The sequence below is a fragment of the Magnolia sinica genome, chromosome 15 (genome assembly GCF_029962835.1).
Source record: "Magnolia sinica isolate HGM2019 chromosome 15, MsV1, whole genome shotgun sequence".
Lineage (NCBI taxonomy): Eukaryota > Viridiplantae > Streptophyta > Magnoliopsida > Magnoliales > Magnoliaceae > Magnolia > Magnolia sinica.
Window position 1 is genome coordinate 75,038,482 of NC_080587.1, and position 62,814 is coordinate 75,101,295.

The 62,814-nt window shown below is 41.0% G+C and overlaps 1 protein-coding gene and 1 non-coding gene across 6 annotated transcripts; one reads left to right on the forward strand and one right to left on the reverse strand.

Annotated features, from left to right (window-relative positions):
- The first annotated feature begins 15,368 nt into the window (after nucleotides 1–15,368).
- Nucleotides 15,369–51,014, forward strand: LOC131227869 (probable aquaporin PIP2-2). Of its 5 annotated transcripts, XM_058223694.1 has the most exons (7): nucleotides 15,369–15,541; nucleotides 18,172–18,236; nucleotides 35,664–35,739; nucleotides 35,833–35,940; nucleotides 36,059–36,111; nucleotides 49,433–49,516; nucleotides 49,925–51,014. In XM_058223694.1, exons 1-7 carry the CDS (start codon nucleotides 15,428–15,430, stop codon nucleotides 50,832–50,834), a joined length of 1,410 nt encoding a protein of 469 aa, XP_058079677.1. In that variant the 5' UTR covers nucleotides 15,369–15,427; the 3' UTR covers nucleotides 50,835–51,014. The 5 variants fall into 5 exon arrangements, with proteins under 5 accessions (XP_058079677.1, XP_058079678.1, XP_058079681.1 ...); XM_058223695.1 differs by lacking the exon at nucleotides 49,433–49,516 and having other exon boundaries at nucleotides 15,370–15,541; XM_058223697.1 differs by lacking the exon at nucleotides 18,172–18,236 and having other exon boundaries at nucleotides 15,527–15,541.
- Nucleotides 40,640–40,746, reverse strand: LOC131228438 (small nucleolar RNA R71). Its single transcript, XR_009162941.1, has one exon. It is a non-coding gene; the product is annotated as a small nucleolar RNA R71 (small nucleolar RNA).
- Nucleotides 51,015–62,814: the final 11,800 nt, after the last annotated feature.

A 62,814-nucleotide genomic window follows, 5' to 3' on the forward strand; every position in this document is an offset into this window, starting at 1 on the left:
TTTTGGATTCTGATGTTTTAAATCTACATTAGTTGTTTTGAATCTGCATTAGTTGTTTTGAATCTGCTGGATAATATGTTCATATTACGACTATGCTGCTCATGTGTACAAATCGTGTAGGAAATATTTCATATGTGCATCCACTTTCCTCCAACAATTCAGGTATGTTATATTCTAATCGTTGTATGACCAGTTTTCTACTGTAGGTGAGACAAATTTTGTTGTTTATATTAATATGTTCCATTATTAATATAATCGGTTTAACCTTGTACGTAATATTTTCGTATATGCAAATGGCTAAGAAGATGTATGTAGTATTCAATGGACGCCGACTCGGCATCTACTATACGTGGGAGGAGTGTCGTGAACAGGTTGAGGGATATTCCATGGCTCGTTTCCATGGATACAAATTGGTGACGAATGCATTTTCTCATTAGACGACGTATTGTGAGTCTTTGGAGCCAAATAATGCACCAATGCAACGAAACGAAGACGACTATGACAACCGGGGGTCAATGTGTGGACCGCATTGTGTTGTCAGTTGCATGAATAGTCCTCTAGGCACCTCCTCAACACCATCCCATTGCTGTCTATTCAGTGGTGGCAACGGCATACAGGAGCTTGGAATAGAGGAAACACCGCGTTCACTTGCGGTCCTGACTAGGATAATCTTTGCTTGCTTAGTTTTAATCCTCATTATTCAGCTCATGTCGTAGCACTAGTCTATAGCTTTGTGGTTGTAGATACTTAATAGTACTGTTAAACACCTTTTTTGGACTTTGGTTTACGTTGGTTTGTTAACATGGAAGTTTATGGAAACTTCAAGGTTATGTTTTATTATATTTGTTCTCCCTGTACCTATGTAGGTGGTACACATAATTCATAACTAACATATCACTTCTAGGATTAAATTATGTTACAGTTCAGGTAAACCACATATTTTCACATATTCAGGATTACCATCACACAACATGTACAATGGGTTACTAATCCCACATCCATATATTATGTTAGTGGTGTGAATATGCTGATACACTTCAAATTATAGATGAAGTTAGACATATACAGCTTGGCTCATATATGTCTACCACTGAATCCTGTGTCGATTTATCCATGTTACAACAGTATATATGTATACGATCAACCATTACGTGGTAAATACCAAATTTGAAGGATATCCAAATCTATTGTAGACCATACAATAGGAATTAATGAAGTCTCGATATATTCCTATGTCGATACCAATAAGGCCAAATGATTGGTAAATATGCTTGAAGAGCGTGGATGAAAGACATACAGAAAATATGGGTCACATAGGCCATTGGCCACAGAGCATCGATCAATAGATTAACGGGGTATTGCAATCCATATATGTTGTCAGGGGTGCAGAGGATTTGTAATAGAATTGGGGTGCGAGTTAGGGTGCTTGACACCATATTAGCAAAAGCTATATGACGTACTAATACACTATCGTGCCAAACACAGGGCTACTACCTTCTGTTAGAAAAGTTTCTTTTGGATACACCGAAAAAAAAAAAAGATTATCACTAGGCTGAATCACGTATAAAATACGTTGTCCTTAAAGCGTGATTCGCCCCCTTATCAACTGCTGATGGGTTACAGGCGAATTGCTTCCAGGATAAGACAAGCATTATCTGGATCCAGCGTGCAGCAATCACGATAGGTCCACTATGGAACAATTTAACGCAGTAGATTTATTCTGGCAGACTTAGACGATGGAGATGATAACAGTATTCTAAAATGAAGCTATGGACTGTATCTGATTTGATGGGAGATATGGTGTGTTGAGATGATTAAATCGGACTGGAATGGTCCAGTTTATATAGGCCTCAGGTTTAGACCCGTTGCTGTGTGGTATTCAATGGTCCAGAATGTTTGAAAAACGTTTCTGGCCGTTGTCCATTAATCCCAGACGTTTCTGGTCATTAGATCTGTAAATCTGACCGTTGGATCATCCTGGCCCGTCCGTTTTCGGACCGTTGTGGCTTTTAAGGTAGTCATCCATTTAAGAAACGGCTGGACGTTTCGGATTTAAGATCCACACCGCCCTAAGGCTCTGACTAGACCCATCGCACCGCGATCGCACCGAGGTCGCGCCAGTTCGCTTAAGGTCGAGAGGGAGCACGCCCGTACCCTAGCCCGAGCGCTCGTGCGTGCGTGCGTGCGTGTGTTCCAGTGCGAACCCGTGTTTCATCTCCTCCAAAAAGCTCCAAGTAAGAATACCCTTCTCAACATCTCATATAAATCACAAAACTTTTCTTTGCATTATCGATGTGGGACAAAGCACACATACTGCACTTTTTAATTTGAAAATTCAAAAAAATATTTTGGCAGGAAAATCCTAAAATTTTGAAAATTTTGAATTTTCATTTTTATTATTTTTAAACCACTGATTTTCAACATCTTCTCATCTATTATACCAAATTAATAGTAAAAAACAAACGTATGAGAGCAGTCAATTGGAGTCATGACAATCATTACAAATACAAGTAAAAAGTTTAACGTGACAACTTTACAACCAACAACCGTGGTAATTGGAAAACCATACAGGAACTAATGCAAATTTATATCATTTAATCAATGACTCACATGATGAAAGGTTTAGAACCTATAAATGTATATACATGCATGTCTACCATCTACCCCATGAGTCGTGTGCGGAAAGGCCTGTAGTACACGGGCTATTAGAAGTGGTCAGGGCTATATGCATGCATGTCTACAATCTGCCCCATGAGTCGTGAGTGGAAAGGAGTCTGTAGTACGCGGGCTATTAGAAATAGTCAGGGAAGGTGGCCCACCAAAGGCCGAAAATGATCGAGTGGTGTAAAGCTGAGAAACCCAAGACGTCCCCATCATGTAATTAGAATTTCAACAAGTTTCATGATTAAGTACTGGAAGAGACGCAGACGAGAACGGAAGCGGATTGGCTGGTGTACCACACGGCAGCTATATAGCAGCTGTACGTACGTGTCGTGCGTGGACTAGCACGGACGCTCCTCCAGCTCTGAGATGTACGAACGGTTCAAGGGAGATCAAAGTTACGTAGCCCTACGGTGATGTATTTATTATATCTACACTATTCATCTATTTTTAGAGATCAATTTAAAATATTATTAAAAATATTAATAATATCCAAAGATAATGTGGACCACACCACAAATAGCAGCAGAGATAATGATTTCTACTGTTAAAAAATTCACAGGCCCACCATACCATTTATTTTCCATCCAATTTGTCCATATGGTTACGAGGACTCAAATGAAGAAGAAAAACAAATTTCATATTCATCCAAAACTCCTGCTCTTATTTAAACTCAAGCTTTAAAATGAGCTCACCAAATAAATGAATAATCTAGATATATCACGTACCTCTTGATCCGACCCACAGGACTTGTGGGCAATAATACAATAGCTATATATAGCTGGTGTGACGTACACCAGCCAATCCGCTCACGAAGAGAAGAAGCGCGTTGAGAGCGTGTAAAGTGAGTGGACCACATTAATGGATCAAAGTGTGATGTGATGGAATGGAGGGCCGGAAAGGTCACATTGTCAAATATCAAACTTGCGAGAGCGGGTTAGCTGTTACTCGGGTAATAGCTTAATGGGTGTTACACTAACCATGTGGGGCCCACCTTTATGTATCGTTTTATATATCCATGCCGTTCATCTGTTTTTTTATATATTATTTTAAGTATGTGATACCAAATAATAAGAATATTCAAATCTGAGGTGGACCATACTAATAGAAAAACTGATAAATAACCATTAAAAACTTTTAATGAGTCACAAAAGTTTTAGATCAATCTGGTATTTCTATTTCTCATTCATCCATATTTTCTTGACATTATCAACAGGTTGGATTGCAATTAAACATTACATAAACCTTAATATGTGCCCTTTGGATTTTTAACGGTGAAGCACTCAATCACCACTGTTTCCTACAGTGTGGTCCACTAAGCTTTTTATCTGTATATTTTTGATATTCCATCATAAAATGGTGTGGAAACACGGATGGACCGTGTTGATATACAACACATCATCAAGGTGGACCCTACAGTAGGGGTAACACCTAATTCGCCACATTGGCTGATAAGGTAGTTGAAAGCCACACTGGATAGAATACGCACGTATGATGTCATGCCTTACATCAACTGTCCAAATCATTTGACTTCTGGGTCTAAGTTCTGTGGGGCCCAGTCATTTCGTATTACCTATAGTCAGGTCTTTCGTTGTTTTGGTAAAAGTCAAATAAAGCATTTAGCTGATTGGTCTACAAAGGATGGATAAGAAAGCATTCACGTGCTACTTTCACATACGGAGGAATTAGAATGTTGGGCGGTGCCGCACACCACCGGCCTAGGTGTTGTCTTAACATCGTCCAGTTATGTAGGCCCCACCATGATGTATGTGTTATATCCACACCGTCAATCTATTTGGTGAAATCATTTTACTGCATGTTTTAAAAAATCAGGTAGATGTAAAGCTTGAGTGAACCACTCTACAAAAGTAGTTGGGACAACGATGACCACCGTTGAAACTTTCTTATCCACCGTTATGTTTATTTTCCATACAAACTGTCTTGATGAAAGGGTAAAAAAAATAAAAAAAAACATATATCAGTTTGATTTAAAATTTTTGTAGCCCAATAAGTCTTACATAATACTACTTTCGATAGAGTGGTTTAAAATTTTTGCTTCTAAGGTGTTTGATGAAATACCTGTAAAACCAGTGCTGATATTTTACATTCAGTGAGAATTTGAATGTGTAGTCCATGTGTTTGTGAAAATGTTACATAGGTAAACTCGGCTCGAACTGGCCCGAGCTGTTGACCAAACCAAGCCAAGTTGGCTAGTCAAGGTCGAGGACCTAGTCGAGCCGAATTCGAGCTAAGGTCAGCTAGTGGCCGAGCCAAGTCGAGGCGAGGCCAGCTTGACTCGATGTACACCCCTACTCGAAGTTTACATCTACCTCATTTTTATGACCATTTCTTAAAATGATCTTGCTAAATGGTTGAACAGTTTAAATATAACACATACATTATGATGGGTCCCACAAAACTTGATAACGTCAACACACCACAAAGGTTAGTTATACGTGACACACCATGCAATCTAGCTTCCAGAATTGAGACTCAAACTTGCGTGTGCCATTAATGGCTTTGAAAATCTTATTTTGTTGTTATAATGATTAACAATACATATTTAAAATATATAATACTATTATGTAAATGAATTTGACTTAAACCATGATTTTACAAACAACAGTTCCATATTATAATAATTAATAATATATATCTAAATATATGTAACAATATTATTATTATTATGAGTTTGACTTGACCCATTTAGTTTTGAAAGTAAGAGTCCTGATTTGGCCAATGATTCAATCCAAGATTCTAATGAAAGGAACATTAAATAAAATATTTCTATTACTTCTCACACTCTCACTTCCACACTGCAATCAACCAACTTCTACCTAATTTTCATTCATATTCAAAGTTCATATGGTAAGCCTTTTTTTTTTCCAAAGCATTTGGGTAGGGTTTTAGACTAACCTGTCTAACCCAGGTGGGAAGCTTTGACTATAGTGAGGCCCTTAATTTTTGTAAAAGTCTATTCTTGGATGTTATAGATTGAGATGGGGCCCACATAGTATATTTGAAACTTACTCACTTGGATGCTTAAAATCAAGATGTGAACGTATAAAATATATTTGAAAATGGTTTGATCGGTTGTCTTCTACATCTGACACCGGTCTACCATCCAATCAAATTCTATCACTTTATGGCAAATGGAGCTTTATTCAAGTTGGGCGGTGCTCAATCCGTTTCCCACGTTTTTACTTGCATGCCAAAAGGCCATTGAGAGAAAAAGTATAATGATGACAAAATAATAGTAATAAATAACTTTTACATTGATAAGAAATATTGGACAGCTATCATTTTCTATATATTTTCATTAGATTCTATGCGCGTCGTTAGTTTACAATTGAATGCTATAGATCGAGATGGGGCCCAAATAGAATTTGTTTGAAAGTTGTTCATTGAAATGCTATAGATTTAGATGAGACCCATATATAAAGTATGAGTGTGAAAGTTGTTTATTAAATTTAACCTATATCTGCCACAGGCCAGCTTGGGTCTATATTTTCATTAGATTCTGTGTGCGCGTCGTTAGTTTACAATTAAATATTATAGATCGAGATGGAGCCCACATAAAGCATGTTTGAAAATTGTTCATTGAAATACTATAGATTTAGATGGAACCCATATATAAAGTATGAGTTTGAAAGTCGTCTATCGAATTTAGTCTATATCTAGCACCGGCCAACTTAGGTCTATATTTACATTAGATTCTACGTGCGCTGTTAGTTTACAATTGAACGCTATAGATGGAGATTGGGCCCACATAAAGTATGTTTAAAAGTTGTTCATTGAAATGCTATAAATTTAGATGGGACCCATATATAAAGCATGAGTTTGAAAGATATCTATTGAATTTAGCCTATATCAGGCACCGGCTAACTTGGGTCTATATTTTCATTAGATTCTACGTGCGTGCGTCGTTAGTTTAGAATTGAATGTTATAAATCGAGATGGGAATGCTATGGATTTAGATGGGACCGATATATAGAGTATGAGTTTCAAAGTTGTCTATTGAATTTAGCCGATATCTGACACCGGCCAGCTTGGGTCTCCTGTTCCTGGGTTGCATGGCAAAAGGACATTGAAAGAAAGAGAGCGTTCCCATTGTTAAAAAATATTGGACAGCTATCAGCTTTCATATATTTTCCATTGGATTTTTTGTGCATCACTAGTTTGTAATGGGGTCCATCAGATCAATGGTCTGATCATCAAATCATGGCCAGGGTACACTAGATGAATCATGTACAAGATATCTGAAGATTGAACGATCCAGATCTGTTTAAATCCAATAAGGACCATATGTCTACCTATGGGCGACAAATCAATGGATTAAGATTGTAGTGTGGGGGTGAGCAACGGTGTGGATTGACCCATTGGCCCCACTTTTCAACACTGAGGTCATGGGTTCAACTGCCTACAATGTTTGGAGTGTATGTGTATCATATGGTAAACCAAAATATTCAATGGCCAGGATCTTCCAATTTGTGGGATTTTGGTGCATGGGCTACACAGGGTTACATCAACGTTTTGGATCACAGTACTGTGGGCCCCACTTTTACTAGATGAAAGTGTGAATATAGAGCACTGTATAAAGTAGAAAAGTCCCCGTACGCGTCCATCTTGGGGGACACTGGAATCTCAACGAGAAAGGTGTGTCGACTCCGTGTTACAATATATAATCAGGGCGCAGGGCCCACTAATTCAACGGTCAAGAACAACGAGATGGTGTGATGGACGGTGGTCAGTGTTGTGTGATGGAGGATGATAGAGATGTGATTGTTGAACTTCAAAGAAGTGACCATCCAGGCATTATAATCTTCTCAAGGCACTTGTTTTCAGCACTTCAAAGCTTTGTGGAGCCCAGCTGTTTTACGTCCATCCATTTTGCCAGTCATGTTAGGACATAGGAGCCTAAAAATGATACAGACCTGAATTTCAAGTGGGCCAAACAAAGCAAAATCCCTAGGGTTAAATCTTCCCGGGTCCAACATGATGTTTATATGGCATCTACACCGTTCATATTGTCATTCCCATTTGGACGGTGGATTTCTCGTAAAACATCACGGTGGTCCCCACACATGACTTCTCGTGGTCGGGATCAAAGGGGACACGGATTTCCTGCACAAGGATGCTGGGTGGGGCCCACCGAGATGTTTGTGAGAAATCCACCCCGTCCATCCGTTTTGAGAGCTCATTTTGCGTCAGGATTTTTTTTTTTTTTTTCTATTATTTTCACTTCATCCCAGTGGTAATGATCTTATAAACGGTTTGGATGGCATATAAACATCAAGGTGGAGCCCAGGAAGGTTTCAACGGTAGGAATTTCTTTCCTCAATTTTCCCTCTCGTGTGACCCACTTGATTTTTTGATTAACCTTATTTTTGGTCGAATGCTCTAAAATGAACTCTCAAAACGGATGAACGGGGTGGATTTCTCACAAACATCTCGGTGGGCCCCACCCAGCATCCCTGGGGAGGAAGTTACTGCAAAAGGCTTTGGCCGGAAATCCGCGTCCGACAACGGTCAGACATTTACCGTATCTTAGCCGTTGAATTCTCCATGTCAGAATGTGAAGCGTCCGAGTGAACTTGTATGAACGTGTACGTGTACCGTCCCTGCTCCTCGGAGCTTCTCTGCGGGGCCCACCATATTGTACGTAATTCCAATCTATCCATCGGGTGGGAACAGATATTGTGACCGTACAAATATCATGCCGGTCTGCTAAGAAAATCTGGTGGGCCACACGAATGGGACGATGTAATCTGCTCCTAAAGTCTCCAAGTTCACACGGTGTGGCCCACATAATATTAGGTTTTTTGTCGGTCTAGGCTGGAAGTTTGTCGGTACATCATGCATTCACGGGGTGACCAATCACATCAATCGTCTGGATCACTGGAAAAATGATGGGACCCAGAAATCACACGGATGAGGCCACCTATAGCATTCCATTCCGCTGGATGGCCTTGGACTTTTGTACAATTTTCTACATTCCACTTTCTCATCAAATCCAATGGTTAGGATCATCCGCTTTGTCCAATTTGGGACGAGCCACAACCACGGTGGGGCCCACCTAATGATCAGGGAGGGGAAATAGGTTTGTCAAAACTGTCCAATTATCGGATCCGACCGTTTGGAATGGACTAGGGCTTGTCGGGTCTTAATCAACGTTTTGAACTAGGCTTGGCTCGATGGATTGGTTCCTGGACCTCAAAACTCAAGCCTAGGGTAGCCATGGGTTGGGTCCATGGCATTTTGACTGGACCCGGCTCATTTGAGTTCTGGTTGAGTCACGACTCACTCGAGTCAAGGCCGAATCAGCCCAAGTTGCTTGAGTCACAGATGAATCACGAGGTGACTCGTGGTTCTAATCTAAACTAGTCCTGAACGAATTCAAATTAGCTCAGACGAGTTGGGTCGGATTCGCTCGAGTCAATAATCCATGGTCTGTCTGGTCAGCCGCATCGGTCGGGTAAGCCGATTAGAGCTGGGCACCGAACGACTCAACTCGTCTTACTCCTTCAAATCCGACTCGACCTGAACCGAATGAATGAGTCAGTCCGAACTGAGTAGGCTTCGCCTAATCCAAACTCAAACCGAGTCGAATTCGACTTACCCAATAACTTGATCTGAAACCCAACTCGACTCGGATTTCTTTTTTTGTGTGTGTGTGTGATCCTAGTTTCCAAGTATCTCTAATCCCACCCGCCGCATCCGACCTCGATCCGAACCCAAACTCTCTCTCTCTCTCTCTCTCTCTCTCTCTCTCTCTCTCTCTCTCTCTCTCTCTCTCTCTCTCTCTCTCTCTCCCTCATCTCTTGATCCGATTCGGTGCCAACTCGACTCGACTGAATAGTTTTGACCGGTTCGAACTCAGTCTGGATCAGTCCAGGGCATATTTCAAAACTAGAACCAGATCGAGTCGGGTCAGCCCTAACTCGGTCCAACTCAACTCAATGCCCAGTTCTATAGCTGACCAGCTTTTGATATGGGTTTGGGTTAGGCTAAATGGGTACTAGGGGTGTACACCGAGTCAAACCGAGTTGAGTTGGCCTTACCTCGACTTGGCTCGACCACTAGCTAACCCTAGCTTGAACTCGGCTCGGCTCGGTCCTCGAGCTTGATTGGCCAGCTCAGCTTGGTTCGATCAGCAGCTCGGGCCAATTCAAGCCAAAATCAAGCATCTACGACATTTTCACAAACACACGCAGTGCATTTTCAATTTCTCACTATATGTAAAACAGCATGAATTGTTTATAATTATTTCATCAAACACCTTATAGGCAAAATCAAAATCAAGGAAAAATGGTATTTGTTTCATACACATACCTTCCTTGCCACTAGCTGACACTTCATTAAGTTATTTCATCAAACACTTGGTGAGCAACATCAATATCAAAGTAACCGAGTCACCGAACTAGTTCGATCCGAGTTTGATTCAAGTTGGGGTTTGATCCGAGTCAAGTCGGGCTCGAGCAAGCTCGAACTTGGTTCGAATTTTTTTCAAGCTAAAAATATCAGCTCGACTTTACTCGAACTCAACTTCGAATCAAGTTTTTTCAAGTCAAGTTGAGCGAGCTAACTAAGCTAACTTGGTTTGTGTACACCCCTAATGGGTACTCGATGGGCCTTGGACTGAAAATTGAGCCCATTTAACTAACTTGGTTTCTCATCCATGAGTTGGGTCCTACTGGGTTGGCCTGGACTAGTTAAGCCCTCACAGGGTTGCAACTATAAATGGGTTAGGTCAGATGATTTGGGCTTGGGCTTGCTGAATTTAAGCAGTAGGTCCCATACTATGGTAATGGTTCATTGGTCTGATTCAGACCAGATTTCTGGCCCATCTAGCTAATGAGTCCAACCAGGGCTGACCGGACACGACCTGTGACAGTGGTGGATTTTGCATGTAAGCTAGATCAAAAGAATCATAACTCTAATATATATATATATATATATAAGCAGGGGCATTTTCAACCTGTGAATTTTTTCTTTCTTTTCAATTTCTATTTTACTGCCAACAATCAATGTGACTTTTTGGCCATAATCCATCCACGGTAGGGACTCAAAATCTTGCAATGTGGATTCGGGCCGCGTGTAGGGTCTGGGTAAGCATAATAGCACATGGTGATGAGTAAACCTGAAAGCAACCGTAGGTAAAGATGAAACCATCAAAGGGCCCACCTCTCTCTCTATCTCTCGTATTTCAAGAAACCTCCCTTTTGAAAAAAAGCCTAAATAATTAATATATAATTTACATTCTTGTACCTTTATAAAAAATGTATTAAAAAATCTAACTCATTAACTATCATTACCATACATTAATACATTACATTTCTTTAATGTTAACTGGGTGGGCGTGCAAGCAAATGGATAGGCTGCTTAGGTGAGCCTTACAACTCGAATTTTGACGTGGCATCTAACGGTGGAGTGGATTTCATATGATCATCATGGTGGGCCTATAAAAATAAAGAGTCTCATATTAGGCCTAATATATGAAATCACTCTAACTGTTATATTTGAAATAAAAAATTAGACTAGTGGCCCAAAAATCATACCCATCTATAATTAACTATGCACATAATGAAAATTATTTAGAGGATGAGCATTGATCCATATACTCTTTCCAGTCATGTGATCTCACACACACACAATATATATATATATATCTGAATGTTCAACTGCCCACCAGCTCACGCCGAACTCGTGGGAACTTTTTTGAGAACTCATCATTCGTGATAACTACAAAATCTAAACGGTTCATGTGAAGCAACACCTCATGAAACCTCCTGGGCCAAATTTTTACTTTGATCCAAAACTTTGGTGGGCCATTAAAAATGAAAACAATTTCCTCCCCTGATTTGCATTTCTCTTTGCTATAGCCCACCATGATTTTAGATTAGGGTGAAAATCTCTCCCTTGAGGTTTCATAGGATTCCACATCACATAGACTGTTCAGATTAGAAGTCCATGAGATGTGTTCAAAGGTGTGCACCTGCGTAGGTGAGCATCTCTCTCTCTCTCTCTCTCTCTCTCTCTCTCTCTCTCTCTCTCTCTCTCTCTCTCTCTCTCTCTCTATATCTATATATATATATATATATATATTACAAGCCTGACATTTGGCCCAAAAATCATACCCATATATGACTGACTTAGGCACATAATGGAAGTAGTTTAGAGGATGAACATTGATATGTATACTCTTTCCAATAATGTGACTCGCCTAAATAATAGGTAGAGCTTATTTTTGGGCCCTTGGCTTCATATGATGTGAAGCGCCTAGTGGTTAGGATGGATTTTATGTAAACATCACAATGTGGCCCACCCAAACCACCAACTCATTTGAACCCATAGTGGCCTCGCTTGATAGTAGTGGAATGATAATTATATCAATTAATGATATAGTTTTTAAAAACATTATTGAAAATGTATCAAAATGTAAATTTTATATTTATTAAGTTGTTTCTTTTTATAAAATTTTCAAAAAAGAAGAAGAAATGTTAGGATATCTTCGGACCAAAATGATTCAAGCCCAACCTGGTCCGACTAAAAATTGAGTAGGCTTCACATGCAGGCCTGAGTCTGAGCCCATGGGCTTAGCTAATGAGTCCAAACACAGCCCAAGGCCTAGCACCTGGTCTACTACCACCCTAGTTTTAGAGAAACTTCTCATGTGCTGACTTGGGAATGTAGACTAACTTTTGGTGTGCTGACCTGGGAAAATAAAGAACTACAGAACAGAAAACTGGAATATGGTCTAGCCATCTCTTGATGGTCCAATTGGACAGTGATGCGTCAAGCAGGACCACATCCCACGGGCCTTAAGATGGATGGTTTATGTTTCAAAATTCCAACATATTAGACAAGCCAAGCAGTAAGTATGATCCATGGGGACTATCTATATGAAACATTGTACCGCGACCAGACTACCCATATGGATCCTTACTCTTTCTCCCGTGGTAGATTCTTAGGAGTTTCAACACCTGATCAAGGGTTCGGGTGTCCACATGTGGTGAAATCCTGTCCACATGTGGTGAAATCCCACCATGAGTGTGTAGTGAAAAAAAAAAAAAAAACAACTACCTATATAAAACAGATCATTGTAGCGCAACCACTACATGAATGGCAAAGTGCATCCATCCGGCTAGCCCCAGGACGTGTGGCTCAACATGCAGAAATCAGAGCTATTAGGCAATTAATTAAACCCATTATCCTTTTTATTTTTTTCTTTTTTTTCTAATTTACCTAGATAAATATTTGAAAGTTAATTATCTTTAGTTTCCACCAGCAATTTGATGGTCACCGATCAAATGGATAAGATTGTCTAATGGGTGCCATTATTTACAAATAATCTATCTGCATATGGTTCCAGTAGATGAACGGATCTGATTTATAGATCACTCAGCCACATGTACTTTGAAGAGATGCAAATGGGCCGGGCTTGGACCTAAAATAAGATATTTGAATAGGCTCGGCTCATCGACCGGCCGAAAAATTTCTAACCCGGGCCAGACCTACCTCAGATCAAGCCCGTTGAACGTGAGCGGATTAGGTGCGGCCCCAGCCTCACCAATTACGGTGCGGCACTTATCTTGGCTCCCATCTTCACGGATTATATTATATCCACGCCGTACATCTGTTTTTTCATATTATTTCTGGTCATGGACTAAAAAATTAAGTAGATCCAATTCTCAGGTAGACCATACAATAGGAAACAGTGGTAACTGTATATTGATGGGCCACAAAAGTTTTGGATCAAGTTGAGATTTGTTTTTTACTTTCATCCATATTTATGTGACCTTACTAATGGGTTGAATGGAAAATAAACATTACAGAGACATTATTGTGGGCCATAGGAAGTTTTTAATAGCAAGTCGTTCAATCAACACTGTTTCCAATAATATGGTCAATCTGAGACTTGGATCTTCTTAGATTTTTGTCTTATATCATAAAATGATAAGGAAAAAATGATGGACGGAGTGGATGTATCATAAATGCATCAAGGTGGGACTCAAGATGAGGGTCGCACCTTCGTCGGTGAGTCCGGGGCCGCAAACGGTCCGCTCGCGTGCCAAACAAGACCATGATTCTTCCAGCTTGCTCTGGACGGACGCGGAAGTTACTGTTGTCAGAGACTACGTGGGACCCACATATATGAAATTAAAAAATCCACTCCGTCCATCAGTATTTCAAGATCACAAAAGGACAGGATTCGAAAAATCAGGAAGAGCCAAAACTTATCTGGGCCACACCACACTAAACAGCCGGATCCAAAACTCCTGACTCCAAGAGAGAGGCTCGTATAGGATCGGAAGCGGTACTCGTGCGGGTAAGACAGAGAAGTAGCCTCGCTGCATATGTAGCAAAGATATACAAGCGCACTATCTAAACCGTTCAGATAATGGGAAAAATCGTTTGAATATTCTCAAGTTAACAGAATATTGGTCATCAGTTCAGCTATTAAAATATGTTTAATATGGACCGTCTGTCCTTTTTAGAAAATTTTTATTTTATCATGTCTGGCACGGTGGGCCCCACCTTATGGATGATCTGATCTTGCAAGCGCTTCAAGAAAACCCCTTTCTCCATCTCACTCGCGTGCGTCTCCTCAGAACTTATTAAGTCTCTCCCCCTGCTACCGGCTGATGGTCGGTGCTATGTGGGCCCCAGAATGATGTATATATTTCATCCATGCCGTCCATATATTTTTCTAGATCATTTTAGGTTATGAGAGAAAAAATTAGGTAGATCCCAATCTCAAGTGGATCACATTATGGGAAACAGTGTTGAATGAAAGTTGACCATTAAAAACTTTTTGAGGGCCATAAAAGTTTTGCATCAAGTTTATATTTTTTTTTCCCTTCATATGCGTCTGTATGACCTAATCAACAGATTGGATGTCAAATAAACCGTACAGTGCCCCTTAGGAGTATTTTAATGGTGGATATCCAATCACTATTATTTTCCTGTGGTGTGATCCACCTGACATATATATTCACCTCATTTTTGGGATCAAGACTAAAATGATATGTAAAAATGGAAGAACGGAATGGATGAAACATATACATCATGGTAGGGCCCACAGAGCACCGACCACACCGGGTGGTGCCAGGGGGAGTAGCCAATCTGTTTCCCTCCGAACGACTCGGACGCGGATTTCCTGCTAAAGGCGCGAAGAAGTTCCTGCGCTGGGAACCCATGTGGGGCCCACGGTGATGATTTTGAGAAATCTTCTCCGTCCATGCATTTTTTGAGTTTATTTCAGGACATGAGGCCAAAAATGAACCGTACCCAATTTTCAAGTGGGCCGAAAATGTGAGAATTGAATTTAGACGGTTGAAATATTCGTGGGTCACAGAAGTTTTGAATCATTCTAATATTTGTATTTTCAGTTCATCCCAGTAGGAATGACGTTATTAACGGTATGGATGGCATGTAAACATCACTGTAGAACCCAGGGAGGTTTCAACGGTAGGAATTTCCCTAACCACCTTTTCCTTTAGTACGGCCCACTTGGGTCGTGGATCCTGCTCAATTTTGGTCTCATAGCCTAAAATGAGCTCACAAAACGGATGGACAGGGTGGATTCCATACAAACATCACGGTGGGCCCCACCTGGGTTCCCAGCGCAGGAGATTCCGCGTTCGAACGACTCCGCTCGGAGCTCCAACCCTATTAATTCGGGTCACGGTGCCATTTGGTAAGGAGAAAAAAAAAACAAAGAAGCGATTCTCGTCCTGAAAAAAGCAAAAAAGCCTAGAAAAAGATGAGATCTTCTTCAGGAGCGTTCTGCATTTCTGCATATGTGCAGAAGAACGATGTCGACAATCAGACTGATCTCGAAATCTACTATATGATTGCTGATAGTTTTCTCAGACGGGTATTTTATTTTTAAATTTCAGAAAAAAATCTCTCTGTTCGTGCTTTTCTTTGGCGATTCTGTTTGATATTGGCATTTCACTCTGTTTTCATTTTCTAGGAATTCTGATGCTTTACTGAATCGAAATGGGAAATTTGAATATTCAATTGTTATGGAATGTAAATTGAAGTGAAATTTGTGTTATTGCTATGTGTTACATTGTCCCTACCTTTGGTTTGGATTGATCAAGGACCTTTCGGCAATTCTGTAAAAATTTTTGAGCTGATTATACATAATATATTTGAAAACATTGTGTGTGCATCAAGTGCAGATGTGCACCGGCATCTCATACTATCCAATAATGTTGGGAAGAATCTTAATGCCCATTTCAAAATGGGCATTTGAAAGTTTGCATGTTGAAATGCTTGTTGTATTCTTGTCGTCCATCTTTTAATGATGGGAGATAATCTGCACACTGACTCTCCGTGCGATATTGTGTGCACAAGCCTGCTTGCAGTCTCTATTTGCAAGCCCTACTTTTGATTTGCCTGTATTATTATTTTTAAAAAATACATTTGGGAATCAAAATAATACTCCTTTGTACTATTTTTAATTGTGTACTATTTCAATTCCCAAATGGAAAGCGGGTGCATGCAAATATATCGAGGTGGGTGAAGATCTCGATTCCATTTTTAGAAGGGAAAGTGGATGCTTGATTGTCCATTTCTCTAGCTGTACAATTAAATGCTATGTGATGCACTTCATTGAACTTAATGAAGTGTGTTCCCCCTGCATAAACGGGACACATTTAAAGTGGTTGAGACCAATGGTTTTTTTGGTCATCACAGATATGTGCCATGGCCTAAAAACTGCAGTTATTGGATGAGCTGAACAATTCAGTCTTTGTGATTTCTGTCTGCCAAACTGTTTACTCACTTTTTGCTCTTTTTTTTCTTTCTTTTTTTTAAAATTTTTTTTTTCGATATTCATTTTGATTTTTGCGAACAGTGGGGGGAGATTATGGGTGGTTCTTAATGAAAAAGTTCAATGATCATCATGGTGTTCCTCTTAATTAATGATATAGATTCAGATTGCTTAAATTGTTAAAAGAAACCCACCCAAGCAATCCCCCGAGTGAAAGAGGAAGGGGGAAAGGGAAAAAGGGAATTCAAGGAGCTGGGTTGTCCAAGCACTTCCAAAAGCCATATAAGAAGGCATGGCAAGAGCTTAGACAAACTTCTTCTCAAATTCTCTCAATTCTCAAAATCCAATTCCAAAGCTATTAAAATTACAAAAAACAGGATATTTATGCTACTTTGCGACTAATCTTGGTGACTATGTGCTAACCACAACTGACCCCTCAGCTAATCATAACCGACCTAAGCATCCAATCCGTAACTAACTATACAATGGAAAAGATTAAACGATCCCTAACTTCAATCCTTCCAAACAGGGTGCCCAAACAGGCCCAAAAAACAAAGTTTCATACGGCAACATGGTGGGGATATGAATTGGGCCAGCAGACGATAGCCAAACATGTTACTGTCTGGCAGAAAAAAATATTATTGCCACCTAATCAAGGTTGTTCTGTATCAGTTGAGGTGATTTCAAGAAAATTAGGTTCCATTTGTATGCGTTCTTGTGCTTGTTAAATTATTGGTAAGTTTTGAATTGAAGGAAATGGGTTTTGGGTGATCTTATACTTTGTTATTGTTGTCTAGAATTCACTACTACCTGTGTCAGATTTGCATGGCATTAATGAATAGAACTTAGATGGTGGTAAGAGAAATGATCCTGCCGCATGAGGTGGACAGCGGAGGACCTGATGGATATATGCGATGGATAATCTCAGAAACTTCCTGGAGTACGGCCACATCCTCAAATTCAAGAGAGATATACTCACTCTTAACAAACCTTTTCTGTAATATCAAGAAAAGGAAGAGAAAACTCTAGGTTTTCTAGACAATACAAAAAACTACTTAAAAACTCTCTACAATCGCTCCTTGTATAGAAAGAGTGTTCCAAAATAACTAAAGCTACTAACTAGACCAAGTAACCATGGTAAATTTACTTACCAAGTGACCTTGCAAACCTAAGAATTAAAAGACCAAAATAAATTGTATAATAACCATGCGTGTGGCCATGGAGCCAAGTTGTATGTGGATTGGACCGTTCAACTTGATTTAGTGGACCATACGGCCCAAGCAATCTGGACTGCAGGATCAGCCCGTGTGATCTGGTCTATATGATCGTCCCTCATGATATGGACTGTATGATGAATAGATATTGTTTTGTGCTCCATTATTCTTGTTGGGCTTCTTGTATGCTTGGACTGAATGGTCACTTGCATCAACTGGCCTGTGTTTTCAGTGTGTAAATTTCAAAAAAGTCTGCAAACTATTGTTCTGATTGGCCTAGCTCGGTAGTCCTAAACCTATCAGTAGTTGTTTGCATGCCTTCTTGTGCTTGTCTTCCTGTGCTTTTGTTTTGTTTTACTTTGTTTTTTTCCCATTGTGTGCTGATGTTCATGATTGTCTTTCGTTTATTGTAGCCTTTCATACCTTAGTTTTGAAAGGTTTTAATGAGTTTGTGGAAGCTTTGGTTTTCCATAGGCTTCTAATTTCTTGTTGGCTGAAATTTTGACTGTGCAGGCGGACATCTACAGAGAGGAGAAGAAGATAATGCTTCTTTATATTATGCTTATGAAGTTTTCAAGGTCGGAAAAGAACATGGCTGGCTGAAATTGTCTTTTGTTCTGTTTTCTTGGCATTCCTTTTCCTTTTGATAAGTAACAATTTGTTAGAAAAGCTCGAAAGGAGAAATGTACAATCCAAATACTCCATTTCTAGCAAGCAAGTTTGTTGATTTATTTGCAACCCTTAGTAAATGATGAAATACAGCTATATAGGGGTGCATTTAGTGGAAGGTGATACCACGAGGTATCTTCCTTCCACAAAAAAATAATAAAATGTTAAGATGTTTATCCTTGAGCTAAGGACTAATATGCCACATTATCTCGTTGTTCCAGTGCTAAATCCTGCACAATTACCACTCCTTGTTTCATTATCACATCATCATCAAAGCCTTATCCCAACCATCGTTTTGAGTATCCTCAATATTATTGAAATACCCCTGACATTATCTGTATCTCCAACTCGGCGATACCAATAACACTAGTAGTCTTAGAAATTCCACGTACCGGCGATGTATAGCTATGCATCGCCAATGTTTCGCCAATATTTCGCCAATATTTTCGACTATGTAAATTTCAAGTGTTGCTTGTATTACCAATATTTTCGACTATGTAAATTCCAGGTGTTGCCTGTATTGCCAGTGTATTGGTGATATTTTGATAATATGGCCAATGTATCGATATTGCAAAACATCTGTTTATTAAAAAATTTTCATTTCAAAATTTTCTTCATGGGCGCATGATTTATGCAGTGTTCAAATTGTCAAAAATAATATTGATTGTAATGCGATATTATCGTTATCGCAACATGGGCGATATGGAGACCACAATCTTTCGTTTCCTTTTCAGACGTTGACAATTTCTCTGCGAAATATTTTGTGTTGTTGATATCCTGAAATATCGATGGATGTTTGGATGGATAGATGGCATGGTTGGATTGTTTTTTTACGACAACACATGCTTTTAGGCTCCCATTAAATGGAAACTTATTATGTATGCATTTTTTGATTCATAAATATGCAAATATGTGTTTTAGCATCTCTTGAAGTTTCATTAAAAATTTCCATCATTTCCCCAATGTTTCCCTCCATTTTTGGTTATTGGCAATATTAATAATGTTTTTGTATCCTGGCCAATGAAACTTGTAGCAATACTGATATTTCAAACACTAATACCAACTAATTAAGGGTTCATATTATTACCACTTCTTGTTTCATCTTTCTTAATTAAGATGTTGTTTTCAGATGTTGTGAGGAATGTATGTCTGAGAATTGTAGTATTTTCGATGATCAAATGCCTGTAACTTCAAATCATGGATCTCTCGTAGACGATTGGTAAACTTCAAGAGCAAATGGGATCTACATAAAGTGAGTTGCCTTCCAAAAAAGAAAAAAAGAAAAAGTAAAAAGTAAAAAGAAAAGAAAAAGGAAAAGAAAAGTGATTGACAAAATATCCATAATATATAAATGCAAAAAGCAAACATTGGTTGCATATGAATCATTAAAAACTGACCCCTACGAAAGTAGACCTCTATTTCTTGGTCCTCTAACTACCTCGACCTCTAGATTGCAAAGTAGCTCCCATTGAAGTTGAGCTTTTTTCTAAAGGATGCAAAATTTTATTAAAGGTCGGAAAGGCCAAAGGGAACAAAAGGCAAAAGAAAGCAAGAAAACAACAAAAGCAAGGCAAACAGAAACAAAACACAAATAGAAAAGGCCCGGAACTATACAACTCAACTGGGCTAGAAGCCCAAACCAAAGCAAAACAATCCCACAGATCAAGCAGGCCCAAGGCCAAACAAACACCAATAGGGAGGAACCTAGCCACCACCTAAGGAGCCAAAGATTAGTTTGTAATGTTAGCGAAGATCAAGGCAACACACCGAGCCACAGACACCCAACGGTTCTAGAAGTAGTAATGATTCCTCTCACGCCAAATGACCCAGAAAGCGTCCAAAATGGAAAGCCTCCATCTAACTTTGCGGTTGGACTTCTGAAATACTACTCCATGCTAGGTGAACACAAGGTCGTGGATCGAGCTAGGAGACACCCAGGAAGTGTTGAAGCTGCTAAGGATGGCGGACCAAACTTCAATCGCAAATGAGCATAGCACCCATCCCACGACGATGGAGGTTGTCGACAATGAGGATCCTTCCTCTAACCAAGAGCCATGCAAACAAAAACACCTTAGGAGGAGCCCCATGACGTTAGAGAAAGGAGGGGAAGGCGTCATGAGGCACAGGGGATCTATGACTAAGGGCCTTGAACAAAGATCGAACAAAGAAGGAACCAGAGCTTTCCCAAGACAAGACGGGAGAATCAATATCATCATGGATGGGCCGCATGCCAGACAGAAGCTCCAGTAGCAAGCTTGCCTAGCTCGACATCAGAAGGGGCTCTCCTGCAGGAGGGGCACCATACCCTAGACCCAACATTAGAAAACTGGAAGCTACAGAGGCATAAATGTTAGAAGCAGTAGAAGTCAGGGCAGGAAAAAGAGATGCAAGAGGCCTATTCGAGGCATAATGATCGAACCAAAATTTGATGTGGAGGCCATTTCCGAGGCTAAAAGAGAGCCCTTCTAGGAGTTGAGTCTTAGGGACGAAATGGCCTTCCACATGGTTGATGCCCCATATAAGGAGGATTTCTAAGAGAACCACCCTGGTTCCTCCAGGCCATACTTGCTGGCTAAAAGCTGCCTTTACCAACAGTCCTAGTTAGAGCTTTCTACTACTTAATGATTCTTTTGTAAAGAAAGCTTTTAGGATGTAGAACTTGGCCCAAATTCCCATAGGTTCTTTCAACAGGCTTATTGAAAGAGAAGCAAAGTTCTTTATAATGAATACCAACCTATATTGTCATCTTCCCTTTAAGGAACTCACTTACCCATTCCTCCCTATTGATTACTACTTAACATACCATATTAAATTTTCATCTACCCTTTCCTCATTGATTGCTACCCAGAAGATGATGTTGAAAGCCAGTGAGGTTGCCCTCATCTCAGGTTTTAGTGTGGATAAGGACACTCTCCAAGTCTCCCACCTCCAATTTGTAGATGACAATTTATTAATTTGCAATGCTAATCGACATCAGGTAGACAATTTGTCGATTATTGTTAGATACTTTGAAGCTCTCTTAAAGTTGAGGATTAATTTTATCAAAAGCGAGATGATGGGCAGAACTAGCTAGCCAATTTGGTTGTAACGCCCGGTTCCCTCCTAGTGACGTATCTTGGCCTAAACCTTTGTGTGGATAAACCCATTGTTTGTTTGTGTGGATAAATCTATTGTTCGTTTGTGGAATTCAATAGCAAAAGGAACAAAAAATGAAGCTATTGGGTTGGAAGTTTAGATATTCGTTGTTTGGAGGGTGTACCACTGATGCTAATTCCACTTATCAAACTTGTCAGTTTACTATGTCCCTCTTCAAATGCTCGGTGAATGTGATTAAAAGATTGGAGAAGCTCTAGCGAGATTTCTTGTGGACTGGATCTAGCAAGAACCATACATATCATCTCTTGGAATGGTTGAAAGTGTGTAAACCTAGAAGTATGGGAAGAGAAGCATTAGATTACTAAAGCCAAGGAATATGACTTTATCAGGCAAGTGTGTTTGGTGTTATGGTATGAAAGACGAAGGACTCTTACAGAGTCCTATTAGGTGTAATTAAGGTATAAATAAGGGTGGTTGCCTGTTGGTCATCCAAAAATGTCAGATATTTGGAAAGGTATCATGGAAGTCAAAGTGGATTTTGCTAAATCAGTGATTGACATTTTGGAAGATGATGCATGAATGAGGCTTTGGGAGGACTCCTGGAATGGGTAGGAGCTTTTTAACCAACTTCCCCCGTCTTTACTCGGTTACAAGTATTAGTGTTTGTTTGATTTCTCATGTTCTCTGTAGTGCTGACAACCTATGTGTTCGGTCTCCTTGTTTTTATAGAGGCCTATTATTCTATGAGGAAATTTCATATGTATCTAAATTGCTAGGTTGCCTTTTTAGCCTCTCTCCCCTGTGGGGGGTGTGGGGATGAGACTCCTAGAGGTGGGTTCTAAAATAGCATTGGGACTTTCTTAGTCTTTTTTTTTTTTTTTTTAAATGTCTGGGCGAAGGACAATATGAGTGCAATAGGCTCATTTGGCTTTCATTTGGAGCATCCTTTCCCCTCCCAAGGTTACTGCTTTCGTTTGTAGGGAGAGAGAAATTTGACGGTTGATCACTTGAGGAGCATGAATTGGTCATATCTAATGGGTTCATCCTTTGTATTAGAGACGGTGAATTTGGACCATCAATTCAGTCATTGCAAACTTGTGGTTGGCATTTGGTGGCGGTTTACTCAACTCTTTGGGATTTAATGGATGATGTTAGGGACCATCGAAACTTCAAAATTTCCTTCTTAGCTTTGAAGGGGATATGCAAAGGGAGAAGCAAGGGAGTCTTTTGGAGGGCGTCTCTTGGCTAGCTTATAGGTGATTTGGAAGTAGAGGAATAATAATCTTCCGAAATGCTTTTGGTTCATGGTAGGTGGTCTTCAATATGGCATACTTGTAATTGGTTCGCCCCTTTCTTCCTTCTTCTTCTTCCTTCTTCTTCCTTCCTGCATTCTTCTTCTTCTGCTTCTTCTTCTTCTTCTTCTTCTTCTTTGAGAGAACAAATATTCATTAAGAAGAACCTACGTGGGATTTGGCAAGCGTCGTGGGTGCGCTTCCCATAGATGTGAGTTCGATTCCCCTTCCCGAGATTACCCGATGCACGTGGTTTGTGGGTGATTGCGTACATCTGCAGGGAATAATCTTGCCTCAGAATAGGGTGAGGACACCGTAACGTCTTATAAAAAAAGAAAAATCATTAAGAAGAAATTAAAGTAGGAACTAACTCGCAACATAATGAGCACTGTGACGAACACCCTCTTAATTGGAACATTGGCTATTAAGTTTGCCTTTGCCAACATGAGCAAATGAAATGTTTAGCCCTAAGGCAATAAGCCCGATCTCATAGAATACATAATTCGGCCTCCAAGGCTTGGAATTTGGTAATGATGCTCATGCTATGACATTCTTGAAATCAGCTTGAACACTGTCTGCCAAGGAAAATTTCTTATAAACGATTCTTGAAACTTCTCTAAGGGCCTTGAATTTGGAATCACTAGCGTGGCCAACCTAAGGGTTGGAGAAGTGCATATAGATGACTCCTTCATTGTCTCCTAAGGTGCCACTAAAATTATGCTTCCCTGAGTTACCACATGAAGGTCCACCAAAGTTACGCTGGCGACGCTAGTGGGCAGATATTTCCATTGAAATGTGATCCATAACGACATCAATCTTTAAGGAAATCCAACATGGCAATCCTCTAGAATTCTTACCGATGGGCGATCACTAGATGACACTATTTTTATCCTTTCTACAATCTTTGTCAGAAAGTTGCTCGCATCATTACTGATACAGTTGTTCCTTTCTTTCCACATGAAGGCCCATCAAAGTTAAGCTTCCAAATACCAATGGGTGGGAATTTCCATTGGAATGTGATCGATTCTTTCAGATGCCCATATCAATTATGACTTCTCAAAGGAAATCCAACAAGGCAATCCTCCAGAATTTCTTTTGGTGGGAGACTATTGGATGAGATTACTTTCTATCCTTTCTACAATTTTCAACAGAAAGTCACTTGCATCATTACTGATGTAGTTGTTCCTTTCTTTCCATATATCCTAACGTAAAGGAAATGGAAGTATTTGCCACAAAATTCTTCCTTTCCTTAAATGGCCCTAATAGCAACTTTTGAACACATCACCAAGTTATTTAGAAAACCCAGAAGATTCCAAATAAAAGCAAGGTAAAAGCATCCCAAATAACATTTGCAACCATGCAATGAATGAAGAGGTGATTCACCATTTTTGATGTAGTAAGTTTAAAGGAAATTGAGCTTAAATGCTTAATGGAAATTGGATGTATATATACTAATTGGGAGATCAAAATCCTCTAGATTTTTTTATTTTATTTTTTAATTCTAAACGTCAATACAAATTTTATTACCCATGAAAACGAAAAATGAAAAAGATAGACCACTGAGAACAACAAAGGATGATGAGAAATCAACCCTCACAAGAAAAATAAAAAATTCCCTTTGACAACAATTGTCGATAACAAGTGGCCAAAATTAGACACTGAATTAAATTGCATCCTGAATTATATTATTCCAATCCCTTAGATGATCAGAGAAAGAGATCCCTCTAAATTCGGGGTTAGGCATGGCTGACTTCATAAAAAGTATATTTTGTTTTAATGTTTCAACTTATTCTCCTTTGTCTTCAAAGATTATGCCATTTCTCTTTTTCAATTTACCCCATATTATTGAGGTTAGTACCATGTTCCAAGTAACATTACCTCAGGTTATTCCTCCTCCTGCCTAACTTATATTAAGGCTCAATCTCTGATGCCATATGATTGGTAATCAAGCCAGTAATGGGCTACGAGAAATTCTCAACAGCCTTTTAGTATGAAGTACTAGGAATTGGGTGCTTGTGGTTTGAAATAAATGATAGGATTTTCCTAGGATCTAAATAATTAGAGGTAGTTTTTGGTTAGATTTTGAATTTGACAATTAGATGGGGCAATCAAAGCTAAATCCTGGTTGTCATCCCAAGGTTCTGCTCTTGTCAAATGGGAAAGTGTCCTTTGCTGCTGGCTTCCTGGTCCTAGGACAGGCAGACCCTAGAATCCTACTTCTCCTGATTGGTACAGATGCTCGATGGGAAACACTGGCCCAATGGGTGCAGGGGGGATAGTAAGGAACAACAAAGGTGAGACGAAATTTCAGTACATTGGTCGGACAATCTTCGGAAATTTGGCTTCCACGAAGCAACAATCCTGCTGCATGGCATTATAATTCTGGAGAACCAAAATTTTAGCATGATAGTGGTGAAAGGAGACTAATGTGATCAGTTGTATGTCCTCTAGGACGACCCCTTTGGTGACCGACAGATATTCTGAAGGAGGTGAAAGGCATCTGCGCAAAACGTGAAAGTGTTCTTAAATGTCCATGCCTTTGCAAACAATTAGGCAGACATGCTGGCTAAGGAGGGGGTTTTAAAGACAGGTTTTTAATCTCAGATGGAGGGTAGTGATGCAGGACATGAAAGTTAAATATGATATATAAAATTTCAGGCTTTAGATCATACTAATTAAGAAACCATCACAAAAATTCCACATCCCACATAAAATCAGGCATTTAACAAGGGAATTTACGAGGGTCCAAGCCTATACATGTTAGGGCTGGATCAATTAAAAATTATAGACCAAACAATGCTCAAAGGAGAGTAGATTCATCCACTCTTGCAATGGATTATTCCCCAATCCAAGGGATTCACCATGTTTCAATTTGGGAAAGCCTAGGGTTTGCAAAAGTGGAATAGAACTTGGAATTTAAGATTATCTAGGATTAGGGTTAAGGATTTAAGGCGAGAGAGGAAAGGATTAGAGGAGAGAAACCTGAAATAGTCCACACGTGTGGACAACAATCTGGCCCAGTTACATGTGCGTGGGTTTCTGCCCACATGTGTGTGGGGCAGACAAATCGGGGATTGGCCACTGAGGGTGTAGTCGGCCAAGGATGGGCCACCCACACCAAATTTTAGGCCCATCAGGTGTCCGGTCTATGCACAGTGCTCTGTCGAAGTTTCAACCCTGATTCTGCAAATCTGCTATAGAGGAAGGATTGGCTGCAAAAGGGGGTGGATTTGAAGATTGCATGGCTGTGGGAGACGTTGAATATTGAGGGTAGGAGGTGGGGGCGATTTGGGATGGGTGTGGCTGGGCGCCACGGTAGTTAGCCTTTCAAAGAAGGGAGGGTTTTGCACCCAATTAGATTCCTCAACTCAGAGAATTAGAGAAGTAGGAAAACGCAGAATTTTATTCATAATCTTCCATGAGAAAAAAACCTTAGTGAGACGAAATTTCAGTACATTGGTCGAACAGTCTTTGGAGATTTGGCTTCCACGAAACAACAACCCTGCTGCATGGCATTATAATTTTGGAGAACCAAAATTTTAGCATGATAGTGGTGGAAGGAGACTAATGTGATCGGTTGTATGTCCTCTGGGAGGACCCCTTTGGTGGTCGGCAAATATTCTGAAGGAGGTAAAAGGCATCTGCGCAAAATGTGAAAGTGTTCTTAAATGTCCACGCCTCTGCAAACAATTAGGCAGATATGCTGGCTAAGGAGGGGGTTTTAAAGACAGGTTTTGAATCTCAGATGGAGGGTAGTGGCTGGGCACCACAGTAGTTAGCCCTTCGAAGAAGGGAGGGTTTCACACCCAATTAGATTCCTCAACTCAGAGAATTAGAGAAGTAGGAAAACGCAAAATTTTATTCATAATCTTCAATGAGAAAAAACCTACATGGGGTTACCTATTTATAAGAAAACCCTAAATCCCAGAAGCCGCGCCATGTACGCACACTATTACTTAGAAACAAAGTAACAAAAATAACAACTAATTGACGCAATCAAAACCATTCATGATATTCCTAATAACGATAATAACCAAAATTCAAAGTCCTAGATTATCCAGGGTAGTGGGCCACGATCATGAGATCCAATGGTGGGATCTACATGATGATTTAGTCCAGTCCAAGGAACCATAGGACAACCCTCTAACTAAGAGGCCCTCCATGGATGTCATCATCGATCCAGATCGATGGTGGGGCCTTCCTCTTCGCGTACATGCGTAGGGGGGGCATGCATGTGCACGTGATGTCCCCATCAGGTAGTCTGCATTTGTCTAGCTGCCATGGCAGCTTAGCTTGTTGTAGGTGGAATATTTTTGCTTGCCCCTACAATTAGAGTCTCGGGTCACCTGGCGATTGCTGTTGTATAATTGGTTGTTGTTCTTGCCGCTTTTGTTTATGAAATTCCACCATTCATTAAAAAAAAAAAAAAAAACAGCCTTTTGGCATAGACCAGAAATTGTAAAGCATAGAATCTCATGAGTGATATGAAACCTCGAAGAAATTTTCAGTCAGTCCAATAATCAAAGCACGGTTCTTGATTACGGCCCTATGTGCACTTATTATGGTTCCAAATATTGGTAGGGAGAGTGTATTGGCTGGGTGGGAAAACAATACAATACATGAAACAGTACTTGGTGTATTGAATCATATCAGTGTGATATATTTACCCAAATGCAGAAAATATCAGAAAATTGAAATATGCGAAGCCCAAGAATCAATCGTATCTTCTTTTTTTCTTGTTTTCTTTTTTTGTAATTACATTAATGCTGTGTTGGCCATTCCTTAGTAAGAATGCTGTCTATTGGCCTAACCTGCTGAAAACTAAGTTTCTTATTCTTTGACTTCTAAATTTGGTGTTAAAGCATTTGGGAGTTGGAAACTCATTGATTGATCGTTAATTTTTAATTTTAAAGGTTTTTGTTACATATTTTAACCAAACATTATGGGATTATGGGAGTCACCACAAGTCATCCAGAATTAAGACATCTATAATTATAATAACATGTATCGTGAATGCAGTATAATAAATAACATGCTACTAAGTAATTATATTCATATTTGTTTCTTCAGGGCTATTTTACAATGTAAAAAACAACACATTATTTGTGTAATATGTAAAGCATGCATATATTTATTATAACATTAGTCACTAGTCTTCTTCTGAGGTTGAAATGAAGATGTTTATGAAAATTTTCTAACTTCAATTACATTTGATATTATTAACTCCACTGTAAATGAGATGTGCACCCAAATATCCCATTCAAGGGGTTCTATTGATCTAGGAACAGAATACATTTCAGGTTGTGATCTGGTACAAGCCCTTAATTACGCGACTTGGGCAAAACCCTTGATTGAAATTTCAAAGGGAAAAAACAAGTTTTCTAATCATCATTGCAAATGATGCAATGCATGAGGACAGCGCTATGATGCTCGTATTAGAGTGTTTATATTTGTAGCTTAGGTGATGCTTGTTTCAGAGGCTTTGCATTTGTAGCCATAGAGAATCTCTTTAGCCTTACAGTGGCAAGGATTTAGCAGTTGGGCTTTAAGCGTCAGGCGTCTCATGTGGCTGGAGGGCATCTTGGACTTATCAAGAGAGTAATCGTGTAGTCAACATCAGATAGTCAATGTAGCCGAAAGATAGCCATTATCCATATGACATGGTCTTGTGTAGTTGAGAGGCGTGGAGCTTGTTAGCTGTTTACCTTGCCAGATAGTTTCTCACAAAGCTGTTGCGGTTGAGACTTCTTGGTTCAATACAACAGTGCCATTCTCATGGATGGATTTGATCTCAGGCCTATCGTGCTGTGCTGGTACATGTGCTTTGCATACAATCACCAATGTTTCCTTTGGTGTGGTCTACAGAGGCACATGTGTGCATGTGCTTGCGTGTGGGAGCATGTGCACTATCCAAGCTATTCATCAGTCAGGCCTTTCTCTGTAGGTTCCCTATTCCACTCATGAGGTCACCCGTCCCAGTTGACATGCAAGCTAGGGGCGAATGTTGTGTGTGGACAATTTGCTTTATATCTCTATTTCTGAAAAAGAAGTAAAAACATAGTATAAAAAATAAAAAATCATATAATATACTAACAAAAGAGGGAATCTATCTAGATCCTCTTACAATGCATTTTTTTTTCTCCCTCTTACAACACATTCCTAAGCTCAAAACCCTTACATATAGGTAACAAAATGGAAAACAGAAGGTCATTAGTACTAGTTTTTGTTCCTATTGTTATAATTTTTTAATTGCAAGTAAATTGGGCTTATAACACTCGATTCAAAAGGTACTTGAAATAAATATGGAGGCTGTCCACTAGAAAATTTGTTGAATAATCATACTACTTTATAAAGCTGTTTGTGGGGCCCACCTGTATGCCACGTAGTCCATGTCATAATATGTGCCCCACTACTATTAATAGGAACCCAGAGAATCAGTCCATTCCAAAACTCAGGTGGGCCAAACCACATTATTTTATAGGATTTAGGCATGATTGTACATAGTATGGCCTATAAAATAATGTGGAGTGGCCCACTTGATTTTTTGGATTGTCCTTCTTCTGGGATCAAAAGATAAAATAAAGGGGCGTTAATGATGGACGGATTGGAATTCATGCATGCATCACTTTGCGCCCCACACAGTATTCTTCTTTTGTAGAGGCTTACAACTCGCAGGTAAATTACAAGAGAGATTATCTCTCTTTGGTAGATGATTGAGTGGAGCAGGAAGAACAGTAATATAATAGAGAAATCTCTCCACAGGCCACGTGACGGTGATATATCGGGTCCACCAGAGCTTTTGGATAGATTACTTTTGAAAAGTAAAACTAATGAAAAAAAATCCTATCTATTACTGTTTTCTATATTCATCCCACTGCATATTTGATTGTTAATTGTTTTTGTTTCCCACTGTCACTTCAATTACCACTGATTAGATGGAAAGGATTGTTTAATAAAAGTGATTTTAAGGACAAAACATCTATGCTAGGACCTTGTGTGTGGTGAACCCGTTCGATACATCTTCTTGCCACGTGTCTGTAGAAGGATTGCTATAGCACATTAGAGTTCTTTCTCCTCCACCGTATCATTATCCTCTTTTTTACTAAAGAGTCAGTTGTTTCTACATCAACCCACCTTGGGGCATGCTAGAATACATCCTTGCATGCAGCTACAGGATCAATCGAGACTATAGCTATTGGATCTGGGTCATATCGAATGATCCAAACCATTGATTGATGAAATACAATGATAAAAGGTGATTTACTGAAACCAATGTATACAAAAATGGTTATGTTATGGGTGTCACAGCCATTACGTAGCGGTAACGGTAGTCCCTGCCACATGATATGGGGCCGTAATGCCCGATTTGAAAAAAATGGCCTGTAACAGGCGTAATGGGCCGATATGGGGATGATACAGGACTGGTACAGTGCTTCCTTTAGAAATTTTTTGACTGTTACAATCCGTATTATGACAGCCATAAGGATGTCTGTTACAACCACGATTACCATTATTGAATACCTTGACTGAAACATCTTCATCATTGGAAAATCCTAGACATCCGAATCAATTCTCTCAAAGCAACTATCAAGAAGACGGTCCATATTCAAGGCAAAAATGTTAAATAATCAAAGTCCGAAAGTATTCCTATTAGAGAATTGCAAAGCTATCCTCCATCGTGGTACAGGTACTCATCTTGTAAAACAATTTGGATCTAAGTGTGAACCCAAATCCAACAGTTATTGCTACGTTGGGATGTATTGTAGAGTGTGTAAAACAGTGTTGTTTCAAGGACGCCCAGTTGCTCCCAACTCTCTTTCCTCCCAATCTCTCTCCCTATTAAATAAATTACTTATTCAATGGCACTTCTGTGATAAGACGTAAGGGCAGTTTCGTAATCACATAGGGGCGACGAGAATAGGATTGACTTGGCTTTTAGGAGTGGTATAGATTTTTTATTGCATGATTTTAATCAACCCATTTAATGGACTATTACATAAATCTGTTGGAGTTTTGTGCTGTCATTGCTGGTCCCAAGTCTAGATAGAGGAGGATAGCGTCAGGTTGGCAACTGGCATGAATTTGTAGTCATAACTTTCACCATGAATTTTGACAATATGACACGGGCCTTAATAGAGTGAAATGGTGGAACAAGATTCCTGTAGCCAACCCTAATTAGTTGGGATCATTTTGTTGGGAAAGTCTTAAATGATGATGATGATGATAATGATGATGATGATTGCATCTATCAAGAATTTTTGTGGTTTTGTTGTTAAGAATAAAAGGTTTGTATTCAAAATTAGATTCTCCCTTTTAATTTGAAAACCAATAGTCCAATAACTACCATCTAGTAATCACAATATTCTCCTGCTATTCTCCTACTGTAGGCAACACATGCCGAAATGAAGCAATACATGCTTTAAACTGAAGAAAATATTTTTTTTAAAAAAAATTCAAATAACTATTTTCTCTGCTCTGTCATATGTCTAGCTTTTTGTAACCTTAAAACATAAAGATTCCTCTCAACCAAAGAAGCCAATACTAAGCTCCTATTGGTTAGGACATGCATCGTAAGCAATCGTAGCTTCCTATTATTTTGTTTTATTACCATCTTGTATTCTCAGGATGATGTGATCTTATCTTCCTATCAATGCTATTTGTCCTCCATATCCTGTATTTCTATTCCAACTAGTCTGCCTGGGCTGATCCCTGGGGGAAAGCAACAGTGATGGAAGAGATGTTTATGTTGGAAAAATAAAAGACATGAGATTTGGTTGCCTTTCCACCCAGGAAACATGGTGTTGGCTGCAAATTAGTTTTCACCCTAAAGTACAAATATCTGATGGTTCTGTTGATTGATATAAGGATTGCCTTATTGCCGAGGACTTCACATAGCAGTATGGGGTAGACTATGAAGAGACATTTGCACTGGTAGCAAAATTGAACCTCGTCCATATTATTTTATCAATAGCGGCCCATCATGATTGGCTTCTTTTCCAACTTGATGTCAATAATGTGTTTCTTCATGGTGCTTTTTCCTGGATTTCAGCTTAGGGGGAGACTGGAAAAGTTTTGTAAACTCTGGAAGGCACTTTATGGTCTCACACAATTGCCTTGAGCCTGATTTGAGAAACTATACAATTTATCAAACTCTTTGGTGCTTCTTTTAATAAAATTCTTTGCCTTTTCGAAAATAAAATAAAATCTCAAATTAGCTTTAAAAGAAGTACATTTGATCACTCAGTATTTGTAAAGCAAGCGGATGGTCACATAAATTGTCTATGTTGATATTATCCACACAGGGACCAACACACGCTAAGTTGATCAAGTAAAAAAAAATTCTGGCTACATCCTTTAGAATGAAAGATCTCAAGCCATCTCAAATACTTGAAGTTACCAGATAAAAAACAGGAATATTCTTATTCGAATGAAAGCATGTGATGGATTTACTTTTTGAGTGTTGACTTGTTAGTGCTCGTCCTATTATTACTCCTATTGAGGCCAATCACAAGTTTCACAACTGGCAATCCAAAGTAAGTGATAATCTTGGCATTTATTGTAGACTTGTTGGTTGCCTGATTTGTCTCAGTGTTACACATCCTGACCTCACTTATGCCATTGGGATTGTGTCTCAGTTCATGCAGAAGCCATGCCCTCATCATCTTGTGGGTGTGTATAGAATTCTTTGATATTTAAATGTTGCTCTCAGTTGAGGTCTTGTTTATTTCATCCAATCATGGCCACTTAAATATAAGTGGTTTCTGTGATGCTAACTAGGTTGGTTCTATGTCTGATCATCGGTTCACAACCAGTTACTGCACGTTTGTAGGTGACAATCTTTTCATATGAAAAAGCAAAAAGCAGTCAGTTGTAGCTTTCTCCCGAGGCTAAATGCTGTGCAATGGCTCAAGCAACATGTGAATTAATTTGGGTCAAATTGATTCTGCATGATATGGGTTTCACTATGCCCTCCTCCATTATGCTCTTGTACGACAATCAAGCAACCATCTATATTGCTTCCAATCTAGATTTTTTATTTTTATTTTTTATGAACAAACAAAACATATCAAAGTTGATTGCCATTTCGTTCAAGAAAAGCTAGCAGCCAAGATTTTGCATACTCCGATTGTTCATTTGGGAGACCTCTTGTCGGCATTTTCACCAAGGCATCACCATCTCTTCACCTATGGAATATTATTGGCAATATTGGCATGTATGACATCCATGCACCAACTTGAGGGGAGTGTTATAGTTCTCTTGGTGTACATGAGGAGTATAGATAGAGGGTGATGTGCCTAATTTTTTATGGTACTTTACAATACTATATTTTATGATTATCTCGATGCAGCATTCAAAGCATCAGTATCGCCACGAGTTTGTTGGTCGTCAAGGATATGAAAACAATATCGATATCGCCAAATGCAGGGAAACATGGGGAAATGGTGGAATTTACACATATTTGAATATATATATGTGTGTGTGTGTGTGTGTGTGTGAATTAAAAATTTGGAAAAAGAATCCACGCATTATAAGTTTTCATTTAATGTGGCCTAAAAGCATGTGCTGTTGTAAAAAACCAGTCCATCTGATTAGGTGTATCTCTTCGATTGTGTTTTGGTTAATCTCTTGAAACAGCCTTGGATTATAAATAAAGCTTTTAGGGCCGCCGTATTAACTATTATGTTCTCTTCCTTCCTTTCCTTCTCCATTCGTTTTTTACTTTCTTCCGATCTCTCTCTCTACATTTTGAATGGAAGAAGGCTCATTTTTATTTTTATTTTTTCCGTCCTTTTTTTGGAGTTTCAAGTTTCTATTTGTGTCATGCCTTTAGAAGGCTTTTGGTGTGATGATGCCTTCGGTTTTGCCTGTAGCAGTTCCATGTTTTCTTCATCAATGCTGTTTATTTCAATTATTGGGTTGGGTTGAAAATCAATGTTGTGGCATCTTAGAGATGGTAGAGCTATTCATTGGAATGTATTTCAGATTTGGTTCTATTTGTCAAATCTTCAAGTTATTGCACTAGAAAGTCTCATGACGTGTGACTAACAAAATTATAACAGGTGAACTCTGCTTGTGGCAATATGAGGTCCTAAATGGCAATGTGATCACCAACTAAACAATGGATTTCCTAGGTTGGAGATTACCACTTCCATGAGTTCCATCCAACCATATGAGGTCCTAAATAGTAATGTGATCACCAACTAAACAGTGGAGTTCCTAGGATGGATATTATCACTTCCATCCAACCATCTATTTAAGCATTAAATGCACTAGAAAACTTTAGCTTCGTTCCCATTTTTGCCCAGAGTATCTTCCAAAAGTAATGACTTTTGTGTTTTGAGTCAATACAATAGGCTTGGGATTCCATGTAAATGACCTACTTCCTTGAAGAAGATATAGCTACATGCAACGTGTTAGATGCGCTCCTACAAGGAACAAAATAGGGGATCTTGGAGAACTGATCGACTACATCATTAGGGTTGTAGCCCTGAATCTTCGTTAATTGCAATTTGGAAGGAAAAATGTATTTTGGCATCCTCTCTTGGGACATCCGACGCTGGTAATGTTGTATAAAGGCATGTGCTTTCATCTCCCAATTGACAGGCTCAGTATTGCTTTACAGTGGTCTGAATGCCTTTATTCAGGGAGTCCATGGTGCCTGTTTAAAGCCCTCAAAAAAATTTGGCCAGAGATTTTTTTTGTTTGGATGAATAGATCTTTTTATTAGAAGGAAAAAAAAAAACAGCCAACAAAAGGTACGCAGCAGTGCTACATGAAGAAAACAATCCTACCCCTACCTAGAATAAAAGAGGGCTAACCACTAGAGTCATTCAGAGGATGATGCGTATGGCTCCTTCGCCTCTGCCCCTGCTTAAGAGTTGGTGGATTACAGAACCTGGAAATACTGGACATATAGCGAATCAGTGATGTCAATGGCTTCCTCTAATTCATTGGTGAGCCTCTACGGGAAGGGCCATTCCTCATCCAGTTTATAACGAGAATCAAATGCCCTTCTATGATTATGGAGACATTCGATGCGCTGCTGCGATCCTTACCTGCTGCATTAGAGCAGTCACTTGAGCAACTGTGGAGTTGCAATACCCAGCCAGTCCTGAAATTTCCAGGATGATGCAACCTGGGCTACCTGTAAATACTCCAATACCTAGCAACAGTTTCTGTTGGAGACTGACTTCCAACCCTAGTGTCTAAACCTATTTCTTGCTTTGGAGAATGAACCTTTTCCCACCTATCCAAATGAACTCGTGCATGTTCTAAAATCAATGTATTGGTGCATGCGTCAAATGACTCCTTGAATGATATGCATGTGAACTTTCCTCAATTTAGTGCCATATTGGCAATACATATATTTGTTGTATCTTCTCGTTAGTCTAAAAAATCTTTTATGGGAGAGTATCAATCCAGACATGATTTTGAACTATGATGGCCTGCGCCCTCCCTTCACATTTTCTCTGTCACATCCCTTGTTGGCCCTGGATTTTGCAGATGGGAATTCCAGGAGGAGCACCACCTCAAACTTGATTTCTTTATTAACTCGGTTTTGGTTTTTCATCAATGTTTTGTGATTTTGGAAGCCCAAACTGCTGAATTTCATCTGAGACCTAGTAACTTATTAACTGTCAATTAATTGGCCTCCATTTGAAAGGTTTAGAATCTTCTGTTCCAGGAGATTTTTAGGCATCACAGATCTTTCATGCATCTGTTAGATCACTGGCCGTGATCCATGAGCTGTAGCCTGTACATGCATGAACTGGTGCATCATGAAACTATTCACTTTCTAATGCATCAGGACCTTCTCATACACTTCTGGTATTAGATCTGGAAATTGGACTCATGACTACTATCATTTGATTATAGATGTTGTATTTTCTTTCTTTCTGATGGTTCTAAGTACTGTTAGAGTAATGGAGTTATTTCTGCTTGCTACAGTTTAATGTCTGAAACTATACCATGCCATCGAGACTACCTAGTGTCTTTAAAAAGAGAGCGGCTTTCTTTTAAGAAGGTATTTTTTTACTATGCCTTTCCCATACCTCTATCTGAAAATCTTAATCGTGAGTAGCATCCATTCATTTGATTTCAAAATACTTTCATGCAGAAATTATTGAATGCACTGACTGAACTAGAGATGCTGGAACCTACTGTTAAAAGTCTGATTGAGGAACCAAACAGAAAATGCAGGAAAAAAGTAGCCAAGTCAGATCAGGTTCACTAAATTTTTTCTAATGGGTCTTCCTTGGAGTGGCCTGCTGTCAAAAAGCAGATTCAGACGAATTATGAGATCAGGCACGTAAACTGTCTTGACTTCTCTCTTGTGGATGCAGGTCCAATATCCAAGCAACTTAGACTTAACTCCAGTCGAAGTCGAGATGCCAAGGTTAGAGTTCTAAATGTTTTATTTTTCTCCTAAGTACACCACATTCAGTAGTTTTTCGCTTTCAGTTTGGGCTTAAAGTTGAAGAAGGGAACGTAACACTGAAGATATCCCTTACAACTGTCATGTTTTTATTAAATTGAACTTTTGTTGATGTCACTTCAAAGGGGGCCAAGAGTGATTGAAATCACCTAAGGAACAAAATTCCAACAACCCTCCTCCCTAAATGGAGATTTTTGGGTTTTTGGAAAAAAAAAAAATCATTTTTCATCAAATTTTGCCTATTTATTGATGCTTCCTTGGTATTAAGGATATTATTGCTTGTATCGGAGATATTATCAATGCTATCGCCAATACCAGGGAACTTTTATATGCAATTCTTCCCAAAATATCACTGATATCCATTATATCGCCAGTATTATTGAAAATATTAATGATATTTGGAAAATTTTAAGCTGCCAACAGTTTCGGTATCGCTGACCTAGTGATACTGATAATATCGCCCATATTTGGATCAATGGTTTTAACCAGTGTTTTAAGAATTGACGATATCAGCTGATATATCCCATGATATATCTTGTATGTAACCTGTGCGATACGAAACGCACATGGTCGATCTGGTGAGCATTTTTGACCTTTGATCCTTCTTTTTTTCCTTCTATAAATCATGTTAAATCAGTGTCAAATTGTTACAAATCCATAATTTTTTACGTTTCACATGAAAAAATATGGACTGGGATTTGTGAGATTCGATTTCAAGATTTGGAGGAGATGGGCCAAGTTGCGGAAATTAAAAAAAAAAAAATTTAAAATCTCAATTTCTCGCAAATTGTTGCAATCTTTGTATCCAAACATAAAATCAAACATGCATGTAACCTGTTCTAGTTTATATGAATGGACTTTAAATATACTTGCATCAATTTAGTTAAACAACGCATAGTTTAGGACCCCATAAAAAGAAAACCTATTATGTGCACTTGTTTTTTGTAATGTTTTGTTTTATAGGTGTGTTGATGTTGAGGGTCAAATATTGCATATCAGACCCATTTATTGTATGGATTTACAAGCATGACACCGTTTAATAGCCTAATTTAATTGTATTTGTGATGCAGGGCGTCTTCATGAGCTTGGACTGGGAAAGGACACTAAAAAGCATGGATTTACCGATCTGATGACACTAAAGCATGGGACGGACCTTAGGAGACCAAGATCGATAGATTTGCACGCCAGGGATCCAAGAAAATCGAGGAATTGAAGCTCAAGTGGCCTGAAAAGTGTCCAGAATGCAAGATCATAAGGTTCTCACCATCCGATCAGTTCGAAACTCCATATATGGCCTGAGGACCATAAAGTAACCGTACACGTAAAATTTCAGCTCCTGGATCACTGTGGAAGTGGCCCAACGGACAAATCAGCCCCTTTAATCATTATGTGGGCCCCGCCTGATATCTGGATATACCCCAATTTTGGTCTCAACGCCTTAAACTGCGTGTCAAAACAGATGGATGGAGCAGATTTCTTACAAACATCACGATGGACCCCACAGGGCCAGTGCGTGTACACCATGTACACGGCACTGGCCGTGCACCGAACCACTCTACGCGGGTCAGCAGCGCTGACCCGCATCTCCTCTTCAAATACGGCGGTGGCCGTTTCACGCGGCTAGACGGACGGACCGTTTTGCGGATGGTAGTGGGCCCCACAGCGTAAATTTTCGGATGATCCAAGCCAGCCATCTTGTAGAGGGCCATGATTTCTTCAAACCCATGCTAAAATTTTGGACCCATGCAAGCACACGTGCACGATACAGAGGCCATAAGTGGACTGCCCTGCAACGTTCAAATTGATGTTTGGAAGATTTCTTCTCTGATTCCGCGTCAATGGATGTTCAAAACTAACCATTCTTGACCGAAATTTCATCCTGAATCCAATGGACGGGGTGGATTTCTTCAAAAACACCTCTGTGGGGCCCACCGAACACGTCAGCGCCTCTGCGTACGCCTTACGCGCGTCCGGGAAATCCGGAGATTCGGGGGAGTTGTGGGCCACGATCATCAATCTTCTCGATGATCTGAACCGTCTAAATGATAGAGAGAGAAGATGCATCCACTTCCACGCTGGCAGAATTGATCAGAAAGTGAACAGCGGGCCGCACGAAGTCTCTGATCACTGGCTGCGTAAGCTGACTCGCGCTTCTTTTGCCGATTCCTTGCTGTGAAAGGAGTCTCCTCACGCACCGACTCCAGCCGGGACTCCCTTCCACCGGCCTTGCTGCTATTAAAGGAAGAAAAGGAAGGAAGAAAAGGGGGGGAAAAAAAAAAACAAGAGGACGGGAAGAAAAAAAGTGAATTTGGCAAGGGTGTGGCTGCTGTGCGTGCTGGAACGGCTGGAGCAATTGCTGCTGCTGTGTACGGTCAGGGAGAAAGACGGCAGGAGTGGACGAGCTAGGGAGAGAGAAAGAGGAGCAGAAGTTTAGTGGCTTGGGTTTGGGTTTTGAACGTGAGGAAGAAAAGGAAGAAGAAAAGTGGCTGAGTTGGTACTGTGCTATGTTTATTTTCTTTCATTTTAATTTGTTTAAGAGATTCATCCACATCATGCCAATGTGTGGCTGAACCTCTTAGCTAGGGCTAAGAGGTGAAGCTTGTGGTCTGATGGGAGAAACTTTGCTGGTGCCTATTGTTTAGATGGACTGATATTGATTTTTGTTCAAATTAAAAAGAATACTTTCAGTTATTTTTAAGGGTTTGTTGTGACTAAAATTACAATGGATCTGCGATGATTTTGAGTATTTCTTTCTTCTTTTTGATGCTCATGACGTCAGGAAACCCTGTTGTTCACCATAGTCCCCTGGGCATGGTAGGATGACAGTACCCTTCCTGATCTTCATACATTGTTGAATGGTTGGTAATTAGTTTAATCTTGTTGTTTACTTTGTCTCCTGGGCATGGTTAGATGATGGAATCCATTCTAATTCATACACCTTTCATCTCTTGAAACCTATATCAATGGCAGTTCAGTAAATTTCCATAATTTGGGATCCTGGCATACGATCTCCCTGATCTCTACAAGTGGATCCTCTGAATCCCTAGTTCCCTTCCTTTGAATTACTTAAGTTTTAGATAATTATTCCACAAATTATTCCCTAAGTTTTATTTGATTTAGATCGCATCTTAGTCTAGTTCTAGTTCTGCTTGATTTCAGATCCCTGTGGATTCGACCTCGGTCTTAAAGAGTTTATTACTACATCACAACCCTATACTTGGGAGTGAACAAGTTTTTGGCGCCGTTGCCGGGGATTAGTTGCCTGCTCCAATTAATTTTAGAATTAGTTTGAGATTAGGATTTTACTAACTGTAGCTTTAGATTTTTAATTGATTTTTTTAGAACTAACTTGTTTCCATATTTTGAAGGATCCTGACATAAGTCCATAAATTGGTAATTCCTCCATAATCTCTTTACTTTTTCTACCTTTTAGAATTAGGGTTTGAATTTTATAGAATTTTTTTTTTTTTTTTATTCTAGTATCCTCCCATCTGTAGGAAATAGTTTATTCTTAAAACTAGGTTATTTCTTAATTAATTTTCTACTTTTATTTTTAGTAACTTTCTAATTTTAGAATCTAATTTGTTTCCTAATTTATTTTTAGAATTTGTGTTTAGAAACTAACCTTCCTATTTTGTAGGCCTTTAAGATAGAAATCTCTAATTCGGTAAGCTCCTTCCCTACTGTCTATTTTTCAATTCTCTTTTAGTTTAGATCTTTCCTAACTTACTTTAGAAATTTCCACTTTCTTTTAAGAATTCCTTCTTTTAGAAATTAATTTACTGTTATTTTTCTTCTCTTTTTAAGAATCTAACTTATTTTTGTTTTATTTTGCAGGTTTTTAACTTAGGACTCCAATTTGGTAATTTCTTTCCAACTCTCTCTTTCTTTCTAGATTTTCTTTTCCTTTCTTAGGATTAGGTTTTTAATCGAGGGCTGCGAGTGTTTTCATGCCCAAGTGGGCCCGTGACGACACTCGACGTCTCGATCAAGGAGGATTGGTTGAGGGGTTGACTATCCATCGCAGACTAGACACCGCTCGAAATCCCCCGAGTTAATTGAAGTTATGGCTGAGCACCAACCTCCTCTACTTCCACCCGGGGTGGAGGATACCCAAGATGAGAATGAGGTGCAACAGCACCCCGCCTCGTACTTTACGAGATTTTCTACAACCGGCGGGAGTGAGTATGCCCTCATGCATGATTTTTCCTGAAAACACAGGACAAATGGACATCAAGCCAGGAGTTATCCAACTCCTTCCCAAATTCCATGGACTTGAATCTGAAAGTCCATATTTACATTTGAAAGAGTTCGATGAAATAATAGCTACATTATGTTTTCCTAATGTATCCTTAAATATCGAGGTGAATCTTAATGTTGACAAGTCGAGATTAGACTCTTACATTCACTGCGTCCTAGATCCATTGACACATGGAACGACATGCAGAGGGAATTCATAAAAAAATTCTTCCCACATCATAAAACGATTACCCTCAGAAAAGCAATCATGAACTTTGCCCAAAAGGAAGATGAAACATTCTTCCAATGTTGGGAAAGGTTCAAGGATTTGGTCAGTTCATGCCCACAACACGGATTTGAAACGTGGCGCATTACAAATTTTTTCTACGATGGACTGACATCTTCCATGCGCCAAATGGTCGAGACAATGTGTAATGGAGAATTCATTAATAAAGATGTCAACGAGGTATGGGACTACCTCGACAGTTTGGCTGAAAAAACACAATCTTGGGACTATTACCCAAAGTCGAACACCACGTCTAGGCCAACTCAATCAAAGGAGAAAGGTGGATTATATCTCTTGAAAGAAGAGGATGATCTCAAGTGTAAAGTGACTACGCTCATAAGGAAAGTTGAGGCCATGGAAGGAAAGAAGGATAAGGTCAATGAAATTGTTTGCGGCATCATCCGTGATTGCAACATTCACACAATTGAAAACTGTCCTACAATACCCGCTTTCGAGGAGTGTTGAATGAACAAGCCAATGCCGTAAATAACTATCAAAGACCTTTAACTGGACCTAACTCCAACACATACAATCCTGGCTGGAAAAATCATCCAAACTTTAGTTGGAGGAATGGACAAACGGCGACTCCTCCCGGTTTCTTCAATCAAAATTCAAATCAAGTGAAACCTCAAGAGGAACCGGTTCAAAATCCCATACAAGAGCTGGCTCAGGCAATGCGGGGAATCACAGATTTTATGCAAAAGATAGATTCTCGTATGACGGTTATAGAAAAGGGGATGCTTCCTGCACAACCTATCCCCAATCCTAAACCGCAGTACGAGAATAATGATCCCAGCTCTTCAAATCAGATGGGGCATGCTAAATCCATCACCACTCTTAGGAGTGGGAAGATCATTGATAAAACTCTTCCGGTTAGGCCCGAAAAGCCTCAAGAACCAGAAGAGGACAACAATGATGGATCCAGTGATGTCCCACAAAAAGTAGAACCGGAACTTCTAAAGAAGCCAGTTGCTCCATTCCCTCAACGGTTGGTTTCACCAAAACCTCTCTCTAACTCTCAGGATATCCTAGAGGTATTGAAACAGGTGAAAGTCAACATTCCTCTACTTGATGTCGTCAAACAGATACCTTCATATGCCAAATTCCTAAAAGACTTATGCACGACCAAGCGACGGAAAATTATTCAAAAGAAAATTTTCTTGACGGAGAAAGTGAGCGCCATCCTGAAGCAAGACGTGCCACAGAAATTTAAGGATCCCGGTAGCCCAACCATATCATGTGTAATCGGGAACCATCGAATTGATCACGCACTTCTTGACTTAGGAGCGAGCGTCAATTTGATTCCCTACTCGGTATACAAACAGTTAGGTTTGGGTGAATTAAAACCCACCCTAACCACACTACAACTTGCTGATCGCTCTGTTCGTGTACCAAGAGGGATAATTGAGGATGTGTTGGTCCAAGTTGATAGATTTTACTACCCTGTAGATTTTATCATCCTGGACACCGAACCCATCAATAACATGAGCACTCAGATTTCTGTCATTCTTGGTCGCCCATTCCTTGCCACGTCAAATGCAATTATCAATTGCAGGAATGGTGTCATGACTATGTCTTTTGGAAATTTGACATTGGAGTCAAACATTTTTTTCAATAACGGCAGCAACTTAGAGGATGATGACGATTTCCACGACATTAACATGATTGACTCTTTCGTGGAAGATACGACACCTCTAACCTTATCCTCCGACCATCTAGAGACGTGCCTGGCCCACTCCCATGATTTTGATGATGACATGATTAGGGAGACGTGCGCCTGGCTAGATACTGCACTTGAAGTTAACCGATGGAGGCCACAATTTGAAGAATTACCACAAACTGATGTAGTGCCTCTATCGTCGAACCTCAAGCCGCCGAAGCTTGACCTAAAACCTTTGCCCTCTGATTTGAAATATGCATATTTGGGTCAAGATGAGACATACCCGGTGGTGATCTCTGCCCACCTGGAGAAAGAACAGGAGAGTATGCTTATATCTACTCTCATTGAGCATAAAGGAGCCCTGGGATGGACGATAGCGGACCTCAAAGGAATCGATCCCTCGATTTGTACTCATCACATATACCTTGAGGATAATGCAAAAACCGCTCGGCAACCACAACGTAGACTAAATCCCAACATGAAGGAAGTGGTTAAGGCCGAAGTTCTTAAACTATTGGATGTGGGTATTATATACCCTATATCTGATAGTCAATGGGTGAGTCCAACTCAAGTGGTTCCTAAGAAGTCCGGAATCACCATCGTAGCCAATGCTAATAATGAACTCGTGCCAACTAGAGTCACTACTGGTTGGAGAATGTGCATTGACTACAGGAAGTTGAATACCGTCACGAGGAAAGACCACTTCCCTTTACCATTCATTGATCAGATCCTGGAAAGGTTAGCTGGTCATTCCTATTACAGTTTCCTTGACGGGTATTCGGGCTACAACCAGATAGAGATAGCCCCTGAAGACCAGGAAAAGACCACATTTACATGTCCCTACGGCACCTTTGCCTATCGAAGGATGCCATTCGGACTATGTAATGCCCCTGCTACCTTTCAGCGATGTATGCTTAGTATCTTTTCTGATATGGTAGGGCAATATCTAGAGGTCTTCATGGACGACTTCTCTGTTTATGGTCCATCTTTCAGCAAGTGCTTGGAAAGTCTTAAATGTGTGCTGAAAAGATGTGAAGAGAAGAACTTGGTACTCAATTGGGAGAAGTGCCATTTCATGGTTCAGAAGGGAATTGTCCTTGGGCATATCATCTCATCCAAAGGAATCGAGGTAGATAAGGCAAAAATAGATCTTATCTCTAACCTACCTCCACCCAAGAACATCAGAGACGTGCGATCCTTTTTAGGACACGCAGGATTTTACAGGCGATTCATAAAGGACTTTAGTCTTCTCTCTCGTCCTTTATGTAATCTTCTTCAAAAGGATGCTCCGTACGAGTGGACTGAGCAGTGCCAGGAAGCTTTCACCAAGCTTAAGGGCACGTTAACCACTGCACCTATCATGCAGCCACCCGACTGGAGCCTTCCTTTTGAGCTTATGTGCGACGCTTCTGATTATGCTCTTGGGGCGGTCCTAGGCCAGAGAAAAGATAAGAAGCCCTACGTCATTCATTACGCGAGTAGGACTCTAAATCCTGCCCAGGTGAACTACTCGACTACGGAAAAGGAACTCTTAGCCGTAGTGTTCGCCTTGGACAAATTTAGGTCCTACTTGATCGGATCCAAGATCATTATCTATACAGATCATGCGGCACTTAAGTATCTTCTTTCTAAGAATGATTCTAAGCCCCGCTTGATACGATGGATCCTTCTACGCCAAGAATTTGATTTGGAAATTAAAGATAAAAAGGGAGTAGAGAACGTAGTGGCTGATCACCTTTCTCGCCTTAATACCTCTGATTCCCTTGAGGCGACCCATATCAATGATATGTTCCCTGATGAACAACTGTTTAGAGTCTCCCATTCTCCTTGGTTCGCTAATATTGCTAATTTTCTTATCACAGGTTCTATACTAACACATTGGACTGCGCAAGATAAGAAGAAATTCTTCACCGAGGTGCGCAACTTTTTCTGGGATGATCCTTACTTATTTAAATATTGCCCGGACCAAATTCTAAGGAGATGTGTACTAGACGATAGCATCAGAGCATCATCTCCTTCTGTCACTCAAGGCTGTGGTGGTCACTTTTCGCTAAAAAGACCACGGCCAAGATTCTGCAGTGTGGCTTTTATCGGCCCACTATGTTTAGGGACACTCATGAGTTTTGCAAAGCTTGTGAGCTGTCGAAATTGGGAGCATTGTCCCATCGAAATATGATGCCTTTGAATCCCATTCTTATCATTGAAGCATTTGATTGTTGGGGCATCGATTTCATGGGACCATTCCCCCAATCGTTTGGAAATCTGTATATTTTGCTCGCCGTGGATTATGTCACTAAATGGGTCGAAGCGATTCCGTGTCGAAAGAATGACCATCGCACGGTCATTAAATTCCTGAAAGAGAACATCCTTTCTCGATTCGGAACGCCTCGAGCCATCATTAGTGATGGGGGCTCACACTTTTGTAATAGACCATTCGAGAGCTTAATGAAGAAATACGGTATCTCTCATAAGGTGAGCACCCCATACCATCCATAAATGAGTGGACAAGCTGAGATTTCCAATAGGGAGATCAAACACATTTTGGAGAAAACGGTTAACCCAGATCGTAAGGATTGGTCAATCCGATTGACCGATGCCTTATGGGCATACTGTACTGCCTTTAAAACCCCTATTGGAATGTCTCCCTTTAGACTTGTCTATGGAAAAGCTTGTCACCTGCCTGTGGAGTTGGAACATAAAGCGTACTGGGCGATCAAAAATCTTAATTTCAATCTGGACAACGCTGGCTCGCTACGCAAACTTCAATTGAATGAACTTGAAGAAATCCGGAACGACGCATACGAAAATTCGAGAATTTACAAAGACAGGATGAAGGCGTTTCATGATCAACATATTCTACGAAAATCATTCACGCCAAGCCAGAAAGTCCTTTTGTATAATTCTCGATTACATCTCTTTCCGGGTAAGCTTCGATCTCGTTGGACCGGCCCTTACATTGTTGTTACTGCTTATCCTCATGGGGCCGTCGAGATAAGAGATCCCGACAATGGCAAGGAGTTTAAAGTAAATGGACATCGTTTAAAGCCATTTGTCGAGAAATTTGATTCAGAGGACATGTCCATGCCTCTGACCGATCCTGTTTACCAGGACTGATCTCCTAGTCTGATGGAGGTATAGGTAGGTTTATCGCTTTCTTAGGTCTAGGGTAGTTGTTTTATTTGTCTGGCTGAAGACGGTAAACTTAGCGCTCCTGGGAGGCAACCCAGTTCTTCATTTCATTGTTATCATTAGTCAGTTCAATGTTTGTGGGTAACATTACTGCAAACCCTCACGAGACTACAACTCGTCCACTAGGGGTAACCTAGGGGTTTAAAGGCTTGTTGCATGCGCTAAATGCAATCGAGAGCACCTGCGAAAGTGGTATAGGTAGGATTTTATTTTTGTTAGTGTTATTTTCTCTCTCGTGCTGACTGGATTCCATGCTGCGATCTCTTTGAAAGTCTCTCATGATTCATCATTCAGGTACTATCTTGCCATTACTCCTATTTATTTTTTTTCCCGTTGTCTCATGTGCATTGCATGTCTATTTCCTTTTTTTTTTACATTGAGGACAATGTAGATTTTTGGTTGGGGGTGGGAGATTAGGTTTCCTAATCAGTGTTTTCTTGGTCTTGAACAAAAGTTGTGAAAATTTTTAATTTTTAAATTTTTCTAGAATTTCATATGAATTCGAAGTGATTTTGACGACCATCTTGGACTTAGAATTTCAAGATATGTGATGTTGGTACTTTATGACTTTTGGATTCAGTTATCTATTAAATTTCACAGCTAAGTTTGAATTATTAATCCATTATTAGAATTTGTAAACATTGATTGAGTCATGAATGCGCAGGACACATCTCGCTTGTATATTAAGGTTTTAGTTCGATATTAAAGGATTAACTTGGCAATCACTAAACATGAAAGGAACCAACTTGAGAAATCGAAAGGATTGGGCAAATGGTCTTTACCTTAGGTTTGCTCCCTATAGGTGAAGATCTGATCATTCTTCTTGGCGTTACTTCTGAAAAAAAAAAAAAAAAAAAAAAATAAAATTAAATTAAAAGAATAAAAAGATAATGTGTAAGCCAAAGAAGAGTTATCATGAATTCTCTCAGTTGTTACCAATGATATCCTTAGATATCAAGGTGAATCTTAATGTCGACAAGTCGAGATTAGATTATACATTCATAGATCTCAATGGCTAGAATCGTTCTAATTGGTGGATTAATATTTGAGCTTGATTATGAAGTACCGTGAGTTTGATTCTAAGAGAAAGCGCTGCCAACATTCATGAATCTTAGAATTCGAATATCTGAATTGTTTTTCATAAATCTCTCGAGTTTGTAGAAATTGGTCTGAATTTCTCAACTTACTTTTCGCATACTTTGCTCGGGACTAGCAAAATGCTGGTTGGGGGTTGTGTTGAGGGTCAAATATTGCATATCAGACCCATTTATTGTATGGATTTACAAGCATGACACCGTTTAATAGCCTAATTTAATTGTATTTGTGATGCAGGGCGTCTTCATGAGCTTGGACTGGGAAAGGACACTAAAAAGCATGGATTTACCGATCTGATGACACTAAAGCATGGGACGGACCTTAGGAGACCAAGATCGATAGATTTGCACGCCAGGGATCCAAGAAAATCGAGGAATTGAAGCTCAAGTGGCCTGAAAAGTGTCCAGAATGCAAGATCATAGGGTTCTCACCATCCGATCAGTTCGAAACTCCATATATGGCCTGAGGACCATAAAGTAACCGTACACGTAAAATTTCAGCTCCTGGATCACTGTGGAAGTGGCCCAACGGACAAATCAGCCCCTTTAATCATTATGTGGGCCCCGCCTGATATCTGGATATACCCCAATTTTGGTCTCAACGCCTTAAACTGCGTGTCAAAACAGATGGATGGAGCAGATTTCTTACAAACATCACGATGGACCCCACAGGGCCAGTGCGTGTACACCATGTACACGGCACTGGCCGTGCACCGAACCACGCTACGCGGGTCAGCAGCGCTGACCCGCATCTCCTCTTCAAATACGGCGGTGGCCGTTTCACGCGGCGAGACGGACGGACCGTTTTGCGGATGGTAGTGGGCCCCACAGCGTAAATTTTCGGATGATCCAAGCCAGCCATCTTGTAGAGGGCCATGATTTCTTCAAACCCATGCTAAAATTTTGGACCCATGCAAGCACACGTGCACGATACAGAGGCCATAAGTGGACTGCCCTGCAACGTTCAAATTGATGTTTGGAAGATTTCTTCTCTGATTCCGCGTCAATGGATGTTCAAAACTAACCATTCTTGACCGAAATTTCATCCTGAATCCAATGGACGGGGTGGATTTCTTCAAAAACACCTCTGTGGGGCCCACCGAACACGTCAGCGCCTCTGCGTACGCCTTACGCGCGTCCGGGAAATCCGGAGATTCGGGGGAGTTGTGGGCCACGATCATCAATCTTCTCGATGATCTGAACCGTCTAAATGATAGAGAGAGAAGATGCATCCACTTCCACGCTGGCAGAATTGATCAGAAAGTGAACAGCGGGCCGCACGAAGTCTCTGATCACTGGCTGCGTAAGCTGACCCGCGCTTCTTTTGCCGATTCCTTGCTGTGAAAGGAGTCTCCTCACGCACCGACTCCAGCCGGGACTCCCTTCCACCGGCCTTGCTGCTATTAAAGGAAGAAAAGGAAGGAAGAAAAAGGTGGAAAAAAAAAAAACAAGAGGACGGGAAGAAAAAAAGTGAATTTGGCAAGAGTGTGGCTGCTGTGCGTGTTGGAACGGCTGGAGCAATTGCTGCTGCTGTGTACGGTCAGGGAGAAAGACGGCAGGAGTGGACGAGCTAGGGAGAGAGAAAGAGGAGCAGAAGTTTAGTGGCTTGGGTTTGGGTTTTGAACGTGAGGAAGAAAAGGAAGAAGAAAATTGGCTGAGTTGGTACTGTGCTATGTTTATTTTCTTTCATTTTAATTTGTTTAAGAGATTCATCCACATCATGCCAATGTGTGGCTGAACCTCTTAGCTAGGGCTAAGAGGTGAAGCTTGTGGTCTGATGGGAGAAACTTTGCTGGTGCCTATTGTTTAGATGGACTGATATTGATTTTTGTTCAAATTAAAAAGAGTACTTTCAGTTATTTTTAAGGGTTTGTTGTGACTGAAATTACAATGGATCTGCGATGATTTTGAGTATTTCTTTCTTCTTTTTGATGCTCATGACGTCAGGAAACCCTGTTGTTCACCATAGTCCCCTGGGCATGGTAGGATGACAGTACCCTTCCTGATCTTCATACATTGTTGAATGGTTGGTAATTAGTTTAATCTTGTTGTTTACTTTGTCTCCTAGGCATGGTTAGATGATGGAATCCATTCTAATTCATACACCTTTCATCTCTTGAAACCTATATCAATGGCAGTTCAGTAAATTTCCATAATTTGGGATCCTGGCATACGATCTCCCTGATCTCTACAAGTGGATCCTCTGAATCCCTAGTTCCCTTCCTTTGAATTACTTAAGTTTTAGATAATTATTCCACAAATTATTCCCTAAGTTTTATTTGATTTAGATCGCATCTTAGTCTAGTTCTAGTTCTGCTTGATTTCAGATAACGTACAGGTATCAGTCCCTGTGGATTCGACCTCGGTCTTACCGAGTTTATTACTACATCACAACCCTATACTTGGGGAGTGAACAGTTGATGACTTTTTTAACAATTACTAAAGTTTCATTAAAAAATTCGACCAATTTCCCAATGTTTTTCCATGTTTCCAACAACTGCAATACATTACACGATACAACCGATATGTCTCTTCCCATGCGATAACCGATATGTATCAGTATCCCAAGGGTGCGATACCGATATTTCAAACACTGGTTCTGACTAGTCTTTAGTGTTTTGGTTCCTTGGAGAGTTTTACTCCGAGACTGAGTTTAAAATGTTCAATTAATATGTTCCTTTATGCAGTTTGTTTATAACATAAAATAGTAGGCATTTGACAAAAGTTATTGAGTTACATCAATTTATTCTCATACTATATTCTTGTGTTATCCTTTTTTATATTCATCCATGCTTTTCTGATGCTCTTTTACAGGGTTGTCCTATGTCCAGAGGAGATGCCATCAAGACACGGGCCCAACAACTTAGATTTGACTCTAGTCGAAGTCGAGATGCCAAGGTTGGAGTTCTAAATGTTTTATTTTTCTCCTAAGTACGCAACCTTCAATAGTTTTTCGCTTTCAGTTTGGGCTTAAAGCTAAAGAATGAAACGTAACACTAAAGATATCCCTTACAACTGTCATGTTTCTATTAGATTGAACTTTTGTTTTGTCACTTCAAAGGCAGGGCCAAGAGTGATTGAAATCACCTAAGGAACAAAATTCCAACAACCATCCTCTCTAAATGGAGATTTTCGAGTTTTTGGAAAAAAAATATCAATTTTCATCAAATTTTGCCAATTTATTGATGCATCCTTGGTATCATGGATATTATTGCTGGTACCGGGGATATTATCAATGCTATCGCCAAGGGAACTTTTATACGCGATTCTTCCCAAATTATCACTGATATCTTGCATTTTCTGCAGCTCCGTTGTTCCAGGATTTTTTTGGGAATCGTGCCAAATAGGGAAGGACGTTGAGGTAGCAGAACACGAAGAGTTCACGGCCAAGGACTACAAGGACCCTCCTCCAGCGCCGTTGATCGACGTCGACGAACTGACCCAGTGGTCCTTCTACAGGGCCCTGATCGCCGAGTTCATCGCGACACTTCTCTTCCTGCACGTCACGGTCGCGACGGTGATCGGTTACAAAAGTGAAGTGGACCCCACCAAGAACTCCGCCCCTGATGCGGCTTGCAGTGGAGTCGTCATCCTCGGCATCGCGTGGGCCTTTGGTGGAACGATCTTCATCCTTCTCTACTGCATGGCTGGGACTTCGGGTGGGCACATAAACCCGGCAGTGACGTTCGGCCTGTTCCTAGCGAGGAAGGTTTCCTTGATCCGGGCTGTGCTGTACATGGTGGCCCAGTGCTTGGGTGCCATCTGCGGCGTCGGCTTGGTGAAGGGCTTCCATAAGTCCTACTACGACAGGTACGGTGGTGGGGCCAACGAGCTAGCCCCCGGCTACAACAAGGGCACGGGCTTGGGCGCGGAGATCATCGGGAGCTTCGTGCTTGTCCACACCGTCTTCTCCGCCACCGATCCCAAGAGGAACGCCAGGGATTCTCACGTTCCGGTTTTGGCACCTCTCCCCATCGGATTTGCCGTTTTCATGGTCCATCTTGCGACGATCCCGATCACGGGCACCGGCATCAACCCAGCTAGAAGTTTTGGGGCTGCTGTCATCTACAACAAAGATAAGGCTTGGGATGATCAGTGGATCTTCTGGGTGGGCCCATTCATCGGCGCCGCCATTGCCGCAGCATATCACCAGTACATCCTCAGGGCGGCAGCCATCAAAGCTCTTGGCTCCTTCAGAAGCAATCCGCACGTTTGATTCTCCCCTCAAAAGAATTAATGGCGTGAACGTCCATGGAAGGTTTGTCAGTCAGTCCGTCAGCGCAGCTGGTCTGTTAAAGTGTCTGGGTCTTTGCAGAGAGAGCTGAGGGACCATGAATTGTAGATAAATCCGTTTGGTAGGGTTTTGTATTCCTGTTTGTCTAGCTACTTTGTGCTCCGCTTTGATATGGGTACCTTATTTGAGGTACCAGATGCTAATCCTAATCCGATCGAATTCAGCAACTCGTGCTTTCCTGTTGGGATCTGTTCCAAGCATGAATTAGGATTTGGGAATGGGGTTTGGAGCCAGAATCAGGTTTTGGTCTAGATTTTAGGTTGGATCTGGATTCGGAAACATGCCCCGCTTGTTGGAACCGAATCCGAGTCTGGCTAAATGGGATTGGATAGTTTGATCCAGGTATCCATTGACAACAGTAGCCTAAGGGAATCCTACATGCAGATGCTCATCAACAAGCATACAACATGCGTCCAAAGAACAACACGAGTGAGATCCAGGCCGTCAATTGGGTGGGCCCATCATTATATTTTCCCATGCCCCAAAAGTACAGTCGAAAAGGGATGACAATGATACGAGTTGCCGGCTTAGTAAGCTGACCAGCCCGTGTTTTGGGCTATAGGATGCTGCCCAACGACCAGCTTGTATCTTGCACACGTATGGGCTATAGGATGCTGCCCAACGACCAGCTTGTATCTTGCATACGTATGATGTGGCAGCGTGTGTCGGTACTTGTGTCAGTGCTTGCAGATTCACATCTGCAGGTGGCATTTGCCTGCCAACTGACTGTTAGTCCTATATATTCAGAAAACATGGCATCTTCCTACTCACGAATCCAGGTGGCATGTCAGTCATAAGGCAATGCCCGCAACGTCACGATGAACCGCCCGGCGGCGGTCCCATCTATGACAGCTGTTCAGGTGTTTATATGAACCCAAGCTTGAAATTTGACGTCATGGATCCCCAGTAAGAATGAATGATTCTCATTTTGGGGTACAACCTCTCTCAATCTATTCATTGATTGTGTACCATCATGATAAAGTCTCTGTAGCCTTCTTGTTATGTAGTAAACTGGTTTTGTAAACATGAAAAAGCCCAAACAGTTTCTCCGGTGGATTCTGTACATCTTCCACGGGCTAATCAGACCTCTGCCCGCCTGAAGCTTGAGAAATTTCCAAGTCGGAAATTAGTAAAAGGATATCGATTTGACTTCAGTTTCTCCATTTCAGTTACCCTGTTTACAGTGCTGGTTAGTTACTCCAATGAACCAGGTTGGCTGGTCTAGCTTCCGGCCATAGCATCCGCCTGGGCCTGGTTCCCATTTTATCGATGATTGTTTGGGCCAGTTTAATTGAAACAACAAATGGGCTTGTTTTGAGTTATGGTTTAAAGATCTGTTTGTGCGTGTCACATTGTTCACCAGGCAATATGGGGTCAGATCGTCCTATATCCTGCAGCAAAACCAATATCTTTTATGAATGATACGGGTGATGTGTACGGGTTTCAGATGATACTTTTTTAACTTTGGATCCAGTCTTAGTTAATGGCTGACATGGACCTTATGTGGCTTGTAATTAGGTCCCAAAAGTAAATGGGCTGGGCTGATGATTAGAATTTTAGGCCAGATGAATGAATGGGCTAAGCTCAATCTTGGGCATACCCTGGCAAGGACCCAAACAATAGGCACTCCTTGATCTTGGGCATGGCTCCTATTGCATAAAACGAGATTCTTTCAGCACTGTAGGGGATGGTGATGGACACGGTTCGCGATTCTGTTAAAAACAGTGATGGTTTTTGCTGTATTGGCAGTGAGAAAACTGTGTGGGTGAGAAACGAGTGGATGGGAGATTGGAAAGAAACACCATAAACCCAAAAGTCAAGATGAATATTGTTGGGGAAAAATATGACAAGTCCGGGTACTCAGTTATGGAATGGACCAACTCTACAGACACTGCCCGAGAATCCGAGGCAACATGTCGGACCGAGACAAGACGAAGCCTAAAGGAGAGACTTGGCTCGGATTTGTAGGAAATGAATCCCGACCGAGACTTGAAGAGTCAAGAGCCATAGGCAAAGTACATAAGACGCATGAAGTTGACTCGGCTAACGAGGCAGCAACGTCTAAAGGGGCCTATTAATGCCCAAATGCTATAAGTCACCTGACCGACTATAAAATCGACCTATACTAGGCCGGTTACAGTGTCGGCTATCGGACTAAGGAAGGACGTCGGCCATAAGCCGACCCTGTTTCATCCAACAGAAGACAGAAAGCTCGATCCTTGTAGCCAGCTGAGACCAAAGTCAATTAAAGTCAAGCCAAACAAGGAGAAGACGGTGTAAATCTAAATACCGTCTCGAAAATCTAGTACAAGGATCTCCGATCCCGAGAATCTCGAGATTGGGTGAAATTCGTAAACAAATCTCCTAAAAATGGGGAACAGAATCCCCGCACGCCAGGACCTCTCACTCCTATAAAAGGAGGATTCTCCAGAATCACAGGTACGCAGAAAAACACCTTGAAAAAACCCTCTTCCTGGTCTTATTACTGACTTAGGCATCGGAGGTTCCCCGGCTCTAGCCAGGGTTTCCTTTATCTCTCATCATTGTGCAAGTAGGAAGTACAGAGAGAGGTATATCAGGTTTTTCGCATCAACAGTTTGGCGCCGTCTGTGGAAAACGATACAAAAAGTCGTTTTCTACATTCTACCCAGAAGCTGTAAACGCGTTCTAATGGCGAGAACTAAAAGAACGGTCTAAGAAGAACCGAATGAGGCACCGGGTGCGAGCATAGCCCAAGGGGCTAGGGATCAACTCGACAACCGCTAAGGTTCCGCACCTCGCCCAACGACCTCTGCTGCAACTAACGCCCAGCGGAACTGAGGCAATGGGCGGTTAGATCGGGAGGTCCAGGAGCTCAGAGCCGATATAAATGTTATGAAACAAATGTTGGAGCAGATGCACCATCAATAAGTTCTGCAGCTTCATCAAGGTCAGGTGACGAACGTTCTGTAACAAGTCGCAGACCCTGAACCTATTGCTCTGCGGTTGGTCCCTCCGGTCCCTCAGCAAAGTTAGCCCCACGATCTGTCCGAGCCAGCGCCCACTCATTCCGTGACTGCCGTGCTACCTTCCACCAATCTTCGACATGAAATAGATCGGCGGAGGCGCAGCCGGCCTCCGATTGAGGGAGTGGCAGAAAGCGACGAGCCCTAGAAAGCTGACCTCCAGGACTTCAAGAAAGAAGTGCGAGAAGAGATTGTTGACATGAAATAGAGTCGGGATGTCCATCAGACCAGGCTCGAGACGAAGGCATCCCCATTAATTGATGAAGTAATACAAGCTCGGCTATCGGAAAGGTTTCGCCTTCCACAGACTACACCTTTCACTGGTAAAACCGACTCAACTGAACACATCGAGTGCCTTAAAACCTACATGGAACTGCATGATACTTCGGATGCCGTAATGTGTCGAGCTTTCTCCCTCACCTTAGCCGACGTAGCTCGACTTTGGTTCAAGCAGCTAAAACCGAAGTCCATTAGCTCATTCGCAGAGCTCAGTGATGCATTTCTCACCAACTTCATCGATGGGAAAAAGAAATTGAAGCCCCCTACGCATCTGAATAACATAGTTCAGAAAGAGAGAGAGCTACTTAAAGACTACTTCAAGTGTTTCAATTTTGAGTCACCCAAGTTTGGAAACATTCAGAAGAGACAACACTCGATTCACTCATGCAAGGCGTTAGGGATAAGCCGTTTCTGGCATCCCTGGACAAGAATCCGCCCATGACTCTAGCTGAGTTTATGACTCGATCGGATAAGTACGCGGATGCTGAGGAAACCCGAATTATGTGCAAGGCCGCTCAAAACGTAAAAGCTCAGGCCAAAGAGTCAGCCAAAAAGGAAGTTGACTCGGCCGGAGGGAAGAAGCGTAAGGACAACCGAATGTGCGATGAACACAAGTCGGGTAAATGACCCGACCAAAAGTTTTCTACGTATACTCTGCTTAATAAACCTCAAGAGCAGGTGCTGATGGAAATTAAAGGTGAATGATTCGTCAGCTAGCTGAATAAACTCCGAAGCAATCCCAACCGACGGAGTAAGAACAAGTATTGCCACTATCATCGCAATCATGGGCACAATACGAGTGACTGCTATCACCTGAAGGAAGAGATTGAAAGGCTCATCCGAGAAGGCCGACTCACAGAACACGTCAAAAGAACCAGGACAGCGGAAGAACGCTCGGGTGATAACCGACCCACGAAAGAAATCCGGACTATCGTCGGTGGCCCTCGAGGCTGAGGCGACTCTAACAATGCTCGAAAGAACCATGCAAGGAGCATCAGTCGACCCGAATCCGAGAGCTTTGTCTTAGGTCGGCCCTCAAAGGAAAAGAAAAGAGAGAAGTATTGCATCTCATTCACTGATGAAGATGCTCGAGGCATCCATCACCCCCACAATGATGCGTTGGTCGTTACTCTCACTATCGCAAACCGAAAGGTGTTCCGCATACTCGTCGACACAGGATCGTCCATTGATGTGTTGTTCACTCAGGCATTCGACAAAATGGGTGTTGAACGATCGGCATTGCGGCCAGTTCATACCCCATTAATCGGATTCTCAGGAAGACAGATACTCCCCAAAGGAATCATCTCACTGCCACTTACTGTTGGAAACCCTCCGCATCAAGCAAAAGTGATGGTCAACTTTCTGATAGTCGATCAGTCATCCGTTTATAATGCTATACTCGGCTGACCATCTCTAAGTCTCCTTCAGGCCGTGGTATCTACATATCACCTCTCCATGAAATTCTCAGTTGAGTCGGGAGTAGGAGTCGTCAAAGGAGATCAACAAGATACACGGCGCTACTACGCGACAGCCGTAAAGGTCCCGGCCGAGGTATCCATGATCGAGACATTGGATCCTCGAGTAGAGACTCACGAACAAGGACAACTAGTGGAAGACCTTATCTCGATACCTTTGGTCGAGACAGATGAATCTAAAACGGTACAAATTGGCTTATCTTTATGATCGCTACTGAAAGATAATCTAATAGCCTTGCTCCGACGAAGCGCTGATGTATTTGCATAGAGCCATAAAGACATGTCAGGAATCGACCCTTCAGTGATCACTCACCAACTTAACATCGATCCGACCTATTGGCCAATTCGACAGAAGCGACGTCCGCTCGGCCCTGAAAGGTACGCTATCATTGAAGAAGAGGTTAGCAAGCTCCTCAAGGCCGAATTCATAGAAGAGATATACTACCCAGAATGGGTAGCCAATGTCATACTTGTAAAGAAAGCTAATGGGAAGTGGTAAGTCTGTATTGACTATACCGACCTAAACAAAGCCTGCCCAAAGGAGAGCTTTTCTCTTCCAATGATCGATCAGTTGGTGGATAGCACTGCGGGGCACAAACTTCTTAGTTTTATAGATACTTATCTGGGTATAATCAAATTGTAATGCATCAAACTGATAAATGTAAGACCACCTTTGTCACTGACAAAAGTCTTTATTGTTACCGTGTGATGCCGTTTGGTTTGAAAAATGCTGGAGCAACTTATCAAAGATTAGTGAACAAAATCTTTACTCGGTTAATCGACCGAACCATGGAAGTGTACATTGACGACATGCTCGTCAAGAGTATAGATGCAGCTGACCATATAGCCGACCTAGAAGAAATGTTTTTGATCTTACGCAAGTTTCAAATGAAGCTGAATCCGAGCAGGTGCGCCTTTGACGTGAGCTCGGGAAAGTTCATTGGATTCCTGGTTAGCCAGCAAGGGATCAAGGTAAATCTGGAGAAGATAAAGGCATTGCTCGACATGAAATCTTCGAAAATAATCAAAGACATACAAAGGTTGACCGGACGAGTAGCCACGCTCAACCGCTTCCTCTCCCGAGTTACCAACAAATGCCTCCCGTTTTTCAAACAATTGAAGGGACGACAAACAGTGGATTGGACGGAAGAGTGCGAGGCTGCGTTCCAACAATTAAAGTCTTATCTCAGATTTCAACCTCTTTTATCAAAACCCGAACCAGGAGAAGCTCTGCTGTTATATCTCGCAGTGTCTAAGGCAGCGGTTAGCATGACACTGATACGGGAACACGAAGGAAAGCAACTGCCGGCCTATTACGTCAGCAAAGCACTATTACCGGCAGAGACAAGATACCCACTCCTGAAAAAAGTGGCCTTAGTATTGGTAGTCTCCTTGCGGTGACTTCGGCCATACTTTCAAGCTCATACCATTATCGTTATGACCGATCTCCCACTGCGTCAAATTCTACAGAAACTGGAAGCATCCGGCCGACTTACGAAATGGGCGATTGAACTCAGTGAATTCGATATTCAATACAAACCGAGAGTAACAATTAAAGGGCAAGCTGTGGCCGACTTCATTGCTGAAGTAACACCACAAGTCGACCCAATGGTTGAACAAGCTCCCGAGCCTGTTGAGGAATCGATGACCGCTTCTCCCGAGTCCTCACCCGACCCAATCCCCTGAAAACTGTATGTCGACGGCTCCTCCAACTTTAAGGCAAACGGGGTAGGAGTCGTCCTGTAAACTCCCGATCAAACCTACATGCAGTATGCCTTAAGACTTAAATTTCAAGCCTCGAACAATACAGCGGAATGTGAAGTGTTACTGCTCGGCCTCCGACTCACGGCCAGTTTAGGTGTTACACATCTCAACATTTTCAGCGATTCACAGCTAGTCGTCAATCAAGTTACCAGCGTGTATTAAACACGAAAAGAACATTTGAAAGCGTACATGGAGAAAGCTAAAGAACTGATCAGTGACTTTCAACTATGTGTCGTCACTCGGATCCCTCGGACAGAAAACGCCAAAGCTAATTTACTAGCAAGACTTGCTTCTGCCGATGAAGACGACATACCCAGGTCTGTTCCAATCGAATACGTCGCTAAGCTAAGTATCAATGAACAAGCTAGTTCAATCATACACGCAATTGATTCGAAACCTACTTGGCTTGACTCGATCGTCCGATATCTCGACAATGAGGAGTTGCCCGAAGATCGTGCCGAGGTTTGACGATTAAAGATCTGAGCTTCCCGTTACACCATACTTAATGAGACGTTGTATAAAAAGGGTTACTATGCTCCGTTGCTACGATGTGTGAACTCCAACAAAGCTGATTATGTCCTACGAGAGATCCACGAAGGGATCTGTGGGAATCACTTAGGAGGGCGATTACTCGCGCACAAGTTCTTACGTCAGGGATAATACTGGCCGACTATCCAGCACGACGCTCATAAGCAGGTCCAGAGATGCGACAAATGCCAAAGTTTCAACACCCGGTCAAGGGTTCCAATGTACATAGGTGGTGAATCCCACTACGGCGTCGTGTGGGGGTGTGTGTGTGTGTTATTATTATTATTATTATTTTTTAAAACATGAATATCTATATAAAACAGATCATTGTAGTGCAACCACTACACGAATGGCAAAGTGCATCCATCTGGCTAGCCCTAGGATGGATGGCTCAAGATGCAGAAATCAGAGCTATTAGGCGATTAATTAAACCCATCATCCTCTTCTTTTTTTTTTTTCCTTTTCCAATTTAACCAGATAAATATTTGAAAGTTAATTATCTTTAGTTTCCACCATCGATTTGATGGTCACCGATCAAATGGATAAGATTGTCTAATGGGTGCCATTATTTACAAATAATCTATCTGTATATGGTTCCAGTAGATGAACGGATCTGATTTATAGATCACTCAGCCACATGTACTTTGAGGAGATGTAAATGAGCCGGGCTCGGGCCTAAAAACAAGATATTTGAATACGCCCGGCTCATCGACTGGCCGAAAAACTTCAAATCCGGGCTAGACCTACCTCAGATCAGGCCAGTTGAACGTGAGCGAATTAGGTGCGGCCCGGCCTCACCCAGTACAGCGCGAGCACTTATCTTGGTTCCCACCTTCATGTATTATATTATATCCATGCCGTACATCTGTTTTTTCATATCATTTCTGGTCATGGACTAAAAAATTAAGTAGATCCAATTCTCAGGTGGACCATACAACAGGAAACAGTGGTAACTGTACATTGACCTTACTAATGGGTTGAATGGAAAATAAACATTACAGAGGCATTATTGTGGGCCATAGGAAGTTTTTAATAGCAAGTTGTTCAATCAACACTGTTTCCTATAGTATGGTCTATCTGAGATTTAGATCCTCTTAGATTTTTGTCTCATATCATAAAATGATATGGAAAAAATGATGAACGGAGTGGATGTATCATAAATACATCAAGGTGGGACTCAAGATGAGGGTCGCACCTTCGACCATGATTCTTCCTCTTTGCTCTGGAGGGACGCGGAAGTAACTGTTGTCAGAGGCTACGTGGGGCCCACATATATGAAATTAAAAAATCCACTCCGTCCATCAGTATTTCAAGATCACAAAAGGACAGGATTCGAAAAATCAGGAAGAGCCAAAACTTATGTGGGCCACACCACACTTAACAGCCGGATCCTAAACTCCTGACTCCAAGAGAGAGGCTCGTATAGGATTGGAAGCGGTACTCGTGCGGGTGAGACAGAAAAGTAGCCTCACTGCATATGTAGCTAAGATATACAAGCGCACGATCTAAACCGTTCAGATAATGGGAAAAATCATTTGAATATTCTCAAGTGAACAAAATATTGGTCCTCTCATCAGTTCAGCTATTAAAATATGTTTAATATGGACCGTTTGTTCTTTTTAGAAAATTTTCATTTTACATGTCTGGCACAGTAGGCCCCACCTTATGGATGATCTGATCTTGCAAGTGCTTCAAGAAAACCCCTTTCTCCATCTCACTCGCGCGCATCTCCTTGGAACTAATTAAGTCTCTCCCCCGTTACCCGCTAATGGCTGATGGTCGGTGCTATGTGGGCCCCAGAATGATGTATATATTTCATCCATGCCGTCCATCTATTTTTCTAGATCATTTTAGGTTATGAGAGCAAAAATTAGGTATATCCCAATCTCAAGTGGATCACATTACAGGAAACAGTGTTGAATGAAAGTTGACCATTAAAAACCTTTTGGGGGCCATAAAAGTTTTGTATCAAGTTTATATTTGATTTTTCCATTCATCTGCGTCTGTATGACCTAATCAACAGATTGGATGTCAAATAAGCCGTACAGTGCACCTTAGGACTATTTTAATGGTGGATATCCAATCACTATTGTTTTCCTGTGGTGTGATCCACCTAACATATATATTCCCCTCATTTTTGGGATCAAGCCTAAAATGATCTGTAAAAATGAAAGAACGGGATGGATGAAACATATACATCATGGTAGGGCCCACAGAGCACCTAGTCAACTACCACCCTAGTTGTAGAGAAACTTCTCTACCACCCTAGTTGTAGAGAAACTTCTCAGGTGCTGACTTGGGAATGTAGACTAACTTATGATGCGCTGACCTGGGAAAATAAAGAACTACGGAACAGAAAACTGGAATATGGTCTAGCCATCTCTTAATGGTCCAATTGGACAGTGATGCGCCGATCAGGACCACATCCAACGGGCCTTAAGATGGATGGTTTATGTTTCAAAATTCCATCATATTAGATAAGCCAAGCAGTAAATATGATCCATGGGGACTATTTATATGAAACAAATCATTGTATCGTGACCAGACTACCTATATGGATCCTTACTCTTGCTCCCGTGGTAGATTCTTAGGAGTTTCAACACCTGGTCAACGGTTCGGGTGTCCATATGTGGTGAAATCCCACTATGAGTGTGTGTAGGAAAAAAAAAAAAAAACAACTACCTATATAAAACAAAAACAGATCATTTTAGCGCAACCACTACATGAATGGCAAAGTGCATCCATCTGGCTAGCCCCAGGATGGATGGCTCAAGATGCAGAAATCAGAGCTATTAGGCAATTAATTAAACCCATCATCTTTCTTTTCTTTTTTTTTTTCCAATTTACCTAGATAAATATTTGAAAGTTAATTATCTTTAGTTTCCACCAGCAATTTGATGGTCACCAATCATATAGATAAGATTGTCTAATGGGTGCCATTATTTACAAATAATCTATCTATATATGGTTCCAGTAGATGAACGGATCTGATTTATAGATCACTCAGCCACATGTACTTTGAAGAGATGTAAATGGGCCAGGCTCGGGCCTAAAATAGTATATTTGAATAGGCCCAGCTCATCGGCCGGCCGAAAAATTTCAAATCCAGGCCAGACCTATCTCAGATCAGGCCCGTTGAGCGTGAACGGATTAGGTGCGGCCCCGGCCTCACCCATTACGGTGCGGCACTTATCTTGGCTCCCACCTTTATGTATTATATTATATCCACGCCGTACATCTGTTTTTTTATATTATTTCTGGTCATGGACTAAAAAGTTAAGTAGATCCAATTCTCAGATAGACCATACAATAGGAAACAGTGGTAACTGTATATTGATGGGCCACAAAAGTTTTGGATGAAGTTGAGATTTGCCATTTTCTTTCATCCATATTATGTGACCTTACTAATGGGTTGCATGGAAAATAAACATTAAAGAGACGTTATCGTGGGCCAGAGGAAGTTTTTAATAGCAAGTCATTCAATCAACACTGTTTCCTATAGTATAGTTTACCCGAGATTTGGATCTTCTTAGATTTTTGTGTCATGTTATTAAATGATATGGAAAAAAGGATGGACGGAGTGGATGTATCATGAATACATCAAGGCGGGGCTCAAGATAAGGGCCGCACGTCGTCAGTGAGTCCGGGGCCGCAAACGGTCCGCTCGCGTGCGAACATGATTCTTCCTCTTTGCTCTATAGAGGGACGCAGAAGTTACTGTTGTAGAGGCTATGTGGGACCCACATATATGAAGTTAAAAAATCCATTCCATTCATCAGTCTTTCAAGATCACAAAAGGACAGGATTTGAAAAATCAGTGAGAGCCAAAACTTATATGGGCCACACCACACGAAACAGCCGGCTCCAAAACTACTGTCTCCAAGAGAGAGGCTCGTTAGGATTGGAAACGGTACTCGTGCGGGTAAGACAGAGAAGTAGCCTCGCTGCATATGTAGCAAAGATATACAAGCGCACGATCTAAACCGTTCAGATAACGGGAGAATTCGTTTGAATATTCTCATGTGAACAGAAGATTGGTCCTCTCATCGGTCAGCTATAAAAATATGTTCCTCTCATCAGTCAGCTATTAAAATATGTTTAATATGGACCGTTTGTCCTTTTTAGAAAATTTTCATTTTCTCATGTCTCCTAACTTTCATTAGACTGGCCTGGCCTTTTCTTTAGGCATCTTTACGGTGGGCCCCACCTTATAGATGATCTGATCTTGCAAGCGCTTCAAGAAAACCCCTTTCTCCATCTCACTCGCGCGCGTCTCCTCAGAACTTCTTGAGTCTCTCCCTCTCCGAACGACGGACGCGGATTGCGTCCTACCCCCGCCCGGACAGTAATCCGTCCGGGCAGGGTTCTGTGGGGCCACCGTGATGTAAGTGTTTTATCTACGCCGTTCAACGATGTTTTCAGATAAATTTAATATATGAACCAAAAAAGGAGGCGGGTCCAAGGCTTAAGGGGACCACACAGTGGGGATTGAACGTCCACCATTAAAAACTCTTTGGGAGCCAGAGAAGTTTCGAATGAAGCTGATATTTGTGTTTTCACTTCATCCACGTTTACATGACCTTATGAATAGGTTGTATGGTAAAAAAACATCACGTTAGCCCTTAGAAGGGTTTCAAGGTGGGTGTCATTATTAGTGTAGGTTCCTTTGGTGTGGTCCACTTAAGCCTTAGACCTGCCTTCTTTTTTGGATCGGATATTAAATTTATCTGAAAAAGGTGTTGAACGGCGTGGATAAAACACTTACATCACGGTGGGCCCCATAGAGCCCTATCCGGACGGATTACCGTCCGGGCGGGGGTAGGACGCAATCCGCGTCCCCGAACGACTCGG

Bases quoted from the DNA above. Each gene is read 5' to 3' on its own strand.
- LOC131227869 (XM_058223694.1), top strand. From the start codon at position 15,428: ATGAGATCTTCTTCAGGAGCGTTCTGCATTTCTGCATATGTGCAGAAG. The intron at 35,941-36,058 runs GTTCACTAAATT...TTGTGGATGCAG, and splicing joins AAGTAGCCAAGTCAGATCAG to GTCCAATATCCAAGCAACTT. The intron at 49,517-49,924 runs GTTGGAGTTCTA...CATTTTCTGCAG, and splicing joins GTCGAAGTCGAGATGCCAAG to CTCCGTTGTTCCAGGATTTT.